Source organism: Sipha flava, unplaced genomic scaffold (assembly GCF_003268045.1).
Source record: "Sipha flava isolate LNK unplaced genomic scaffold, YSA_version1 132_pilon_pilon, whole genome shotgun sequence".
NCBI classification, from domain to species: domain Eukaryota; kingdom Metazoa; phylum Arthropoda; class Insecta; order Hemiptera; family Aphididae; genus Sipha; species Sipha flava.
Genome location: NW_020271758.1, coordinates 61,389 through 133,477, shown reverse-complemented (window position 1 = coordinate 133,477; position 72,089 = coordinate 61,389). Strand labels below are relative to the sequence as shown.

General features: G+C 30.2%; 6 protein-coding genes across 7 annotated transcripts in view; 4 read left to right on the top strand and 2 right to left on the bottom strand.

Moving 5' to 3' along the window:
* The window catches only part of LOC112679242 (glutamate decarboxylase), an 81,826-nt gene extending 79,924 nt beyond the window's left edge, over positions 1-1,902 (top strand). For both annotated transcript variants that reach the window (XM_025548959.1, XM_025548958.1), the window contains exon 11: positions 1-1,902. This exon is cut by the window's left edge and continues 1,224 nt beyond it. The gene's annotated coding sequence lies outside the window, so the exon portion shown is untranslated.
* Positions 1,903-6,859: 4,957 nt separating this feature from the next.
* LOC112679225 (GRIP and coiled-coil domain-containing protein PFC0235w-like) lies at positions 6,860-11,036 on the top strand. Its single transcript, XM_025548943.1, has 3 exons — positions 6,860-7,623; positions 9,877-10,552; positions 10,611-11,036. The coding sequence occupies exons 1-3, from the start codon at positions 6,860-6,862 to the stop codon at positions 11,034-11,036; spliced, it is 1,866 nt and encodes a 621-aa protein (XP_025404728.1).
* Positions 11,037-17,733: 6,697 nt separating this feature from the next.
* LOC112679240 lies at positions 17,734-20,357 on the top strand. Its single transcript, XM_025548957.1, has one exon. The coding sequence runs from the start codon at positions 19,402-19,404 to the stop codon at positions 20,284-20,286; it is 885 nt and encodes a 294-aa protein (XP_025404742.1). The 5' UTR covers positions 17,734-19,401; the 3' UTR covers positions 20,287-20,357.
* A 2,969-nt stretch (positions 20,358-23,326) lies between these two features.
* Positions 23,327-32,447, bottom strand: LOC112679239 (peroxidase-like). The gene is made up of 11 exons (XM_025548956.1): positions 32,304-32,447; positions 26,844-26,954; positions 26,515-26,758; positions 26,228-26,454; positions 25,962-26,120; positions 25,028-25,224; positions 24,435-24,973; positions 24,212-24,368; positions 23,919-24,086; positions 23,660-23,849; positions 23,327-23,588 (listed from the first exon to the last, which is right to left on the bottom strand). The coding sequence occupies exons 2-11, from the start codon at positions 26,947-26,949 to the stop codon at positions 23,389-23,391; spliced, it is 2,187 nt and encodes a 728-aa protein (XP_025404741.1). The 5' UTR covers positions 26,950-26,954; positions 32,304-32,447; the 3' UTR covers positions 23,327-23,388.
* An 8,701-nt stretch (positions 32,448-41,148) lies between these two features.
* Positions 41,149-48,089, top strand: LOC112679224 (kelch-like protein 10). The gene is made up of 8 exons (XM_025548942.1): positions 41,149-41,155; positions 41,220-41,415; positions 42,823-43,074; positions 43,169-43,448; positions 43,557-43,960; positions 44,286-44,455; positions 45,516-45,879; positions 47,783-48,089. The coding sequence occupies exons 1-8, from the start codon at positions 41,149-41,151 to the stop codon at positions 48,087-48,089; spliced, it is 1,980 nt and encodes a 659-aa protein (XP_025404727.1).
* Positions 48,090-56,247: 8,158 nt separating this feature from the next.
* On the bottom strand, positions 56,248-62,751 carry LOC112679215 (5-aminolevulinate synthase, erythroid-specific, mitochondrial). Its single transcript, XM_025548929.1, has 9 exons — positions 62,312-62,751; positions 60,051-60,310; positions 58,229-58,439; positions 57,962-58,146; positions 57,672-57,883; positions 57,478-57,610; positions 57,132-57,400; positions 56,856-57,065; positions 56,248-56,756 (listed from the first exon to the last, which is right to left on the bottom strand). The coding sequence occupies exons 2-9, from the start codon at positions 60,304-60,306 to the stop codon at positions 56,625-56,627; spliced, it is 1,608 nt and encodes a 535-aa protein (XP_025404714.1). The 5' UTR covers positions 60,307-60,310; positions 62,312-62,751; the 3' UTR covers positions 56,248-56,624.
* Between the last annotated feature and the right edge of the window lie 9,338 nt (positions 62,752-72,089).

The window sequence follows — 72,089 nt, the reverse complement described above, 5'->3', positions numbered from 1 at the left end:
CTAAAATAATTAATATTACGCGTACCGATAACATATTATCGTTACGTTTCATTACGTCGTGGATCAAAATTAATAGAGATGTAAGCGATTCGAAACGAAAAATCGTCAACACTTTTTCATCTCACCACTCGACCACAGTACATGGATAAAGATACATCTTGCCCGTGAAACACATAACCGCGGTATTGTTCGTTGATCTTATTATTTTTTTTTTTTTTTTCAAGACCTTTGAGACCAACTTATCATGGATAAAATCTTCCTTCGATCGTTTTTCTTTTCGATATACGTTTACGTCTCAAACACAATGTTGATCCGTTTGCATGCATTTAAAATCGTTAATATTTTTTATCACGGAGTGTTTATTTCACTTTGATCTTAAATTGTTCGTACACTTAAAATTTTCTATTTTTTAAACACACTATTTTGCACTTGTATTCGCACACATTGCACCACGTTTTTATCATTGCACAACTATTTGCACTATTGCACTTAAAACTATGCACTTTTATGTATTTTGAAACTTTTTACTATTCAACTTACGTGTATATATGTATGTATATAATATATAATCGTGAACTTTTTCATTGACAGAAAAGTGAAACAAATCCCTGATGCGACCGCATTACTGCAAATTTACCGTCATCATTGATATTCTTAAATTGGTTTCACACTTTCCTCCAATATTTATTCACTCAGTCCTTGCCCATGAATATTATATAACACATACATATAAACATATTATTATATCAAATTCTTATACATACATATATATATATATATATACATATAAATTATAATATTTTACATTTTTAATTGCACCTTCAATTTTTCTATTGCACTTTACACTTTTTTCGCATTTACTACACTTCAGTGACGTAACTTGGAAATTCAGAGTCTGTGGTCGCACACTGGTTCGGCTTTAAAAGTTTCGTCACTGACTATATAACATTTATACATTTAAATATTGCACGTTTTTCTTAAAATTGTCAAAAATATTCAGTAGGCATGCCCACTCGATTAATAACATCATAGTTTATTGAGCAATGCGAAAACATATTTTCACTATCGCCCATGCGATCCCACGGTCTGTCCGGGTATCTACAATATACATATTCTAATATGATTTCTGTTGTATCCATCATACCGCTGTTTACAATACCTACTGTCAATCAATCTTGTAAGACTTTCGCTTTCATCGGACCCCTTTTGTTGGATCCTATTCAATCGGTTTCCTATTCACCGTGCGATTTCCAAGTCATTCATCATAATATCGCTCAAGTGCGCGAAAAACACTCGGTCGATGTTTACCCCCGCGCCACGCGAGTACTTCAAATCAAATTAATATATTCATAAGTTTTGTGAATTTTTCTTCGTGTTTCTTCAGTTAAGTCTGAGTTCGACAAGTCGCACGCATATCGTATCGGTTTTTCAGACAAATAACATATTTTGACTCGTCCATCACGTTACCTTAGTTGAACGTGCCGTATACACGAGCTTTGAGCACACAATTCAAACGTAAAACACTATAAATTAATGAAGTAACATTTTTTAATGGAAATGTAACATCAACTCTCCTCCCCACACAACTGCAAGGCAAATTTTGATCTTTTTGTTGCGTTTTTTCGATAACGCGACCATTCATATGTTTAGTTCAGACGTGTTGAAGCGTATTAAATAAACAACAATATTTAGTTTCGTTTTATTTATCTCTAAGTCATGGTATGTTTTAAGTACCTACTTTTAATAAATGTGTAATAGTTATCATATATTAATCAATATAGTGTTACGTGATATTTATAACCGAAATTTCCGTTTCTCCAGCCTTGGATAAAAATGTTTTTTATGTATATATATAAATATATACTCAACATTATAACCAATAATTACAATTATTATAATCTCCTACCAAATATATTTCATATTATAATGTTGATAATATTACTATGATATTATTCAACTATTTTAATAAAAGTCAATTTAAAAGTATGATGAACTTCGTCATTTATCGAGAAGTATACTATTTCAACAGAAGTATTTACATTAAAATTATAATAAATTTATATGTTAATAATAATGTGGTATTATTATACCATTAATATCATACAGTTTATTTTATTATTACACGTTTTTGCGTTTATCACGTGTTAAAAACGACGTGACGTGAACACAACAATAATTCACAATATGCCTGTATATCTACCCTGTTTTAAGTACAGTGAAACCTCGATAAGTCGAAGTTCAAGGGAATTGTATTTTTTTTTTATATTTATCGAGGTTTTCGAGTTACCAAGGTTTAGGAAAAATTTTGACTATTTAAAATGTTTTATAGTATATACATATAATTACAGTATGTATTATTATTATTAATTTAAAATAACTACCAAAAAAATATAAAAAATATGTACTGAGTGTTACAACTCTACTGTAGATAATTTGTTAACTTAATTTAATTTAGAATTTGAGAGCAGATTGTTCGAGTTTCTATAATTTTTCTTTCAAATAATCGAAGTTTTCACTAGGAAACTACATTTATTTCGACTTATCGAGGTTCGGCTTATTGAAGTTTACTGTATATAAATGCGATGTTAACATTACATAAATCACGTAGAATTATAAAATTATAGTAAAAAAAATTAAGAAACAGAGCATTTAACTAGACGTGTTATATATTTATTTTCGATTCCATATAGTTGTGATAATTATTTATAATAGAATATATACGATAAATATAATATACTACAATACACACACAGTGCTAACATTTATAGATATATAGATATAATCTAAATAATATAATATGTATACTTAATGTTAAAGTTTTGAAAACTGAACGTGTTGAATATTATTAATAATTATTTTATTGTTGATGTTACCTGTATGTAATATTATGATAATATATAAAAGTTTAAAATATCACATACTATCCCTTATACGTACACGTTGCCATATAGGCTATTTTAAAAAATAGTATTTTAATAAATATATATATATATATTGTTATGTACCCCTGTGTATACTAAACACGTGTATTTGTTCGTTAGAGTTTTTTTTTCGACTTTATTTTGATTATTTACCATTGAATTTTACCTCGATACATATTATCATGTTATTAGATACTTTATTATACTGCTGTGTTACCTATTCTGTTACCTCACTATTAATTATTACGCTAACCGGTGACATGCTAAGGTTAAATAGAGATTATTTTAGTATACTTCTAGCGATATTATTACTCTCAGTATAAAATCCTTGTAACTATTATATTGTCATGTTATCCATTTATGCACACATATAAAAATATATTCACTCAAAACGTTTATTCGTTAATAAAATTATTTTAAATCAACATAGTGTTTGTTTATTAATTTGTTTTTTATTTTGTTTTTAATGTACCCAGATACTATATATCGTACCCATGCTTTATGCGATACGTTCGGTAATAATTACCGAACGTATTATTATAACGTATTTATTACGTACAATTATTGTAGACGTTTATAAATGTGATATAACTCCAGAAAGGAAAATCTATGGGTTATTCCTTATGATAAATAAGTTATTGGGACTGATTATCCCAATGGTTCCACGAGATATGTGAAAAAAACACGGAAAAATTAACTTTGCTATAGTATGTAGATAGTTAAAAATATTATAGTCGATATTACCATAACCAGGGCTGCAAATAGAGCATTTTCTCCAAGTGGCTAATTTTGAAGGCGGCAAAATTTAGGTACACAACCATTCTTATAAATTACAATATGTTAAAATATTTTTTTAACAGTTCAGTTACTATGGACATTTTTAAAAATAATTTGTAAATTGAAATTGAAAATTATGTTAAATAATTTTTATTTCTCAATTCTACTTATAATGGAATCAAATGTGAATAATTGTCGTTATAATAGTTATCGTCTACTATCCTAATTCTTAAAATAAATATTGAAAAATGGAATCGAATATCGTACGGTGGATAATAACACATACACTAGAAAGGAACCCACATGTTGATGTTAAGTAACGTATTATACGATGTCTTATAAATTTCGATTACAATAATTCATAGAAGTAGCCTATCACTTACATAGGTATAAGCATTGATTTAATATACCAGTAAAGGTACGTTTTCCTAAGCGCGACATGGCTTCGCAACCGACGACCAAGACTAGTCGTCCCGACGCATTTTTTCCGATGTGTTTTATTAGACGCGATATGTCGCTACGATTTTGGTAGTTATATTCTCATTCGCTTGCAAACCTGTTCAAGTACAGATGTGTTCAGGTGTAACGTGTAGTTAATACAAATAATTTTAGTTAATATAGTTTTATTTAAATTATTATGGATCCATTTATTGAAATATGCATTAATAATAATGATATTTTGACATTGTTATTGGATGAAGAAGATAAAGAAGATTTTATATTTTTCATCTAAAGTCAAAAAGAAAAAAACATATATGTTTAATATGTTAAATATCGTAATACTGAACGTTTTTACAAAATATTAATTAATAAACATTTAAAAAATAATAACAATCTTAGAAAAGGATATCTGGAGAAAAATAAAAATTAATTTTATGAATATGAACGGAAAAAGCATCTCCTATTAACTATATTATTTCATTTTTGTTATTGTTTCAATAGTCATTGTGATATGTCGCGGCGACTTGTCACGCAATACTACTCTCGGAGTAGTAGTGTCGTCGGTCGCGGCGACCTGTCGCGTCTTGCAATACAGTTGATACTATTTTCGTGTAAATAGGTATTAACGACATGTCGCGCCTTGGAAAACGTACCTTAATAGTAGTAATTATTATATTTTATTATATTTAATCAATAGTATAAGTGTATAACAAAATATAATCGTGTTTTTGATCGAATAACTACAATTTAAGGTCTACCATGTCTCAAAATCGGTTCAATGAATTAGGTATACTTAATTTAGAAAAATATATTGTAGACGCTGAGGATATTTTAAAAAAAATTTCTAAAACAGAAAAAATAATAAAACTAATGTAATTTATTTTTTAATAATTTTTTGTGATTAAAACATACATATTTAAGTATTGTAAATTGATGATTTTTATTAGTATTTTTGATTGGTACATTTAATCTGAGCGTAGAGAAAAAAATTTGATTGTAATATAAGTGTCAATAAAGTGCTCAATATAAACCTGAGTTTCAGCCCCCCCCCCCCTAATCTCAAATACTATTTGCGTCTATGCCCTTGGGTCACACACACAAATTAAAAATGGTTCTAGGGCTAGACAAAACAAATAATTAATATGATATTCAACGACATTTTCTAGTTTTGGAATTTACTGCGGTCCGTATAAAGGTTGTCGCACACTAGATCGGAACGGAACGGAACCGTCCGATCGGATCGAAACGGAAAAAATGAATAAACATAATTTTAAATGAGGTCCCGCGCACTGGATCGGATCGGATCGGAAACGTCGCGTCAGATCGTCTAACGCATGTGCACTGATACTTCACGTCAGGGCAAAATATACGTGCTAACTTTTGGTCATGATCGTTTTGTACTTAGAATTTATATGTTCTAACAACTGGCAATCGACAATATTTTGACGGATTCCGAAGCATTCTGAAAGCAAACGCATGCGCACTGACACTTTTGGTCATTATTGTTTTGTACTTTTCAGTTGTGTACACAACGAAAACTGAAAGTCGACAACAATAACCTTTTTCATTTTAAACATTTTTAATATTTTTTCGATTCAAATAACTTTGACACAAACAATTATGTCAACAAATATGTCAGATGAAAAACTTATATGTGAAGTACAGAAATATTCATATTTATATGACATTGGTCATAAATACTACTACTGCTCCGTCATGTTTTTTGAAATTTCAGAGACCCTAAACGAAGAAGGTAAATTTTTTATGATTAATTTACATATAAATTATAACATATCATGTCTTCTCCGTCACTACTTGTATCACTCATTATAATATTATATTTTATAAAAACTCAAAAATATTAGAAATAAATAATGTAGCAATAAGCTTTAGTTCGACCGTCGAGCTTGAGCGATGAGATCAAAATAACCAAGTATATATGGTCGCGGAATTCCGACTGGTTCCGATACAGTGCGCGGATAAAATTCGTTTCTGTTCCGATGCGTTCCGATGTTAAAAATTCGTTTCCGTTCCGTTCCGATCTAGTGTGCGGCAACCTTAAAAGAGACGTTAGTTGCCGACCATTGTTCTAACTCAATTAAAATTAAATATATAAACGTATTTAAATCAAATCATTTTTTATGCTGTAAAATTAATTTAAATAGATAGTTCACTATAACAATATTATAGATAAGATATATTATGCATAAACTAGATTTATTTAAAGTATAACATTAAATCTGAAAATGTTCAAATGTACTTGTGTGTATATTTTTTTTTTTGAATTACGAAGATACATTTTCAGTTAAACAATAATTTGATTAGGTACCTACTTATAAAGTTCCGTTGAGGCCGTTTAAAATTATTTTGCTTGGGCCGAGTTATAGAGCTAATCCAACCCTGACCGTAGAAACCCTTTTCGTTAAATATGCAATTATATATTTGCCCCACCCATTAATAAATTTCTAAGTTACACCCAAGATTATTGTTAATCACATTATTTGAAATTCGTACTAAAAATATTTTTATCTCATTTGTAATAATTATAATACAATTATTGTATTCGTCTCGAGAAATTATCATATTATTGCTAGGTAATTTAAAAATCTAACATTTCATGGTGAAATAATTTTAATATCAACAAAAACAAATTATTTTTAAAATATTTTTGTAAATTACAAGTTTTTAAACTTTCAAACATCTTAAATTAAATTTTTATAATGGAGTACGAACGAGTGAAAATGATGAATGATGAGCGTTGGACAAATGCTAGAAAATGTGAAATTATGAAAACTTTTACGGATTTATTGGTAGTACAAGATAACAATCATCAAGAAGGGTTAGATGTAATTGTAGATGAAGAAAAGCAATATCTTCAGGATTTGAAATCAAAAGTTAAAAAAAATCGCCTCTTAATGAATGAAGGAATGAATGATTTTAAAGATAAAATGTTATCAAAAACTAACAGGATTTTATTGGAAAGATACAGACATACACATCCAGATGAAATTAAATCAAGTATGAAACGTTCTATAAATCAAACCAAAAACGAAGCAAACATTTTAATAACACAAATCAATCAAAAAAAAAATGAAATTCGAGAGTTGAACAACGCGTACGAGTTTCGACATAAAGACACCATTAGTTATGGTAATTTTAAAAAAATTATGAGGAATGTAACTAATATCGATGACAGAATAAGATTAGCTAAATTTAAAAAAACGAAAATGGAGAAAATGGTAGATAGAGCGCAACAAAATTTAAATAAGTTTGATTCACTTTTGGAACAATTGCACAATGACAAGAAAGAAATGGCAACAAATATAATGAAGCAAACTAAAATAGTAGTACAGTTAAAGATGGAAACAAACAAATATACTCAACAACTAAAAAATGAGATTTTAGCAAGCCAAAAACAGCGCATTAAACAAGTGGGTAAAATTGAACAGCTTAATTTTATGTCGGATTCCATGGATCGTAGCAGGTAAATTGCATAAAACATAATAATAAAACCTATCAACATATTAAACTTGACATTAAATCGAAAACATAACGTAATCTTAAGACATTTTGTTAAAAAGAAATTATTTTTCATTAAAAAAAAAAAACAGGATTTTATTACATGAATTAATAATACTTAATAGAAAATATTATAATAATTAATAATGTTAATAATATTGTAGAGTTAAAATAAAATTAGGTATGTAATTTGAAAATGTAGCAATATATGTGAAGTAGGTTTGTAAACGTGTATTATTATTTATATTTACATAACATAATATGCGTATATATATATACCAAAATAATATATTTTTATAATTATTCTCTGTAAAATTTAAATAATTACCTGATATCATGCTGATTTTTTTTTTTTCATTCGATTTATGGTCCTCAAACTTATTTTATTAAAAATTAATTAATGATATTAATTAAAGACACTTTTCACAAATTTGGAATAATTCTGTCATGTACGCAATGCTTATTCAATGATCTTATACTAACGATACAAAATTAGTTTGTTAAATAGAAAAATGACAATAATTTTGAAATCTTATATTACGTATAAAGTTAAATATATTTCAATTTTAGATTCTCAATGAAGTGAAAAATCTGTTTTTACAACAACGAATTTAATTACTTTGCTATAAAAACATTTTAAGCGTAAAGGCCTAAAATATAAACTAGATACTTATATTTGCATAGTATACATGTTACAATAATAATAATAATGTGATAATTAAATAATTAATTTAAAGTACAAAGGTTATGCTTGATTGTGATTTTTTTTCTTTTATATAAGAGATCAACCAACTTGTTTACAAAACTATTATGTACTTAAACATTTATACATTTATTATAAATATATAATTATTTATATTTATTTATTTTTTCTTTCTTTCTTTCTTTTTGGTTAAACGGCCGCTAGGACCATCCCGTCTCACAACCAATTCTCCAGCCATCTCTATTCATCGCCAAATTCTTCCAATTTACTCCGCCTCCTAAGTCTTCTACATTTTTCTTAACTATATCTTCCCATCTCAATTTTGATCTTCTCAAGGTCTTCCCCAATTTATTATATATATATATAATAGTCATATAGTTATACTAACCATCTTTTCACAAAAATATGCTGATCCCTCTTCGCTTACAGAATCATTTTTTCATTGATTTCAAATCCATAACAATTCTTGTATTTCAATTATCCGTCCCTATATTTCACCCGATACCCGATATTTCACCCAGTACCGGTGCTAGGTATTTAGTCGCCCTGTGCCAATTTGTAGAAATTCTGCCCTAATACAACTAATATTTGTTCATACAAAAAAAAGCAAGGGCTTCTCATCTATTAGAGAACTATTCAGGTCTCGTTAAAGTTGTAATTACTTTAATCATGGTGAGATGAATTCGATAGAGAAATAATTTAAATAATAACATAAAACGGATGTATAAATATGACGGATGACTAGCGAGATTATATATCAAATTTTGTTGCTTTAGGACAGAGGTCGGGAACCTGTGGTTCCTTAACATGCAATCTGTAGCTTTTTGGAAAATATAAATTGAAATTTGTAAAGTATATTGATAGATTTTTGTACTAAAGTTTTTTAATACGGTATCCATTACATATCTAGTTATAGTTTTATTAGATTAGGTTCGACTAAAAAAAAAAAAAAAAAAAAGTTGTTCACAAACCTGTACGGCTCTCTAGACATTATGGTTTTGTAACTTTTTTAAAAAAAGGACTGTTTCCTCCGAAAAGTTTACTGACCCCTGCCTAGGGCGTCATTGTTAGTAAGAACCAACAGGTGATAACTCTATAAATGTGGATGGTACATCGTAAATGTGTACTGTTGTCTATGGTTAGGACGGTACTACCTACTACATAAGATATTATGTTTGAACTCTTCATGATACAGACACAAATATTATACACTGATAAAACTAGAATGTTTTAGAGAATTGGTATTTTAAGAAATTATTCTTCAAAATATTCGATTATACGATATTCCAATAGTTGACTATTTATTTATGCAGTGAAAAATTCAAATTTTGCCTTCCACCCGCCCTGCAATATCTCATCCTTCTTTAAAGTTAATTTCTAACCAGTAACCAATAATTATACATCTAAAATCATGTAAAAATATTCTGAAAATTGCATTTTTAATATATTTATACAAATGTTTTATCGTGTACTCACTGTTTAATTAGAAATTTTCTTAAATTATATTTTATATAGAAAAATGCTAATGGTTGAAAGGCCACCCACTGAATTTGAATTAGCGTTTCAATCATCACTTCCATGGTCTACAGAGGATTCAACTCCCGATTCAAAAATTAATAATATGGTTTCAAATTTATCAGATGAGAATAATGATTGGTATAATAAAATATCAACACTTGGAGTAAACTATTTGATTGATAAAGATGAACAAAATAAAAAATTGACAATGTTAGAAAATGAAAATAACATTTCAACAAATAAATATAAGTTTCCTGCGGATATCAAAGATTATATATTATATTATAATGATATTTCACAAAATAACGATGATGTAGCTCTTAACTATTTGCGAAAAAATTTAAAATTTAACACTATAGAAGATTTAATACATTTCATTGAGCGTACTAAGCATGATTTATTTAAACTGAATGCATTTAAATCCATAAGAACAACTTTATGGAAATTAATAATCAAAGAAAATGATCATCTTCAAGAAGCGACAGAAAATTGTAAGCTTATGACAAACAAAGATACAGAGTTTTTTAAACAAGAAAAATATTTAAATCATATAATTGATGGGCAACGTAAAAAAATATCTGAACTTGAGGAATCAAAATGCTATTACATTAAACGGTTTAATGATATATGTTTTCACATGGACAATCTCAGAAGTATTCTTCAATCAGTTAATGTAAATGTGTTTCGTTCAATATTTATGATTTCAATATATAAAATTGTTACTTTTTTAGTTTTCAGATTCAAATATAAAGTCTGAGCATAATATACAAAAAAAAAAGTTTGAAATTCCTGATATTAAATTGACAGAATTAATTGAGGAAGCAGATACGTTAATTAGCGAAATTGATATGAAAGTTCGACGTTGTACTGCAATGTTTTTTACTAATTATACTGCTGAACAAATTAACATAGCTCGCGCCGTGTATATATATAAAGTCCAAGAACACATTCAAGAAAATGTTTTAAGAGAACAAATGCAATTAAAGAAGAAAAAATTAAAAAATGCCAAAGAAATTCCAATGCCACCAAAAGTTATTTTAAGCAGAGAAGAAACCAAAAAACGAGCCGATCGAGTGTTAAAATTTATGGCAGAAAAAGATACGGACAAATCAAAAAACAAAAGAAAGCCTATATCTTTTAGGACAAAAAAATCATAATCGACTAGTAGGAATAGGATGAAATAGCCGACTCTACAACCACCACCATCAGCACAGCCACCGAGCTTACCGTGACCCTCAACCACCACTACTGCCACTGAGTCCATCTCCACCTCCATGGAGGGTCATAATGGGCTCAGTAGCGTCAGTGGCGGTGGAAGGTTGTGAGAGGTTTGCTCAATGGGGACGGTGGTGGTGGTAGTTCAAGAATCAACTATTTCATCCTTATTTTTTAAATAAAAGAAAATATATATTAATATCATGTGTTTTTATTTTACACTTTTTTAATTATTTACATAAATTTTGATTTTTTTGTGCTTCATTAATCCTCCTTCATGAGTGTACTCGAGTGTTGTCGAAATGTTTTGGCCCATCATTAACATCGCAAGCGTGCTCTGGTGTTGAAATGGGTGAATAGCTTAGTAAATAACTTATACTAAAATTAGAACCACATATGTCTCTGGTGAGTGGTGCTACAAATCTATCATAACCGTGATAAACTTCATTTATATTGGAAATCTAAAATGATTAAAAAACGAATATTCATGTTATAAATAAAAATTTTTTTTTAAAAATAGTTAATTTACCTCTGATTCGAATTGCTTAATTTCCGTCATGACTTTAGATCATATACAATGGATGGTACCATGTCCCGATATTTAATGTTTGCAGCGGTAGGTGGTGTAAAGTGGTGATGGTGGTCTTGTCGTCGGCGTTAAGTAGATGAGGTCATGGTGGGGTCGGTGGCAGTGGTTGCGGTGGAGGGTGATGGTGGGCTCAGAACATACATTTTCATCCTACTAATCTTGAGGATCGGATTATTGGAAACTAATTTTTGAATCCCTAAATGTCGATGTTTAAATATAAATGTATAGTATATTAAAGCATATTTAGAGCTTCCTTCCCTGAGAATTTATTTTTAGTTCATTGTTAATACCTGTGAAACTATGATACCAATTCGCCACCTCCAAAAATGAGCTTCAGATCCGCTACTGGTAAAAGTTAATACTAATATAATATACATAATATTATTATATTTAACTAATATAATATGGTGAAAGATCAGGGGGGAAGTAAAATTATGGTTTTTTTAATATATTATATGTCTGAAACTTAATAATTTGTAGAGCTGTAGAAGTAGCTCTTCTAACCATTTAAGATATTATACTTACCAACAACCATTTTAATAACTGTATCTAATTATAATCAGTGGTGTATTGGTAAATATATTTATGGGTATACGCACTAACAAAATATGTATATTAATTCTAAAAACAAGTTCTTGTTACGTTCGAATAAATTAAAATATACCCCTTACATGTTTATGACTTCTAATAAGACTAAAAATACAACATCACAAGATATACATTTGCCGTGCATAATAAATTGCTTGATACAAATTTATGAACCATGCGCTGAATGTCTATACTCCACATTATATTTAATAACATCCATTTTTCAAAATGTTATTTACTAAATTGAACTTAAAATACATTCAACTGTAATCGAACTGTACACTGTAATCTTCATTATAAAAATATTTCATTCAAACCCATAGTTCATAATAATTTTTTCCAACGAATTATTAAATGAGTTTTTTTTTGGTTTACGAGTTATTTTAGGTGCGTATACCCATAAAATAATATTTTACATTAGGTATACGCCGAAAATCAAAAATCTGCAGATGGGTGTTTATGACATACAGGGGCGGATCCAGAGGGGGGGCAAATGGGACGATCCCCCTCCCCGTTCACCGTAGCAGACTTTAGTTTTTGACGTAATTACTTCAAGGGTAAATAGGGAAATCTTAAACTATTTTTTTTATACCAAACTTATGTTGGTATCACTTATATTTATTATTCGATGATATACTGATATCACAGTTATATACAACTATTATGATGTTAAATATTCGTAATCAAGTTTTATGTTTGTCAGTGTTTCCGAGACGTGATAACTGATAAAGACCAACGTAAAATCGTTCGGTACCTCCATAATCAACAAATTTGTAATTATAAACTCTATTGTTATGGCTCATATTAGTATAACTATAGGTAAAAAAAATATTATTATTATTATTACTATATAATTTTTTTTTTGAGACTTTTTTTATTTAAATAAATAACCTATATCAAAATTAATATTTTTAATTTTATCTATATAAATATCTATATAATTTGGGTCCGTTAAAAATCCCCCACCCCCCATTATCTTGGTTTGAATCTATCCCTAATGGCGTATACCCGCAAATACGTACCAATTATTACCTGATTATAATATAATATTTGTAGTACTATTTTAGATTGATCTGCATTTTGACCGACTGTTTCCAAATAAAGAAGTTGCATTTTGTATGCAAAATTCTAGGGAATTAACTTACTACTCTATTGGCATAGACTGTCATTCATTTCTCGAAAAGAATGACTTATTTCGATTGATTCGCGATCGTTGCACAAACATTCATGATTGCCGAAGTAAATCACTGATTATTCGCATAAGTGACCATTAGTAGCGGCTCGAAGTAAATACCTGTTCTGGGCAGACTTAAATTATATAACATAAACTCCATACAAAAACGAACAATAAAAAACCTTTTATTGGAAAATTAATTACACTTAATACTTTAAATATTTAATTAATATTTTTAACTTAATTCAATTTTAATTTTTTTTATAAACTAATTTAATTCTACAATTCGCAGATGACGGTATACAGCGACTAACGACGGCGTGATGGCACGGAAATTATTGTCGTGAAAATTAGTGTCTATAAAGGCGCGTCCAGACGGAGCAGCTTTTACCGCACGGCAAATACGCGTCCACACGGTGCGGCATTTATTTCCCAATTTGTTTTAAAGCTATAATAATAATAATAATATATTATTCATAAATACTATAGAGTTGTGTTATTTTTAATGAGCAACGAAGTGCACGAGATCAGCAAGTAATCTATATTTTTGAATCTTAAAAAACATGAAATTAAAGATTTTTGAAAAATCATTATTGATCTTGTATTTTTATAAACAGAGAATCTTCAGTATCGACATTTTGATAGAATAAAAATTGTGTCTTCTGGAGATTACTACAAAAATCAGTTTTACCTCAGTGAAAAAAGTTTGTTCTGTTACTAATTACTTAAAAAATAATTTAAATACCTACTTAAAAAATAAGTACTGATGCCACGCGGATTTGCCGAAAATACGTCCACACACACGCGGCATAGGCGAGCGGCACAAACCGCGCGGCTTTCCTTTGATGTAGACCGTCTACTAGGCCGATCGGAAATTATGCCACATGGCATCAAAAAAAGCCGTGGAAAATGTATTCTCACTTATGCCGCGCGGCAAAAGCTGCTCCGTCTGGACGCGCCTTTATACGCGGGTCATTCAACTCGGCCCCATCCGTCCAAAAGCCAAACCATTACAATGTTACGATTAAATCTGTCGGACGTCAGTTTCACTGAAACGGCGACCATCGTCGAAATCACTAAAATAGTGTTTCCATCGAGATTAACTATTTATAGGTTTTATATTTCGTCATGGCCTTATATTTACAATAATAAATATAGAAAACGCTATAACTTACTTACTTTCAATAAAAATAAAAATATTTCAATACATTTTTAAATAATTATTATTTACAAGTAGCTGCTTTTCTAAGAGAAGACGTAGTCTCAAAGTCTTCCCAAACGAGCCGCCCCTGTTGAACATGCACCTCGAAGCCCTACAAAATACAAATACCGACAATTTATTGTTGTCGATTTTACCCAGTTCAATCGAAAATATTTCATGATGAATCAAGCGTGTCAACGAACGTAGAACATTGCTATTTTTAACTAGATACTTGTTTGTTATCGCCCAGCCAGTACGCCGTATAAAAATTATCTCTCCGCCACTCTTTTGTTTGTTATCGTTCCGCCATACTACGCTGTATTAGGCCCTCCGCACACTACGCGATTCACACGCGACGCAATTTTTTCCACGCGCGATATCCTAGCAAAGCGGATCCACTAACACCGCAATTTGATAATGACGCGATTACAACGCGACTGATAGACGACACGCGCGACCGACAGTGCTAGTCGCCCGGCTATCGTATCGCGTGAATTGCATACGATTTCATTTTAATATTTTATTATTTTGATTTGTATCATAAATTATTATGGAGGTGTTCAATTTAAAATTCGTTGGTGAGGTTGAAAAACACCCACCCTTATATAATTATATCATTCCCGACTACTGTAGGAAGGATTTGGTGGACAAAGCATGGCAAGCTGTATCAATGGAAGTCAAATTACCTGGTAAGTATTTTATTTTATACGTGGTTCCTAAATTTTTTCGTGTATTTTATATGATATATGGTATACCGATTATTTTAATACGTTGTAATATGTATATTTTATGTACTCGAATTACCTATTATTTATATTTATATTACATTGTTATATGTTTTTAACACGTTGAGTGCCGCGATTGGTACGTGGTATTTTAATAATAATAATAATAATAATATTAATTATATAATAATATTAATAATATTAATAATAATAATAATTTAATACAAGTCATGCGATTGACTCTGCACGATCTGATTATTAACGACTGATCATCGTTTTGTGTTGGTGGACCCAAAATCGCGAAAATCGTTCAAATCGCGTATGTCACACATATCGCATTTCAATCGTGTCGCGTGTGAATCGCGTACTGTGCGGAGGCCCTTACGCCATTCCTATAATTATCGTGTTTAATGTTATAAATGTTTAACTCGTGGTAGACGATCTATTTTATCTAATTTAATCAATTATCTATATTAAGTAGGGAATCTACTACGTAATATCAACTGGCTACTAAGTATAAGTTTTTCAAAATTATATAGACCCAGTACCCCTCGCCTCTCAATTTCAAGTGGTGTAAATTCACCACATTAAGTACGTATTCGGCGCCACCGGTTTGTACCGTTTCAACTGTTTCACCCCGTACAGAGTAATTATGTCAAAAACACCAGTCTCAAATATCACATTAAATTTGTGTAATTTAATAAAAAACAATATACTATACATAAATACGATTGCATTACGTATGAATTTATAATAAATTATTTATTTAAGTGTGCTGTGGAAATTTTTAAAAAGATCAAGTGCCGTTATGTAAAAAAGGTTGGGAATCCCTGGCATAGTCACGAACAACAGTTAATCGTCGATACTAGCGATTAGCGGTGGACTGTTGGGCCCCAACTAACTTATTAGCATAAGATCTATGGCACACTTGCACTTAACACTTAACAATTGCACGTCGCGCACTGTACATGGAAATTTTTAATGCACGATTTTTGCTTTTTAAGGCATCAAAGATTACACGATAAACCGTTGCCGCCGAATCCGTGTGTTCGACCTAAATCACACACGACTTTTATCGATTCGGCTTATAAAATACCGTGTGTACGATTTCATCTGATAACGTGTGGTTATTGCCTATTTTTGGAATATTGTCATGGGCGAAAACCATTTTTTCCCATAATAGTTAATATGTAATAGTATTATGATAATATTTCACGTTCAATCCGCATAATTATTAAAAATAAATCCTAATGCTGGTAGAAAAAGTAATCATCAATAGTATATATTGTTTTATAAACAAATGTATCTATCGCTAATTATTTAATAATTTTTTTACATAATTTTAAAAGTAATAATTTTGCCAATTCATTGCGTTTCGCCCGTCTTTCGGCATACCGTCAACTAAGCGATAATATATTTTTATCGGTCGACATTTGTGTGTTAACTGGCTTGAAAAATGCACTGATATAAAACAATATAAATCGTATTTGGTTACATTTGCCTATTCGCATTTGTACGCTAAAGATTTGTCGCGCCGCCATTGGGGAAGACTGGTAAAAGATTACTGCCGTTGATGAGATAAGCAAGACGTACTTTTTCAACAACGACAACATTTTTGTAGTGTCCAATTAACATCTTATTATTTCGAGTCGTGATGCTCAGCATAGGAACATTAGGTAGACATTTTTAAGTAGTGTTCCCGATTGATATTGCATAATGAACACAATACAGCGCAATCACTACGGCTATCGATCAACGACAAGTACAATACAATAATCAAGTACAATAATCTAACAGAACACATGATTTATTATCGAATCATTAAATTGTATAGTATTAATATTAATTGGTCAATCGGTACCGTTCAATTACATAAATAATATGTTTTGTTTATATACGTAATATTATTATGAAATAATTTATCCACCAAGAAGCGGTCGGATAATATTGAGAATGATTAACGGTAAGAAGATTAAAGCACGTAGCGATCTTTACCCGTGTGCAATATAATAACGGTTCTTTATAAACATGGCGAGAGGACTTGTAGTATTTGAATAATCACAAAAATAGCCGGAATGCGAAACAAATACGTTTCACACTTACACAAAGCTAGTTTTGACATTTTATCGTGCGTATAAATGCATATTATGCAACTTTTTGGTTTATAGGGTATATTTCGTCCATTTTATACTTTTAGATGCATATTTTAAATAATTTATCAATATTTTTTCGTCGACGTTTTTATTAATTTATAATTATAATTTTATTTAATTTATAATTTAATTTATTATAATTTAAAATTATTTTAAATTTTGATCATGATATTAATATGGTTGTTGAGTTTTCCTAGGCGCATGTTTTTCCAAGAAACACGTCTCGATAGTTGCCGAAGGTATCGTAAAAGTTATTGATTTTATTTATAGATGAATGAGATAATATTGTTGAACGCACAAAATATCGATACGGCCAACGGGGACGTAAGCCGCCGACACCGGACATATTCGTATTTCATTAATCGCGATGTTTCTCAACGGTCGCCCGTACGTCCGAACGCGTTCTGTTCACTGGCGATTGTAAAAAATGCCCGAATTAAGTGTACAGTTAAGAAAACCCGTAAAATAAACCCAAATAATCAATCGTAATTTGCTAAAGATAAAGTCGTGAACAAAATGTGTATTTATCGTAATAATAAGTTGAAACAAATAAACGTGTAAACGGGCGTTCGTTCTACTCGTACGTTTGATTTTAGTCGTATCCAATCCGCGATGAAGACCAGAAAAGGCGCGTATTAAGCAACGCGAGAATGACGCGCGACGTTCCGCAGTCGAATCGTCCGCGACTGAAACAATTTTCGGACATGGTCAAAAATGGCCACGGAATGCGGAAGAGAAACTGCTTACGTTGTAAGCTGTGCACGTCGCTCGAGCGTTGGAAAAACGGCGTTGTTGTATAATATTATTTTAAACACCACTGGTCACACTCGCGACGTCCGTTTACCTACGCTACGACGTCCGTCAGCAGCACTTATCGGACGTCGTAGTATATTATTAGATTTTGTTTTCCGAGGCACGCGACCGCTGTTTTCTCGCCGACGTTGAACGGTGCGCTATCATATATCAATAGGTAATTTAATAATTTTTTTTAATAACCATATTTTAAAAACGAAAAACGGTATTGATTACCGGAAATGAAACACGTCCCGTTTTGTGGCATGTAAGTAATGAGTTGTACAAGGATAAGAATAAAAAAATATTGAACGGACGAGTGTTGCGAACGTTGTTGTCAAAAATGACGAACTATAACAATCGATGTATATTAATGATAAGATTTTATTTTCATGCTGAACGTTCGTTTGACCAGCAGAGCATGTTACGTCCGTTAAAAAATTATGTGTCCGTTTTTCCAGTGCTCGCGTAACCCTACCCTAAATGGTGTTACACCGCCCTAAGGTTTTGTACGGGGGTGGGCGGGGGGAACGTCACGCGCCAACGTGATACGGTGCTCTCGCGGTACGTGGCACGCGCGCACGACAAAACGGTTTGGGCCCACCGGTGAGGCGTCCGATGACCGTTTCCGTGCCGTACGTGAAACAACGTTGCGATTACGTGGAACCATAGACCTTATACTCATATGCGTGGAACCGAAGGAAACCGAATTCGGTACGACCGCGTCCGATAAACTGTCGCGTAGCTTCTCGATCCGTTTTGGTCGCGCGCGACCGGTCCGGCCATCATTTGACCACCGTAACCCGTTCGAAGTGGACGTGCCGATTGGACTTTTTCCGACCACAACACGTAACTATTGCACTGCGCGTTTTCTTCCGCTCCGTTCGTCACCGATCGTCTAATCGCTCGCGCCACCGCCCTGTCCACTGCCGGTTTTTTCATTTTTAATTCTTACCGCCGTACGTTTATTATTTTTATTTTTTTTTTTTTTCGTCTCGCGCGTAATACTACCGACCTAAATTATTTTCGACTCTGTTCGAGCCATCTCGCACGCCCGCACACACACACACACACACACATACGCGATGTTGGCATCGAAACTGATCAGCAATGATCTGAAGATCAACCTGGTCGGACTCGACGAGCTGATCGGCTACGAAGGCCCCGGCGAGGACGTCTCGTCGTTTCGCCAACTGAACATGCGCGAAGACGAAATGCCGTTAGTCGTCCGTATGGAACAGAACCGGGCCAGGTTGGTCGAACATCTGCTCGAGTATCAGACCGAGTTCGATTCGAAATCCATTCGCCATTCGGTGCTCCACAAGATTTCCAACCAGAGGGTGAACCGTAAAGACGACGTTTTCAAGATGATCCGTGTAGGCGTCGAGGAGGGAAACGATCTGGAAAAAATCGAAAGGTCTTCGAGGTCGGAGTGCTTGCGTGAACTCAGAATGTTGAAGAATACCTATCAGCTGGTATCGAAAGCTTCCAATTGTAAATATAAGAAAACTTTATCCCGGATCTGTCAGTGCTTCCCTTTGATCACGTGTTCGTATTTACCTTTCGCTGTTAAACCTCCCGTATCGTTCTACCAAATGGAATGCATTTCCAAAAATTATCCCAAGGTGATGATGCACTCTGCTTTCGCATATCTTATTCCAAATATAAGTGATGAATATTGCTCGTTGTTGAAAAAAGCTCATATGTTACATCAATTTGAATTCCATCTAACCATGTCTGGTGTGCATCGAACAAATACCACTATTATTCGTGAAACCAAACTTATTTCCATAATCAATAGTTACACTCAAACTGCTATTAATAAATCACATTTTGAGTTCGATACACAAATTGCCTTTTTAAAAGAATATAATTTAATTTTTATGAAAGTTGATAAAATAACCGTTGGCAATGAAGTCTTAAGAGCAGCTAAATTGTGGGAACAGTTGGAAAAAAAATATATTTCTTAGATATTTGTAGATCTTTTCCCTTGGAAACTCAGGTGTATATTATAAAACAAATTGTTATGAATAAGTACCTACTGGTAACAAAAATTGACAACTATTTATTATTTTATTATTGTTTACCAAATTTATATTTTATTAAATTTACTTTTGTATTTTTTTTTTTCATATATGTTATACCCATAATATGTTACTATTTTTTGAATATTTATTGATGTTATTTTTTGAAAGCTTATTATCCTTTTATACTGTTCTAAAAAATGTCCTAATTAAACAGTTTTTATTTAATACATTTAATTTGCTTTTTTTTTCTTATTAGTAAAAATTAAATATGGGTATTAAAATATTAATTAATCAAATCTATGATAGCGGTTAGATAATTTGATTTAAGTCAAGAATTACTAGTCTTCATGATAATACTTAAATATAGGTACGTTAAAAGTATACTTTATAATACTTATACTATTTATTACATTGAGTGATTAGCAATTAAAAATTCCCATGATATTTGTTTCTATGAGCAATATGATTATCAAGAATTAAAAAAAAAAAATCATTAAACCAAAATAAAGTTCTTAAAATTACTTAGAAAATTAATATTTTTGCTTTAAATAGCTGTTTTTATTTCTTATAACATCTGTAAAATTAAATGATTTAATTCAATTCACTGTTTGTTATTTTTTTTTTTTATAATTAAAGATTATTAGAAAAAATTAGCCACCTATAAATTAATATAAATATATTTTATTTTAACAATATCTACTTATGAAATAAAACATTTTAAAACATGTTTAATATAAACGTATATATAACCCATCTGGGTAAAAATCATAATTATAAACTTACTTTCAAAACAATACAATAGTTATATTGGTTTAGAGTTTATTGGTTAATAAAATATAAGCTCCAGTAGGTATATATGATAAATCTTATTATATAATAGTGAATTATTGTAAGTTATTTATATTAAACTAAAAAAAATTAACTATATAGAATATGTGTAAGTATTACTTTTTACATTAGTCAAAAATACATAGTAGTGTTTAAAAAATTCAATCATTATTTAATAAAACCATAAAGTATAATTTCATTAAATATTGAATATATAAGACTTAGACAATATCTATCTCAAATAAGTATTATTTAAGAATTTAAGATTATCATTTTAAAGGTAAAAAAGTATTATTAGGTCTCTAGTTGGTTATTTTTTAAACTTTTTAATACCTACAGCTACCCTAATATACAATGCATATATAATATAAAATGCAATATATATTATATATTTTTAATATAATATAAATATATAATGGTTCTTTATACTTTCTAATGATGGTGTATGGCAGAGAGTATTTGTAACATCTGAACTCAAATAAAAGTAAGAATTTAAAATAACTAGTTGGTATGTAGGAACTTGAAGTGTAAATTAAATAATTATGAAGACAATTTAAGTATTGTTATGAATTAAGTATTTATAGAGTGGAAACTTAAAATAAATGTTCAATTTAAAAGTTATAATATGTATTTGCTGCATAATAATAATTAAAATGCATATTATTCTTTGAAAAACAATGTAGGCAATACATTGTAAAACTTTTATAAGTGATATTTAAATGTCAATACCAATATATAAATAATGTGTTAAGTTAATGAAACAAAACATTTATTTTTAATTTTTTTAATCAAACACCTTTCAAATGCAGCTTCAAATATTGCAAATAAAAAATAATATTTTCAACAATAATATAAAATCAAATATTTTATGAACTTAATTCATAAAACATTTTTGGTAGTAAAATAAATTCAATTCATTATAATATTAACCCAAAAATTAGAACATTTCTGTACAAGTGCAGAGTATATAACTTGATGGTTTCTCCTTTAATTATATTTCATACTTTATATAATCATCCTATATATTTGTTTACTATCAGTCGTTGGGTGTTACGATTAAACTGTTTGCCATTTGGTAAAGTTCAACAACGTCTGGAACACTGATAGCAATTGCCGAATTTTAAAATAAAATTATCTCAAGTAATAGCGCTTATAAAAATTAACCTTATTAATAATAATATTATAATGAAAATGATTGTTGTACATAATTTATAATATAAAATTATCACCTCGATATACTGATCTTACACCAATGCGCTACTGTCTGAGATGTAGTAGGTACATGTATTTGAATTTGTTGACTGTTTAAATACTGAAATATTTCTAAAATATGCTGAATGTGTTTAGTTATTAGATTTATAGTTAAATGTTTTTTTAACATAACCAATTATTTTATATTATGCAAAAAAAATATTAGTATTAAATCTTTTAGATTAATTGTATATAATATCTTCTGCAATGGTAGGTCATGCAACCCACTAATTCCAACTTGTTAGAATGTTCAAAATAAATATATATCTTTATCATTATTAGTTTTTAAGATAAAACCGTAGTAAGCATTTATAAGAGTTTAATGAGTCATACATTTATTTATTTTACTTTCAGTACTTTTACCCTTGCATCTGACCTGTATAAATAATGAAATGTTAAATGAAAATTTTTCAATTAGGCGGTAATGTTTATTATTCCCATTAATACTTATATATATTATATACTATAATGTATATCAAAACTCAATAAAAGTATATTTTTACTCAAGAACACCCTATTCATCTTCTGTACATATAAGCATATATTTATTAAGAATATTTTGATAGGATAGCTCAATGAAAAAAAAAAAATATATATTAATAACAATAATAAAAATAAAAGGTTTTTTTAATAAATTGTATGAAATTGTTTGAAATACATTATAAATATATAGTTTATGCTGTAATGTATAAATTAAATATATAAAATAGATGATTTAATTATGAAATAAAACATATGAATATAGTTGTATAATGATAATTTAGTCCTTAAAATAATCTACTAAGTAAGACTATTTTTAAAATAATAATAATCTTATATAATATATGTCTATTCACCCTAGTGGTTTAGACTTAATATAATAATAACAATAATAGTAATATTATTGTCCTAATTCAGTCTGATATTAGTTATTACTATTGAAGTTTTAAAAACTAATATTGTACTATGCAATTAATAAAATAATTTTTATTTGAAGTTTGAATCAATGATTTCTACCCAATGTTGTAAGTTCAGTTTGGGAATTAATGTTGAATCACAATCAAACATTTCAGCATCATTGTTTGCATCAACTGTTTTAAAGACATTTAGTTGAACTTGCTTGATAGCATTGCTATTAGAACACAACAGTCTGGCCAAAGTTACATTTCTGATTTCTGCCAATTGGTCTATATTAAATAATTTTTGGTTAAAATCAAATTCAATGTGCATTCAATTGAAATAATTAAGCAAGACTAACTTTGTGTGAAGACTTTTGGCAAATCATAAAAATATCTGTCCCCCATTCTAATTCTTACTAATTGATCTCTGATTATACACATCATTGTTGAGCCAATCATTGAACCTTTTACTGGTTTCTCTAATAGTGCACCTACAATGAGTTCTATATCGTCCACATTTTTATATATTCTCATTAATTTACTGACAATCTATAAATAATATTCATAGAATAATTATTAGTACAGCGCATTGCTTATTATTTTATGTTTTTATCTTACTGTTTCGTCCATAATCTTGACCAAATCTTTTTCATTTTCTATCGGGGTCAATTCACAAGGTCTTCTAAATTTCGTAAAACTAGGAATACCATGATCACGGCTACGTTGTATGCTCAAGCTCACAATGTCCATACCAAACCCATTATCCTCATGCAATTGATTTGTTACCTAAAACAGTTCCAGTACACGTTATTAATAATTTTTATGTATAAGGCGAACGGTGTTGTCTATATGCGATAGCACTTGAATAATACTCAGACATGAAATACATTTTATAACTTTTTTGAGCTTACATGATTCGAAAAAGACATATCGATTTGGTCTGTCTTCTGCGAGGTAAAACCTCTGAGCAAATTGTCGAAATGCAACGTGAGCATTTCGTACGGTTTCTTATTGTAATGCTTGTTCGATTCATATGTGCTGTTCATTCGCTGATCATCATGATTCAAGCTGAAAACAAAACGATTCAAATTACACACGTGACACGTTAATAACTTACAAACAACGAGCACGTACACTATGTGCATGCCAAACGCTGAATAAGCCATGGGTACTATTACGTTCGCGAAAACGTTGGTGGTTGTGGCATCAACGTTGTCGGTGTAATTTTCAACGGCCCCGGTCAAATCGAAATATTGCCTTAGAAACGGGTTGGAGTGCGAGTCGCTCACTAAAACGGGCAGCCATTCGTTGAAAGTTATGTGCTGGATCATGGCTATTATTATTCGTCTGGTCTCTTGAAACAACGTCTCGTCGTTCCAGTGTGGATTGATTAGGGCTAGTTCGCCGGCGATCCGATTGTGCTCCTTCACCCACACGGTGTAAAGGGCCAGCAAATACGGATGCGAGTTCACCCTGCTGTCGCCAGACCTGTAGCACTTGTCGTCGGTGTGGCATAGCGTCGGGTCGTCGGACACCGGCAGCACCGTGATGTTGTCGGGTGACAGCGAATCCATCAACATCAGACCTCCCGAGTTTTTCCTCAGCGATTTCATCACCCGGTACGAAGTACCGTAGATCATTGACCCGTCCAAGTAGTGGGTGGCTTGATTGACCTGAAACGATTTCTCATTGAGTAAACGCCGCGCCAAAACGTTGTCGAGTATTACTTGTTCTCTAGGTCCGAACGTGCAATCAGTTCGCAAGGTCGGTGCCGAACGCACGTAGTTCATGCAAGTGCGACGCAACGGTCGAAAATACGGATCGGTATCGGCTATTTTGATTGGCGCGCACAACGGGTGCATGTACCGTGGCGATAGCGGAGATCCGCTTTCGTCGCAACATTCGATAGATTTGTTGGTGGCCCCTAAAACGTATGAACGCGATGCGCATGAACTATGTACTTACAGATCAGTGGTTCTCAACCGGGCCGACATGGACGCATTGTAAGGATGACACGAAATGTCCACGGGAAAAGGAAGAAAATAATTAATTTTAATAAAACCATATTATTTCCATAACTGTTATGTAAATATCATACCTTTAAGTTTGTATCTTTATATTATTTAGATCCGATAAATACTTACAGTATTTTTATTTGCGAAATCGCTGCATTATCGATTATCTTTACGATTTAATCGGGGTCGTTAGTCAGTTATTTTGAAGTCGCTAGGTATGTAGTATTACAGCTCTACATCCCTAGAAGAAAATATAAGACTAGGTCTTTCCACCATCAGCCTCGACTTCTTAAATTTTGTAAAAACTACCCGGGCCAAATTTCCCAATCAGTCTTTATATAAATCATTATTATTTTTCCTCACTCTCTTTTTTTTTTTTTTTTTTTTTTAAATTTGTAAACTTAAACTTTAAAGCGTCAATGTTTATTGAACCCTGCAACTCAAATAAATTGTAGGTGTACTTATTATTTTTCTGTGTACTGTTTTTTTTTTTTTTTTTTTTGTTACTCAAGAGTTATTCTAAAATACACAGTTAAGATTATTTATTATTTTAATGTTAGGGTGATTTTAGTGGCTAAAGGAGATATGAACGATAAAAGGATGAGAATCACTGATGTAGATCAACCAACAGTTTCGTTAACCTTACCCGAACTGGAAACAGCGGTGTGGGACATATCATGGCCTATGAACAAAGCCCAGATTCCAACCGCCATCGTTCGATCCGTGTCGATGTGGTATTTGTATTCAGCTAGACTATTGCTCAACTCCCTGGGATTGGGAAGCAGATTATTCATTTCACTTATCCCTGTACAAAATTAAAAAATATATATACATATTACCGAACTGAGTTGATGAAGTCGAATTAACGTATAAAAACGTACACACGAACAAAAATTAATTTTCAAATATTACCATCTTTGTATGAGGGATATATATTGCGACGGTAAGCTGTGTTTGATTTTCCCCAATAAGGTTTTTTCAAATTATTACATGAACCATCTGAACTCCGATATTTCAGGTTCCTAACTAGGCAAGTACTTGCTTTGAATTTGTAGGAAACACACATTTTACCTAAAGAAGTTTCGTTCAATTGTATGTTAGATAAAGTCTTCGCAAATAACACCGAATCCTTTCCGTAGCTATAACATTGATAAACGATTAAGTACATTGTTTTTATTGCGATATTGTTTTGGTTATACATTAAAAAATATTTGTTCGCTATATAGGTTGTAGCTTTAATAACGACCTCGGCATATCGGGATTCTACAAGAGTTTCCGTGGATGGCTTAGAATCAATGAACTGTCCAAAAGAAGAACTTCCAATCTGTACAGTTTTATTGGCATTTGCTAACGAATATTCCAAGCGAGAAAGCATATCCATTTGTTTAATGCCATAATCAATTACAAAATCTAGTTCTAGAGTAGGTATTTTTGAAATGTTTTCTATTGGAAAAATAACAGTACATTTTTAAGCATTGTTAAAACTAATGTAATTATTTTTATAGCCAATGTTAATTTTAAGACTTACTAGTATTCATTTCTCTATTACACATAGTTATAGATATACATGATAATGCAATTAGTATGAAAACTAACACCTGCTTGGACGCTAAGGGATTCATTTTGTTGAACATTATTTCTGTAATCATAAGCATAAATAATTAAGTACATCGTTATTCATTACAAAATATATTACTTCTTTTATGCGATTATATATTTTTACAATTATTTCCATAAATAATTATAATTTATAAAGAGGTCATGATGTGAACAAATCTTCTATACAAAAGTAGCACTTTGACTTTAAATTGTATACCTATTTTTAACAAAAAAAATGTTCTCGGGGTTCCTTGAATTTTTCGAGTTTGTTCATAATTTGAAATTCAAACAACAAATCGAAACTTATAATAAAATTAAACATATTAGTTTAAAAAAACACAAATATACTGTCAAAATTAATTTTAGATATTTTTCCACGTGAGTAAGAATAATGTATATTATAAAACTTCAAATTAAAATTATTTTATCGAAGAAAACTTGAAAGTATCAAACATCTAGAAACTAAAAAAAAAAAAAAAAAGCTGCAAAATCTTTTGAAATAACCTATATATTTATGTAACAGTTGTGTGAGTACTCGATAATAATTTTAAGTTTTCAAAAAACTTATCTTATTTAGTTATAATGTATCTTTAACGATGAAATGTACAATTTGTTTTTAATAATACATTTCTACTTTTCGCTAAGATCAAATTCGGACACCTTAAAGCCATAAGGTCTTGAAAACTCCCTTTTTCTGCACATGTGTCTTACAGACGTACAACACGTTAAATTTGCGTTCAGTAGTCACGATGTTATGTTGTTAGCTTTAATGTAAACAGTCCTATTATCATGCATAAAGTAATAAAAACATTGTATATGTGTTATTTCAGTCAATAATTTGCGATATTTTAATTCAAGCGAGTTATGAGTAAGTGAAATATTAAATTTAAAAAATAATCCTAACATAATTAAATCATTAGAAGAAAAAAACGCGGATAATATTCTTCTTGTTATATTTCAGTTAGTAACCCCAACGTAGATGCTTGTAACATAACACTTGAACAGGGCTGAAGGGTACACGGTGGTATACACCGTATACCATCTGGTAATTTCGATCAAATCCGTATACCTTTTTACTTAGGTCGTGTTAGTACTTGCTGTCGAATGCCATGGTTAAAATGAAATTAAAAAATATTATATGAGATTATGTATGCATTATTACTATCGTTTTTGGTAGAATTACCATGAATAACGAACATCAATAATTTATTTAACGATTATTATTTTATATCGCATATTGAAGTGCGTCTCCCTATAGCTCACGAACGTACGAATGAATGTGTAGAACCGCATGCGGTTAGACAGAGATGCCTGTTCGTATGGGTACGGACCGGTTCGTGGGCGGTACATCAAAGGAAATTTGTTTATATTTGAGACGCGATATGTTTACCAATGCGGCCTGCACTTAATAAATCGCGGGCAGTTGTTTTATGTTGATGATTCAATAATTTTCTTCCAATAATGGAGAATCACACGGATTGGTCCGACGATATGACCTTAATACTCGTAAGTTTTTACAGAAAAAACCAATTGTTTGAGATTCAACACAGACGGATTGCAAAAACATGATAGCTAGACTGAAGTTGATAGCGAAATGGGTACCGATGTTGCGATAGTCAAAAAGAAAATCGATAGTCTTCTTGGATCGTTCGGACGTAAATGTTTACAACAATAAGACACCTGCCGCCCAGGTGCTGGTACGGATGATATGTACGTACCAAAATGGTTCGCTTTCAAGGATATGAAATTCTTGATCGATAAATTAAAACCTAGACAAACAAAGGATACCAAAAATCCTGACGTGTAGGAAAATACTTGTAATCCCTTAAATAGTGTGGTGAAAATTGCGCGTGTCCACCAAAAATCGAGCGAACCGGTGCCAACACCAAAACGTATGCGTTTTACCAATCAGTTCGTCGCAAACACACGAACGACACCGTACGCCACATGGCACACTATAGTGGAGACGCGCCTTTGTATAAATAGGCGATACGATTAGTTAATGGAATACGATTATTATTAGTGTAGGATCACATTGTGCGTTTTGTCGGTCACCGAAAAATACTATCCCGATCAACTGCAATCGGGACGACTGATCATATAATGCGTTTTATTGGTTACCCAAAGACTGCATTCGGTTTTATGAGTTTAAAAGCGCACGAATCCCTTATGATATGAAACATTTAATTAAGTAAATTACAAATAATTAACTATTATTTGATGAGTGGAGTCATGGTTCAATTGAAGCTTCTGGGAAATATCGTACTAACCAACTATCGAATCTTCGAATTAAAAAAATATGAATTTGAAGGAAAGAGAGTTTTACAAAACTGATCAATATAGAACAATTTTGGAATATATTACGATAAAATACTTGTGAGTTATATCATTACACATTTAAATTAATTTAATAAATATATTGTTAAGGGCATTGCAATCAGATCGTTCTTAAGGGGTTTAGTACAGGCAATAATATTAGTGATATTAATATGGGCGCATGTAAACTCCACCACAAGTAACTTTTTTTACTGTAAACTTCGCTAAAAAAAAAATAAATAGGTAAAATTGAGTTCATGTAAAATCCGCCAGTGAAGAAAATCTAATAGTAGTATAAAATTAATATGATATATTATTAAAAAAAATTATAATATCATATCGTTCACATTAAATATTTAAATCATAGTAAAAAAAATCATAATTAATAATTTTTATACATAGTAATCCATAATATATATAATAATATACATAATAAAAATATATACAGTTATGTCAAGTATGTAAACAAAATTATGTGATACAATTTGTAAATATTCTAAGACTTGTATTACTCCATTAGTGAAACTATTTATAGTATCCTGTAAAACTGTAATTTTTTTTTTATTTCGAAGTTTTTTGCTTATTTACTCAAGATATGCCATTTAATTTTATATAAATATGGGTTTGAAATTCGGTAAGAACTTTACTAAAAATAAGAATATTCGGTTGACTTTTATAAAATGAATTTCATAGATGACTATGAAAGGACTCACAGGCAAACCACAAAAAAAACTGGCGGAGTTTACATTAGACCTTTTATTGCCTTTTTATCTTAATCGATATTCTGGTGGAGTTAACAATCGCCCATTAATATTACTGTTAATGAAGAGGACCGGTGATAACCACTAGATTACTTATACTTAATTACGAAATAATTTCAGATTACCAACTTAATCGTCATGAATGATACGGCTGATTCAGCGATAATAACAAATTGTTTGGTATATATACAATAATATAAGATGTTCGAATATTATTTTTATGTAAATATAAAAATAATATAATGTATCAATTTAATAGTTAAATTAATTATTAATTGAAGCTAGAATGGTAAATACATTATTACAAAAAAAAAAAAAACATCTTTTTCAATAGAGGAAATTAAATTAAATGAAATGAAATTGCGGATTAATTCTATTGATTAATTTATTGATTAATTCTAGAAACGTAAATATTTTATTCATACATTATATTTTGTTTTTCCAAAATATCTCTTCCGTCTATTTTATCAACACAATTACCTACAATAACACAGACAATATTAATATTTTAATTATAATTATATATAATATATATAATTATATTATAATTATAATAAATAAAATTTATGTAAAGGTGACCCTTGTACTTAGTACAAAGTAGTATTTATTTTTTTTTAGTCTAGTTTATCTATTTGTATATCCATATACTCTAATTTTTTTTTCTTGAGCTTATCCTGGGGGAGATATATCATTGAGTTTAATGCAATTAAAAATGTTGATTCAATAAGGAACTAATTTTTGTTAATTTATAATTAAAACCCTGATAAAAATACGACATCTCAGAGTCACTGAATTTAAAACCTGTAAAAATATTTGAACTCATCGTAATTTTTTCTTGGTTATTGTAGAAGCCGAATAAGTGTTGAACTTCCGTAAAAAAAAAAAAAAAACATATTAGTAAATTTGAAAATGGAAAACCTTTTTGAATATACGAAATAGGATATAAGAATAATTTAAAAAATATTATCAAAAATCAAAGTATTTTGGGTCTAAAACATGGAAAAACCGGACCACTTTCAATCCCTTTAACATGGAACCGGTAATCATAAAACATAATCGCTAAAAATGGGATTTTTTTTTCCTAATAATATATTTCTACATCACAATATATAATACCCTCTACCGAAACGTTGGGCAAGACAAACTCCAAATTATGGTATAGTTATAATAATTATATAGTACGACCAATGATTTTTTTTTTTTTAACTACATCAATGCACTTGAACCACACGTTGAACGCGAGTCGATCGTACGTTCATATATAACGGAAACGTGAACCAGACGTGAGTGGTGGCATCGCGTTAAGCGATTGTAACGTAGAACGAACAAAACGTACAGGTGTATACCAGGGTCGCCACCCGTCCTGTATTTTACGGGATGGTGCGGTTTTTATTTGCTTGGTGTCTCGGCAATATGAGCGCCGAGACGCAATACCTTCCATATTTTTTAAAACAGTACACAAATACCATGATGTTTAAAGTCGATACGTTTTTGCCAAATCCGTTCAATTAATTAATTTATAAATGATTCGTCACTCATACGCAACACATTAAATGCAGTTGTATTTACTAACTACTTACATTGATTAAGTATACTTAATATATATATATATATATCAAAATGATAAAGTGAAAGTCTCATATTTATTTTATTATTGATATTTTAATATACATCTGTTGGAATGTTTTTTTAGGTATAGGTACAACAATTTCATGCAACAAAAGTGTTCACATACATAACAAAAGAAAGAGCCATATTTATATTATTATTTAGAATATTAAGGAGCAATATGAATTGAAAATATTTTATTTCATTGGCATACTAATAAATCAAATTGAACATGATAAATATATGAAAATAATTCATAGAAAATATACGTGTCCCGTATTTTGGACGCTAAAAGATGATAACGCTGGTGTAAACTAACCCTGAGTTACTATACATCGCAGTTTAATAGTACGATGGACAGTATCGATTTTAAGTATGGCGTTCCGATAATGTGTGTTCGGTACAGACGATTTTCGCGGAATAAGACTTCAATAATGTGATAATGTTTGTGTTTTATTGAACTCTACGTTGAAAAACCATAATAATATCGTCATGATAAAATAAAAAGTTGACTAATTGACCAACGAAATCGTGTAATTCGAAGGATATTGGTGGCCAGGTTAGCTTAAAATACCGAAATGTGTATTGTAATAATTGTACAGTACAATTAAAAAATCAATAAAAAAAAAAAACACAAGAAAAAATGAAGGAAATAAAAATCGTCACGGTTTTTGCCAAATAAAATATGTTAACCCAATACTAACCGACACGTGGTCCGCGCTCGGCCAAACCGGTAAACAGCTCGAAGAATCCGGTTGAAACCCCGACGGACACAGTTTCTCGAGTAGTCAAGCCTTTGGAGGGATGCACTGGATGCCTTGGGTCGTCACTGCTGCTGCTTCTGCTGCTGTTGGCGCACTACGGTTCGGTAGACGCGACGCGCTGGTGCTCAACGCCGTTTTTGCCGCCGCCACCGCCACCGCCGCCGCCGCCGCCACTGATCGAACGTTTGGTGGGGGCGAACCAGACCCCGTTTTTCGCGGGCACGTTATTCCTTTGTGGTACCGCTTCCCAGGGCCGGATCGGAACGGTTGGTCGAGTCGAACGGTGTGTGTTAACCTTGTACCCCCACCGGCGGATAGCATGCTTTCGACCCTTAACCGAGTGCGTACATAACCAAGTTCCGAGTACTGAAAATCAGTGTCGGATTACCCACGGGGCAAAGTAAACATCCGCCTTAGGGTCTCACTCATTTAAGGCGCCCTGTGAAAACGGAAATCTATATATTTTTTTTTTATTTAATAATATCTGTATTCTATTTACGAATTTACAGGACAAAAGTCATTATGAAATAAAATATATATTAAGTTGTAGGTGTTATATGCAGTAATAATAATAATATTATTTCGTAAAAAATAGAAATAAAATAATAATTAGTTAATTTTTCTTGCAAATATCAAAATGTAATAAACATGATTTTATTTATTAATAATAGTCGGTTTTTTTTTAAAGCTATTAATTTTAATTATTGGATAGTAATGTTAAAGATGTACATGAAAAAATTTTGTAGGACCCAAAATTTTCATTGCCTAGGGGCCCACAAATTTTTGATTCGGCACTGCGTCAACTGCTTCCGTTTTGCCTGCCACGCGAACGGCGACCGTCGATAAATGTCACCTCCGCGATCTCATTACGATCCACCACCCTTGACTTGTCGGTCCACGTCCGTTTCCCGTCGCAAACATGTGTGACCGTGTGCAAACCACCTTTGACCGCAGCGGAGCCGCACCTACGTGTTAGGGTTGACGGCCGTCGCACCTTCTCTAGTGCCGGATTCTTCTTTGCAGTAGCAAAGTGATGCATCATTATTTGCCAGGCTGAAAAATTCATTAGGCGGCCATTATTCGACACCGAAGTCTGATAAGCATTTTCTTTCGATGAACTGTTTAGGCTTGCGTCGTCGATATCTGCGGCTTTTGATTTGGATGTCGGAAAATTTCTCAGTGGAAAGAAAAAGTGGGTTTCCGTCGATCCCCTCGAGTACGATTCGAAATAACATACATCGACAATATTAGTTAAATAAACCATTAAGACAAACATTTATATAAATTGTCTACGAACCAGGATCTCGCATCCGCTGTATTAATGTTTCCAAAATCTAACCATTACGGGAATAATATATTTTACGCCTCCAAAACTATAACTACCATCCCGAAAATTATTGAAGATCGTGTACAACAATTTCTACTTTCGGTCCCACATGCACTCGGTGAAAGACTATTAAAATATATTCTCCGCCTCAAATAGCACGACGGATATAGAGTATTATTTTACGATTTTAATCCGGATTCACTTTATAGTAACCAGTGTTTGGAAATAACGTCGTTCGTAAACGCACGTTCATATTTAGAAAACGACATACGAATGTCACTCGCTTTATTCAAATAGAACGTGAACGTGAAGGACGTTCGACTTTTAATGAATTTTAACGATTTTTAGGGCATTCAAATTTATTTACAATTTTAAAAATATTTGTATAAATAATAAACATTGATTATAATACAGTTAAATATAGGTGTCAAACACAAAGTAAAATACATCTATAGATATATAGTATTATAATACATTTTATGAGGCTCAAAAAAAAAAAAAAAAATATAAATGTAAACATGTTCAATTTTTAAGTGAACAATGATAGTAATGATATACTTGTATATAATTTGTTGTACTTACATTTCGATTTCTGAATATATTATAATCATTAGTTTTCTAAAGGGGTAGCTAGAAAAAATGTGTCATATATACTTGCCGAATCAAAAATTGATCTACAATATTATTTATTATTAAATCAAGATTATTTTTTTCTAATTTCCCATCAGTTACTATTTAACGATGTAGGGAATATTATTTTACGTTTTGCGAAGTATTGAAATTAAAATATTCTATTATCCATTTACTTCATATGTATACTAGTATCATGCAATTTTAATCTCAAACGAAATCTAGTTTAGCAATATAAATTTACATTTTGCTATTCATTTTTAGCCAAAGTTGCTTGTTTATTATTATTATTATAATTCTTATTATTATTATTATTATTGAATCTTTACTAACTTACAGTCCAGGATTAAAAAATGGTGAAACTCTTTTCAAAAGGAATTCAAACTAATGATTTTATTATCGTTTTATTATGGTGGGTTACAATTTTATCTGAAAGTAAACCAAATAAATATTTATACATAATCCCATCGTAATAATGTAAAATGTTTGCCTTTTCGGGGTCAAATTTATAAATGGATTTATACATAGGAGTATACAAATGGTAGATAAGATCGTTGAAATACTTAAATATATATTGACAAACAACGATTATTTACATATTGAAGACGAGGGCTGTTTGCCTCTAAACTGAATGCCTACACTACTAGAACGTATATTTATATTCCATACTGCCTTAAGTTATTTTATTATTTGATAACTTAGTAAAATAGAAAAAACAATTCGATAAGGTTTCCCAACTCAGCTTAGTGTTCTTTTACCCTGCCTATTCTTTCATTATTTATTTTAAATTTTTATTATTTGAAGTGATATCAATGGACTCCTTTTTTGTTTATGTCGTTCAAGCGTAGTAAACATTTATTTCATGCTAAAAACTTACTTATTGTGTAAGCGTGTATACAGATGGTAATATTTTCTTAAAAAATAAAAAATGTTTTTATTTAGAAAGGACAACTTTTTTATTTTTAACAAATCATAATTCGACCATTTATAACCCTGCCTCATTTCGTAGCTCTCTAAAACCGGGCTTGTTTCCATATTTCGCGTACGTTTTGTGAAATTACAACCTGCCTGCGCGTTATCCACACCTACATTATGGCTATTGAATAATACTAACGTAAAGTCTTACCGACACATTATTTAACTATAAAATGTTTAATAATATTTTGATTATAAACGTTTACTTTTAGTTTAGGATTAGTTAATCGTGTCGTTGTTTAGTTTGATGTGTTGAATATCAGTATTCATCGAAGTTTATTGGACGGCTTATCGTTGACATACTGTACGTTAAAATCGTCGATTTAACGATAACACGGTATTATTTTCAAATTCTTTATCGATAAATCTAAAATACACAAGCCTGGAGTACATCAAGATTTCAATAACGGTATGCAGCTTAGACAAGGAAATTAGTGATATGGTAGCAGTAAAATAGGTACGTTGCGGGTCGTAAAAATGTTGTTCACACGATCGTGGCGAAAGAAAGAGCAGGTAAACAATTTTACCTTACGCGCTCGAAGGTGGTTGTCGGGGCTTAACGAGCGTATTATGACAAGCGGAGGAGTGTGAACACAGTACGCCGGCGGCACAGCAGGATGCATTTATGTCCTTAACACGTGTGCCGGCTGACGCTGCACATTAATGGCGTCCCGAAATCCCTTTTCCACATGAATTGCGTCTCAACGTAAAAACATAAATTTCCTTCCCATTTCATACAGACTTTGGACTATTGATAGCAAGTTATGACTATCGGTAGGTTAAAAATATTGATTTTTATCGTTGCTATGCAATTATATGTAAGTAAAATGAAATTTTTAGTTTAAAATTATAGGAATGTAATATAATAATTAAAATAAACAGTAATAAAAAAAGTTATAATTATAAAATTAAGAAATTAAAAAACTGGTAAAAACTTGAATACCTTCTTAATATAATCAAGACGGGTCAGTTGGTCACTTTCATATTTTGCCATATTTTGTCTTAAATAATCTTCTTTTTCACATACCATCATCCGTCTGTTTTTAATTACATGAATACTTCGTTATTTAATATAAGTTTATTTTTGTACATATTTTAAAAAATCTATAAATTGGAATATATTCGGGTGTGCTGAGTAAAACATACTGTTAAACTTGGAGTAAAAGGCTTCACAACTATTCGTAGTTCGAATTATAGAGCATGAATACATTGCCCACACAGAAAGCTGGAAGTCACAATCAGGTTTTATGTATATACTCGTATTTAATATATAATCAGAAAATTGCTGTACTTTTTCATCTTCGGGTAAAATTGATGCAATATCGTTCGTAAAACAATCCTACACTTCATCTTGTTTTAAAAATGGGAGACCAAAAAAATATTTTAAGAAAATACTGATATCTGAATTTTTTTGTATTCTTGACTTAAACCAACCGTTTGAATTTTCCTCCACCAACTTTGACCTAAATGAAACCTGCATCCTTTTATTTGAATTAACGGCCAAATTAAAATTATCATATGCTTTAAAGCACGTTCATCGTACATGTAATCATTTAAACACACCCGGACGCAATTCGTGTGGTAGATTAGATAAGGCCGGACGCATTTCGTGTACTTACTCGTTTATCAATTTTTTTATTTCGGGACGCAATTCGTGTGTAGCCCCGACTGGAGTAGCCGATGATACACAAGAGCACCTTAAAGTTATTGTTCCGTTGCTATTATAAAATACTGTCGTATAAATAATATACGTGTAGGTATACTTACGATGGTAAATAATAATAATAATAATAATAACATATATTGGCCAAAAAATAAATAAATATAATTTCAGTAGGGTACAATGATTATATATATAACATGGTTAGATGGCCCATCTCAGGATAACCTCTTATCGGTGATGATGAAGTACTATTAAGAGCTAATTAGTTAATTATACTTAAGTAGGTATATATTTATAAATTTTATAATATTTTAGATATTTCGTAAAAAACCGCGTCATATTTTACTATAATTCAAAAACATAAATATACATACCTATAGAACTAATTATTAATTAGAGCTATAGTATTACAGCATAAATTGCAATAAATAAATATAATATAAAAAAGTACATCAAAAATGGAAATAGATAAATAGACATCATTATATAGGTACACTGGTGTATTACATAGGGTATAGGTCACTAGTATTATTTAACAACCATAATTTAATAGTGTGTTTATATATTTTATGAGATGCACTGTTAATTAATTTGCAGCGGAATATCGTTTAATAATCTCAAACCCACTTGCAAAAAACATCTACTAGATTTTAATATACGAACAGTAGGTATTTATAAGTTGTTTTTTTGACGTGTGTTATAGTATCTAGGTTTAAACTCGATTAAATTTAATTTGTATGTGTAATATTGGGCATTTCTGTAGAATAATTGTTGCGTCGTAAAAACTTTAAATTCAAAATTGACAACAGATAAATGATGTATTTACTCGTTGCACTGTCCACAACGACGACAACAACAAACATAATGTGTTTGACAAGCGCTACATTTATACTCTACGCTCAGTTTTGTTAAGAATACTTTTTAAATGTATTCGTATTTAGAACACGTATTTAAATACTCATTTGTTGAAATAATAATGTTGTATTCCTTTTTTCCACTTCAAAAAGTTGACTCTAAAATTTTATTTTCCTGCCAGCAAAGACCCATTACACCTGTTACCATAATTATATTTACATTTAGTTTTATACATTTGATTTTTTTACCGTCAAAAGAAGAATACCACGATTGTAAGTAATCTGTAATTGAGAGAGGAACTTGTCAATCCGAATAAATAATCTTTGTTTTTCCATTTTTGCCAATTTTTTGATTAATACTTCTCTTGAAAAAAATTGTACCAATCGACAATATTAAAGTCAATAATCTAATTGAAAGTTCAACCTAAATGACCCTAATTTCGTATACCCAATATCAATACCATCATATGGCCAGTCCGAATAAACACTTTTTATTTTCATTTACAAATGTAAAAAAAAAAAAAATATATGATTTACTTTTATGATAATCATTAATGATTTTTAAATGAAGAATTTTTGTGATTTTTATCCCAAATTTTCTAGCATCAGCTTCATACAATAATACGTACAATAATCACGTTTTATCAATTTATAATGCAAGAATTTAAAACAAGAATTTAAATTTTATGGAATAATTTGACACAGACAGTATTGATAGAGTATTTAAATAAAATAAAAAAAAATAAATAATTATATGAAATGTTATTGAAGTTTATTAAGATCTTATTCTTAACTTATTATTGCATAACAATCATTCTTAACTTATTGCAAAAATATCTAAAATTATAGGACCTATTTCAAAAATTCTATCACCATTATAATGCTACATTATCCCTGAGTAATACAGGATATATTTATTATTAAAAAAAATTAGAAATCCTTACTAAAACTTCAATAATATAAATCAAAATTTGTTAAATATGATTATAGATCCCAGTGTCTCGAGTTCGAATCACGGTCTCGGCCTAATTATTTGCATTCTTTTTACATTTTTTTTATCTTTTTACTTATTAATTTTATAATTGGTCACGTCTCGGGAATGGTTTTAATGTTATTATAATTATAACATAAACAATAAAATAAATAAAAGAAATGGGTATTTTCTTCACACCGTCGTCGAATACGTTACGGTGATGGTGACAGTACTGCACAGTGGGAGAAATTGCCTTAATATCGGGTATACCAATGAATCCTACTGATTTACCTATACAGTTTAAGAGACTTCAATTCCTCATTAAATTTTCGTTGACTATTACATTTAATAAGGCTCAAGGCCAAACATTTCAATATGTTAGTATTGATTTACGCTTTTTTTCTCACATGGACAGTTAGATATGGGATTATCAAGAACAAGTAAGCCGGAAAATCAGTTTATTAAATTACCAAATGGTTTGAAAACAAAAAATGTTATTTCCTCTGAAGTATTTAAGTTTAAGTAAATATTTCAAAAACATTATAATACATGTACTAATGACATATAAATTAAGTTATTATTATCTTACGAGATTATTATATTATTTAAGAAAAAATGTCTAAAATTAAAAAAAAAAAAAAAAAAATTATAACAGAACAATCTAACTCGTACAACGATTTTTACGCGCAATGATGTGCACGGGGGATAACTAAACATATAAAAGAAGAAAAAATTGTAAATGATACAAAGATCATCGATTCAAATATACCTATGAAAAATATAGCAATAGCAAAGTTTTGCCGGGTCAGCTAGATGATTTAAAAAAAATCCTAAACACTCAGTACTATATCACACAGGATAATTTCATCACAAGTGAAATGTTTGACGCCCAGTAAAGTGGGCACGGGTCAGTTCGTTTTATTATACTATTAGTCGTATCCTGTTGTCATGGATAGTTCATTGGTTTATTTGAAATATATAAAACCTAGCAATAAAAAGGTACCAAAAGTAAGTTTGATACCTTTCATAATTCATTGGCAACTTTTTGTGTTGTATATTAGGGAAATAAGAAGCACTCATCGCGTGATGTTATTATTTATTGTTCGGGCCGGATTGTTATTTTACTACAGTATTTTTTTTTTTACTTATCTCATCATATTTTAAAAATAAGCATAATACAGTAAGTAATTATATTTATGGGAATACTTATAGTTTATGGGTAGGTATACTAAATATATATACAATAATTGTAAAATGTATTTTCGAGTGAAGTTAAAGTGAAAACATATTTTAAGGTGAATATTTAAAAGCAACTAAATCTTTATCTATATTATATGTTAACATGCTTTTTTTAAAAACATTGTGATTTGGTATTATTTGATCTTTCTTAGTGTTTAGCATAAAATTGAAACATATATTTTACATTTCAATCCGCACCTCATAAAAAATGACATATTATCAAGACAGGCAATTTTATAATTCAATAGATAACGGGTATTGAAGGGTTCAATTTCAGTTACGTGTTAGACGAATAAACAGATTTCTGTTTTATATATATTATTTATATTTATACAGATGAGTCATTCATTAAACTGGGTTTGATGGTAGTAGAATAATAATGTCCAACCTGTTTTAATATGTATAATATTATAAATATTTTATGTTTTTCTCTGTGCTTTTAACGGTATAATATGTTAATAAATGTTCTACGTTTATGTATTTTAATTATATTACTATAATTTATTATTATCGGTAATGTCAGTATTTTGAGCAATTATAAAAAGAGTAAAATACTTTACAACTTTAAAAATGTAAATTGAGGTTCGTCCTTTGTACATTGTCTTTGAAATATTTAAAAACAATGATATAGACCGATTTTTAGAGAGAATATTCAATCAGAGTAAAGGATAAACTTTTAATTATTATACGAGAATTATTATTAATATTATTATATTTATTGTTAAATCGTATGTACTTAATTTTTCTTATTTTTATTTAAATTAAAATATTTTTGGAATAGAAAATTAATTTATAAATTATTTAATAATATATGTATCTTCATTATTACAGCCGTACCACGAAAGTATTTAGTTCATGTTCAATTTCAAAAATTCTTAATGTCTACATCGATTATTAATTTAAATGGAAGTTTTTTATACACACATATTGTACAATACTATTGTATTCGTTACCATGTTCACTAAAGTGTTTGGATAATTTCATTAACAATAAATAATATAATTTTGAAATTTCAATCAATTTTGAACGTGAAGATTTTAAGTACCTACTATATTTAGCAATTTCTCGAAGAAAGTTAAAAAGTAATTTTAACCTCTAAAATATAAATAAAATAAAAAAACAGTATGAAAAGTAAGTAACTGCGAAAATCATGTGATAATTTTGGGTAATTTTTAAAAAATTAAATGATATTCAGTAAATAATATTAATGCAAAAGATGGAGAAAAATCACACAGACGTCGATTAACCCGACAAGTTTCTATGCACACTTTAAATGGTTTTAATGAACTTCGATTAAACGAAAAACTTTGTGATGCTTCATTAATACTAGATAGCGGAGACAAATTTCCGATACATCGATCAGTTTTGAGTGGTTCTAGTGATTACTTTAGGTGAGTACTTATAATAATGTTCAAAGTTCACATTATAACTAAAGCTAGTTAGTAACAGATAAATGTTCAGTATAATGTTACGAAGAGACCATTGTTTATTACTTTTAATATTATATTATATATTTCTATATTATTTATTAAAGTTACATCTACATGCTAAATAAATGAATTAACTATAAATTATATTATAACGACTGTTATGTAAATAGTAATATACAGAAATAACTTGAAAATCATTTGATTTCTTACTATCTAGATTTATTGATCAGGTTTGTATTAAATAGTTTAATTTATTGAACACAGTGGTGGACGCAGGGAAGGGTTTTGGGGGTTCAAACCCTCCCCCCATATGAATGGATGATTAATTTCAAACGTAGTTATCTTACCTTATGTACCTTAAAAAAAATGAATTTTTCAAAATACAATTAAAATATGCTAAAAAAAAAAAATGTTTTGCTAAGAAAAGTGAATTTGTAATTTTCCAAACGTTCTAAAAAGTATTTATACTTAAAACTCAAATTTTTGAAATTCCATGATGGCAATACTTCGTTAAAATAATGCGTATTTGTAAGTCGCTTATTATCAATAAGTAAAAATTAGTAAATATATGTAATCGATATAATAGTATTTACAAAGGTACATTATGATTGACGGGTTTCCCTAAATTTTGTGTTGTATGATCATGTGATAACGATCGACAATAGTCAATCTATAGTCAATAGTTAATTATTTCAAAATAACGGTAATCAGGCCCGTATTTAGAGGGGGCACGGGTAGGCACATGTTCGAGGGTGTCAAGTCCAGGGGTGGCAAAATATTTTAGTAAAATTTATTTTAAAAATTATGTAGGTACCTAATGAAAAATAAAAATAAAAAAATAAAAAAAGAAAATAGTATATTTTATTATGTTATAATTTGTTTAATTTGTTAATTAAAAAAAGTATTAAACTATTTTCATTTATAAGTTATATTTTAATATTAAAGGATCTCGATTATGGACGAAATAATGTGTGTTATATTATTATTTGGGGGGGGGGGGGGGGGGTAAAAAAATAGTATGCCCGGGGGTGCCAAATTTTTAAAAACGGGCCTGACGGTAATTATTCTTATTTTTCAAACCCCCTCCCTCGAAATTTTTTCTGTGTCCGCCCCTGATTGAACAATTGATTTATTTAGTACAGACGAAGAATTATTATTTAAATACACGGAGTTTAAAATTTATTTTATTTATTCATATGACAATAACAAAAAACTAGTAATGTGTTCAAAATTACACACGTTTATACAGTGATACGTTTTAGTTAATTTCGATTACATTTAAAACCCTATAGTTCTATACATAACTTATCAAGTACATTATCTAACGCCTATTAGTTTATATTGCTGTGAATAACCGATTATGTTTAGAATACTTTTCACCACCACTTTACATGAAGGAGACTATACGAAAATAAATTTGAAATTGTTGGAAAGCGCTACGATGGAACTGGTTCTGCAGTACATTTACTTGAGACAGATAGATATCAACTATGATAATGTACTGGATATAATGTGGACGGCCGACTATTTGTGCATAGACGGCTTGGTGCAACTATGCCATCAGTTCCTCGTCGAGTACATGGGACCCAAAAACTGTGTGACATTATTGCAATTTGCTGAGTATGTAATAAAATATCACGATAATTTCACAACGTTGTGATGTATTACATAGGTAAGTGAATATATACTCCATACGGTAATGTGTCATCTACAGTTACTACTACTTCGGCCCATTAATTGAAGCGTCGTACAAATATATCGTCAAAGAGTTTATGACTATTGCCGAGCAAGGCGATGAGCTGATGAAGCTCAAAAAAGAAGAATTCAGGCTGATCATCGAGAACAGCCAGTTAAACGTGAAACGCGAAGAGTGTGTTTGGGACGTTTTACTGAAATGGGTCGACCAGGATCCTCAAAGTCGAATAAAAGATTTGGTCTATCTATTGCCCAGAGTTCGTTTCGGCCTCATGGATTCCAAATATTTTATCGAGAACGTTAGTATGCTAAATGTTATCATGCAACTGATATCATTCGTAAACACCTTGTGGATGGTAAACAATGGACCACATGACTACCAGTACATAACGGTGTTTGTGTTTCAGGTTAAAGACCATCGTTACATTCAGAACCGTGCCGATTGCAGACCTTACATAATAGAGACTTTAAAGTTTCTGTATGACCTGCAGTTGGCTCCGAACATGACGAATTCCATAGCACCGATGCTTGCTCGGCCCAGGTACCCGTTCGAAGTGCTGTTCGCCATCGGTGGTTGGAGTGGTGGCAGTCCGACCGCGATCATCGAAACGTATGATACGAAGTCGGATCGTTGGACGCGCATACACAACGAAGACCCGCACGGGCCCAGGGCGTACCACGGCACGATCGTCATGAACAATGAAATCTATATCATCGGAGGGTTCGATGGACTGGAATATTTTAATTCGTGTAGAAAGTTCAACACGGATACCAAACTATGGGACGAAGTAGCGCCGATGAACTCTAAAAGGTATCGTGTCCCATTACGTATTTACGTGCAGTTTATTTGCTGTTATGCGATTTTAACCAAACCTATGCTCTCAATAATGTCGCAGGTGATTCAGTAAACGTTATTCGTTGTATTATAACAATATCATTTCGTGATAATACAACTTTATCGCGCCTATTATAATATCTTAACGCAAAATAATGAACGCGTCTTATTAATTTGCTTGATTGGCATACAAATTAAAATTCGGAACGAATAAATAATAAACGTACATAAATGTGTTCTTTTATGGCACATCTTCAGATATCACTAAAAACATTACCAACAATTTGTTTTCTTTAATTAGATGTTATGTCAGCGTGGTATTGTTGAATAATACCATTTACGCGATGGGTGGGTTCGACGGTCATCACCGACTGGGCTCAGCCGAAAAATACAATTTTGAACGAAACCAATGGACTCTGATAGCCCCGATGACTACTCAGAGAAGTGACGCCTGTGCCGCTGTGCTCAATAGTAAGTATGACAAAACAAAAATCAATAGACGAACTATTTTTATGTTCAATGCTAACGTTCATCAGCACAGGCGCAACCAGACCTCTAAAACGTGGGGTGCTAAATCTGTGAATGCATCACAGAACCTAAATAATATTTTATTGGTACATTTTAAATCAGCAAAATTTTTCTGAATTTCATGCAATATTTATTCAAAATAGTTTTGGTGTTTAGCTAATTTATTGACAGTATATTACAGTACCTGTAATGTATACCTTATCGTTAATCGTCTGACAATTATAGGAATATCCGAATATAGAATGAATTACGATGAATCATATTATATGACTTACGACCAAATAGTAAACAAACATTTTAAAACCAAACATTTTTCAGGAAATTTTTCATAGTTTAAAAACATAAAATTCATGTTATTTCACTAAAATAATAATTATATATATATATATATATATATATATAACTTATTAATTATATTACTTATATTGTTCTTAAGATGTTGATTATTTCTTTTATTAATTTCTTCTCCTTCGCCTTTCAACTATTTCGGATCGGCCACCCTTGTTCTAAACCCCCACTGGTCTCGATTTTCTACATCCCCTACGCACATTATTTATTTTATTAATTTAATAAATAAAAACAAGTAGTTATATAGAACTTTTCTTATGTAGTCTCTTTATAGCATATATATATATATATATATATATATAAATATTTGGTAGAGGGGATGGATGGGAGCGTTAAAATAATTCTTGGAGTTGATTATGCTAGGCGTGGTATTGATTGTGAAGGGAGCGAGCACTAGCGCCTGGCTTAGAAAAAAAAATTAACAATGTAAGATAAAGGCTACTGCTATCATTATCGGACTTTCCAGTAGTCCGGCATCGTAGTTGTCGAAAGAAAAACTGAAACTAATCTCGCGCTATCCCAAAAAATCGGCGCACGCGCTGCGGTACACGAGACGCAACCCCGGGGTAAAACTCTCGGCGGCGCTCACCGACGTTATGATACGTTATTACGTGTACGGTTTTTTTTTTCTTTCTCGTTCCGATCGCGGGAACAGACAAGATATACATCACCGGTGGCTTCAACGGGCAAGAGTGCATGAGTACGGTGGAAACGTACAACGTTGACACGAACGAGTGGACACTGTTGCCGCCCATGCAGACCAGGCGCAGCGGCGTGTCGTGCATAGCGTACCACAACTCGCTGTACGTGATCGGCGGCTTCAACGGGTTGTCGCGGATGACCAGCGGCGAGCGGTACAGCCCGGAAACGAACCGGTGGACGCCGGTGGTGGACATGTGCAACCCCCGGAGCAATTTCGCCATCGAGGTGCTGGACGACATGATATTCGTGGCCGGCGGTTTCAACGGGGTGACGACCATACCGCAGGTGGAGTGCTACAACGACCGCACGGACGAATGGTACGCCTACCCCTAAGATTATTGCGTAGTGCGCGCGAGACCACGGCTTACACATCTGCTCGTTCCTTCGCTCGGCTCCTTTAGTCCCATACCCAGTGTTTGATTTGAGAGGGGAAGCAGGGGGACGGAGTAGCACCCCAACTAATTTTCAGAAATGTTAGCGTCCCCCTGCTATAATTACGTTATAATTATAACGCTTGACAAGTCTTGAGGACGCTATTTTTCTTTAAAGTAAACAGTAGTCCCCCTTTTTTAATTTTTCCAAGTTGAGCACTGCCCACACCTCCTCCCATTTCTTTCTCTGACTCTTTCTCTCGTACGTTTACCGGTAAGACTGCGTTCGACGAACCAAGTGCTCCTTCCCCCCCCCCCCCGTGCTGATTGGCTTCTCTGGCCGATGCAAAATGGTAACGATTTTTGCTCTGGCGTTCCGGTGAGCGTTTTTGTTGCTTGAAAATATTCCACGTTTTCGGGAACGATTCACTAGTGACTTTGTTTTTGTTAGTATTCGTAATTGTTGTGTGATCACAAAACATGTTCGTTTGACTGGAAACATGATCAATTCGTCCACGTTTCATGGTCAGGTCCGAAAATTCTATTTGTCTCGTCTCCACAGATATACAGAGACGTATTCAGAGGTCTTTGCCGTCCCAGGCAGTATACCTATAACCACTACTACAATACTCCTTACTCAAAAAAAAAAAAAAAGAAAACATTTATTGTTATTCTCGTACACCGTGTACTATTACGAAATCATAACGCTAGTTATTTTTAATTTTCTATAGTATTATGCACTGAAATCTATCGTTTTAGTAAGACGCACGTGTACAGTACAGTTAACTTCTTCCACGAATTCACTTCACTTGCAGTAATCACATTACGTGAAGGTATCGTTGACCTCCTGTACAAACTATCGAGTGGTACTCGACGACAACCATACCATATCGGTATTTGTTTTTAAACTATTTTTTCAAGAAGATTATGATACGTATCATCTACGAACAATTTAAAAATTAAATATTGTTATAAGACTACTGGAAATCATTGATAATGATGTTCTCGACACTCCTGTGTAGTAGGCCTTAGCACCTTTAAGCCCGTAATATGTACGATGAATTGAAGGGAGTGGAGTTTTACTGTATGCACGTGTAAGACTAATCGACTGATTCCCGCCTAATTGTCGCCCACTTATAGATCCCTCATATATAATGTGTTTGAACATACAAAAATGCAAGTGGTATTAACCGTGAGAAAACGCATCTTATAATCCTACAAATATTACTAACCGATAAACTCATGTTCGTTTTTTTTCCTGGTGCTCACCCGTTCTTCTATATCTCGTCTCGTTGCGTTTATTTTATATGTGTACTTAATGGAAGGAACGACATAACGCGTGGTGTCGGTTAGTTTGAATTATTCGATCGTTGCGTCATCTCAGTTCAAATCTGAATGTTGAAAAAAACCTGTCCGTAGATAAAAAGTCGTACTTGTTTCCTTGAGTTTTCTTAGCTCCCACATTCAAGTATCTAATTACAACTCGCATCATAGATTAATAAAGTGGTTTCCAGTAGGTGGTCGTTGGGTTCCCTGCCGTTGTCTAAATGAGTACTCATAAATCTCTTTACATTGCATTTATCGAGAACATTTGCGTTCGTAATACGAAACAAAAAAGGTGTGAAAACAAACCATAAGAATATTTTATTTTTTTTTTATTTTCGTTAGCTCGAACAAAACAAAAAGAGGTCCCCATTCCTATTCAAATTTTAGCTAAGACTCCGTGACTTCATATCTTCATTGGGATCCAATACCCAAAAATAATAAAACATATATTATTATAATTTTTAAATTATTTCCGTGTCACCTTGTGCACCTACTAACGGCGTCGATACGTTAATCGCTTAAGGTTTGAGGCGAAAAGTATGCATGTGTTTAGATCGGCACTGTCGGCGTGCGTTATGAAGAACTTGCAGGACGTCGAATACTTCATGCCGCTGGACCGCGACCGGTTGTCCGAGGAAGGCCGGAAAAACATCGAGAGGAACAACCGACCCGCAATCGGCACCAATAGTAACGATTCCGAGGACCTGGACGCCGAGAACCAATCCATCGCCACCTATCGGACCCTCCAACCAAGGCTCAATTTAACATTGGAAATCCTCGTAGACGATGAAGAAGTGGCGTGGGTCAACGAAGAAAACATAGACGAATAATAATTATTAACGAGCATACGTCGGCGGCGGTTGAAACGCGTTTCCACGCCACGTCCCCTTACTCTTCCACAAACCTGAATAAGACGCAAAATAAACAGTTAACAACAATAATAATTAATAACAATAGATACCATCTACGTAGTGGGGAGGGGGGAGCACACATCTGCGATACAACATTGCCCCGTCCGTGAAACACACTAAGGTGCTAATGAAATCGCGCCAATCGGATACCTAACGTTGATCGCAATATACAATAATGTGTTTCTCGTTTTGAAAAAATATAATACTTGATAAACGCATAATGAGCTGCCGGTCGAACTGATTGTGTGAAAAAATAAAATTATATTTTTTTCATAACCAGACCAAATATATATATATATATATATAGCCTATATATGCTCTGATTTTCAAAACCAAAATGCAGTGCAACTATGTACTACCATTTTATCATAATTAAAATAAACTGTAGGACGTTTTCATATTTATTTAATTCGCACACAGATATTTGACATAAATTGCGTAGTACTCATACGTAGACGCCTCTAGAGATCTTGATCATAAATGATTATTATTATTATTAATATTTTTTACCAATACTGTTTATTTTAATCGTATTAACTGGTGATGCTTGTAATACAAGCCTCGTACCATTTTATGAAAATATATTGCATATGCTTAGATACGTTTATTATAAGCATATAGTCCTCGAGTATCCTTAGTCTAGGCCCAGTAATTTGCCTAATGGCATTAAATCGAAAAAATATGTATATAATTTATAAGAGAATTAAAATCATGTTTTTTTTTTTTTACATGTTTTTTCATACAACTGTCAAATAAATTAGAAAATATTTGGTATTTGCTAAAAAAAAAAATCAAATATTTGTATGTACAGGTAGGTACACAATAAATAAATACGTAGACTAATGTCGAATTTTATATCAGATGCAATAATTATTTTTACTGGCATTATACTCGTATTATTACTTATTACTTGATATCGCTTACGTAATTACTTAATAATCGATTAATAATATCGGATGAAAAGTTACTATTGCCTTTCTCCGATTCTAAACATAATATAGAACTATAAAAAATTTAGCAATATACTAAAGTTGGGTGTAGGTATTAGTTCTTCGTTATAATAAATTGTACATTGATTATATTGATTGTTTAAATTTGAAAACACCAAAAATCATTAATACGTAATAAAATCAATTGTGAAGGTATCAAATTGCATTGTTTAAACTTTAAAGTATCTACCAAAAGGAATAAAAAAATTTTTCTAAATAAAATGCCATTAGTTTTACGTATATGAATTTCAAATTGTAAAACTCCAAACTACGCACGTTAATTATTTATCAAAAGAAATAAGAACGGTTTTAGGACGAAATGATGTATTATTTTCAAGTTTTTTATGAATTTATTTCAGTTATTTGTACAATTTTATCATAAAGTAAATATGTTTATCAAAAGCCGTAGAAGTATTTATTCTTCTTATACCTACGCGTAAAGATATGAACCACACGTTAGTACTCAAAACACAAATATATGAAAGTTTAAACAATTACCAATTACTTACACACCTTCTATAAATGTTTTATAAGCGTTTCCAGACACACGTTAAAGTGAAATAGTTGTAGTCAGGAAAATGTAATAAAGACAGATAGGTCATATTGGTACATATATATATATGTGTACATACATAATATATATATATATATATATATATATATATATTAGGGCGGTCCTTAGTTATAGGAGAAAAAAAAAGGTCAATATTTTTAATCCATGTACCCACCATTTTGATTATTACCATAAGAAAAAATATTAGGCTGAATTTGGCTAAAAAATTGGTTAATTTGACAACACGCATATTGTGAAATAAAACCAGTGATGTATTAGTAAATATATTTATGGGTATACGTACTAAAAAAATATGGATATTAATCCTAAAATAAATTTTCTAGATGCCACTCGACAGTTGTTTTCTCTCGATACGTTCGAAAATATTTAATTAATCCTTTGTAACTACATGTTTATAATTTCTATTAAGACTATAAAAATGATTTAAATAAATACTATAAAATATAACACCACTAGATATACATTTGCAGCACATTATAAATTGCATGATGCAGATTTAAGAATCATGGACTGAATGTTTACACTATACTATTTTATTCAATGTTATTCACTACAGTTAACAAGATATACAGCACACACTGTAATCTTCAACAGCTAAATATTTCATTAAATTTCATGGTTCATATTAATTTTTTCCAATGAACTATTAAATTATTATTATTATTTTTGTTTTCGAGTTATTTTAGAAGCGTATACCAGTAAAATAATATTTTACATTAGGTATACGCCGATAATCGAAAATCTGCTGATAGGTATACGCCTTATGCCAATACACCCTTGCCTCTAACGATATTTTATTTTTGTAATTCTCATAACTCATAACTTATTAATAAAGCAATCATATTAGTTGTATAACAACTATAAAATGCACAAACCACATAAAATAATGTATTTATTGCCAATTTATAACTTATGTCTGGTGTATTACTACTAATGTTTCATCAGTGTTCACCGAAATTATTTTTGATGAGGCAGGCCATACGGGTTCCGCGCCCACAAATCCGACGTATTTTCGTAGTATACATCTATTGCGCCGGTATAACAACTATACAGTACAAGTAAAAATAATGGCTAAAAACAAAAATTAAAATTAAAATCAAACTTATCATTCTACATAATTGGTATTTACACTAATAGTATATTATATATTTGCACTTATCCTAAAAATTTTGAAAAGTTCTTAAGTCTAATTGTTTGCGCCGATATGTCCAGGCAGCTACGGTGATGCTCATCAAATTATTATTTGTGATATGCGCACGTCGGTTACGGCGCACTCTTATCGGTCCTCTGGTTCCATTATTATCATTATTAAATTGTAATATTTAAATTATTGTTATTGCATTTATATTATTATTATTTTATATCTCTGAGTTATAATCTTTTGGTCGCAATTGTTGCACCATATATTTAATGTAAAAATATTTTTGTCGTTTTTCGGTCGTTATTGTAACACCACGTACTTTTTCATTTGTCTCTCGTCATTGAGATTTTTTATATTATTCATATTAAATGAATTATTTCTTCTTATTATTATAGTATTATAAATATTCATTATTATTATTGTCACTGGCCATCGCCGTACAAATCGATTTGTGTCAAATATTTAAATTCATATTACCAATAAATTAATTTGATTACCAATAACCTGTATTTGTATAAGTCGTCGTGTGTATTGTGATGTTCAATTCCTGTTCCAGTAATCCATCGTGAATTCTTCAATCATCGTTACCATTTTAGTTACCAGCGTAAGCCGTCATAAATGTTGTAAGTGTTAGTTTTTTAAGCGTGGCTTGATTGTTTAATTTTAGATGCTCGGAATACTGGTACGGTCCATACCATTTATAACATAAGAAATAAAAAACGCGGAAAACTGGTACTATTCAAAATTTAATTTTCAGTGGTCCTAAAATATTACTATTTTTTACAACAACTATCTCCTCTATTTTGTTTTTAACTGTGCACTTATGTGAAATTTCATTTGAATAATTTACGTACTGGAATTTCAATTAGTTCCATAAATATATTATAATATAATAATATTATAACTTACCGGTTTGATCAAATTAGTTGTAACTTTTCCCGGGCATTTCAAATTTGTGTTTTGTGTGCATTTCCACCTGATAGAATTATTATTCTTCCTCAAAACCACATAAGAATATTTCTTATATACTATTAGCTCTGAGCCTATTTGACTTTCTAACCTAACCTACATAATACTATATTTAAAATTATATTACAATTAACAATTAATTATTACAATTATATATTACAATTAATTATTAATTATATTACATTAAATAACTCATTAAATTAAAATATTTTTTAATAAATTTAATGAAATACCGATTGACTAGTTAACCCTATGAAATTTTCTCAAATTACTTTTTTAAAACAAATTACATTTTAGACAATATTCACAAAAGAATTTATTATACCATCAATCAATCATCAAAAATACTTAAATGAACGCTGAAAATTAATTATTCAAAACATAATAAATATTTTTTAATTTAAATATTTTCCTAGAAAATAACGAATTTTGGAGAAAATTTGTTAAGACATTTCTTATAGAAAATTATAATTTCTAAAATAAAGGTACTATAGTATTTTACGATAAATGCTTTGGATTTACACTTAAATGCGAAAATCTATTCAACTACCCTATTTAGCCATTTTTTAAAAGGGACGTGAAGGGGATGAGTTATCAAAACTAAATTTGGTCTAATTTTTTTTTCTCATGGTAATAAACAAATCGGCGGATACCTGGATTAAAATTTTTAAAGTTGAAAAATTAGTACCACTCTAATATATATATTTTATTTTTTTTTTTAAACAAGCTGTGTCTACGTGATTACATGACAAATAATGTAGCCTGTTAAATTTGGCTTAGTGCCGTCAAGAACTCTAAAACAACATTATATAATAAAATAATCTTCAATTTTCGAAATATGTTAGCGGTGTAGTACCATAAAATAATTAAATGTGAATCTTTTTTGTTCGTACCATAACGATATTTAACTGAAACTGTGATTATGAGTAAGTATAAGCATTGGATAGCCAAGGGCGTATTTTAGGGAGGTGAAGGGGGCATAAGCCCCCTATGGCTCGTACTTCTTTTAAATACAATATATTGATTTATTTAAAAAATGTAATGTATAAATAATTAAGAATATAAATTACTAGTTTATCACTATATGATACTAAATTAGATAATACAGTATTTTAATAAATATAAATTATTATTCATAAGGTATAATTGTATCCATTGATGAAATAATCAACAAATTTGCCCAAATGAAAAAAAGGAATTTGGAATTTGTTATTTAACTACTTACTAACCTTATGCTTTTTACTCAGATATTTGTTAAATTAAGTTACCTATCTCAATTGTTTTTTAAAGTTTTTAAAAAATAATTAATAGGTATTATTACTGCTATGATTATTTGAAGTCTTTTTTATACAGAATTCAGACTGGTAGAATTTTAATATAGGAACTATTTGTGTTGTTATTATTAATACTTATTTTATATGCAGTAGGTTTTAAATATATTTATTAAATAAATATTTAATTCAATTTGGTACTTGAATTTTTATTTATTTACTCGAATGAGTAACAGAAATATGAGCTGTAAATTATTTTTAAGTTTGTATAGAAGAAAAATTAGTTCTAAGTGATTATAATTAATAATAACAATTTAATGATTATTTTGAATTATTTGATGATTAGTAATGATTAATTAAATGATTATTTAAAGGTATGGTGACAAAGCCTCAAATTATAATGTTTGGTTAAAAATAGTCGGGCCCTCTCACCATTAAAATTTTCCATTTGCGCCAATGAATAGTCAATATTTGATTGCCGCCCAGTCAAAGTTATATTAATTTGTTGTCATAAATTATGCTACGATAAACGCCATAACGAGTGTCACTCGTCACCCTTGTCAAAAAAAAAAAAGAATACAAATAATCAGAGGTGGATTTCCCATTAGGTACTGTAGGCAGCTGTCTAGGGCGGAAAAATTTGGGGGCGACAAATTCTGTAGTATTTTATTAAAAAACATCAAACGTATGAAAAATATTGGAAAATTAATTACTTTATATTTACTAAAAATAATTGTATAATAATGTGTGCATTTTGTTAATTTGTTATCATCGGAATTTCGGAGAAAAATAAATACCCATACTGACACACTAATATTACTAATTCGACTGTATATTAATAATCCTATGTTGTTATTATGAAAATCTGTTTTTATTAAAATTTAGTGGACATCCACTGACATTTTTTCACAGTAGACTAATTAATAAAAGCAAAAAAAATAGTCTAAACATTCAAATGGATGTAGTTACATATGTTTATATATTTAATATATAGATTAGATATTTTGGAAGGGGTAATTTAACTTTTTTTAAAACAAATTCATGCTCCTCATAGAGGTTCTTAATTCAATATAAATAACTGGATGTTCAAAAATTAATTATTGATTGTCGTATTACTAAGGTTTTTAAATCATATCACAAAATAATGAATTCCACAAGCCCAATAAATGATACATATTAAGCTTCTTAAACAATTCATCAATAATTTAGTAACTGTAATAAGCAGAGCTCATGAGTTCATGCTCTAAAAAATGCCTAAATAAGTATGCGTTTATGCACTAAAAGCTGGGAAAATATGCATTGAAATATGCCTTTAAAAGTTCAGAAATATGCATTTATATGCACTAAAAATATGTAGATTAAAAAATAAAAATACTATAAGTAAATTTTTGAATAACAAAAAAATGTCTATTCATATTATTAAGTTTATTGAAAGTTATATTTTATTAATAATAATAAAATCTTTAAACTGCGGATTGTTCAACTTGTTTAACGGAATAGTAACTTCTAACATAGCTTTGCACAAAACAAAATTAAAGTCTGATTTTTTCGAAGTTGTAGATATAAGTTGTTGCAAATATTTTCTATCCTTAATTTTTTTCATTCGGTAAAGTGATGTTTTGTGTTTCTCAGTATTAATATATTGCACAACACTAAAGGTGCGGCCCCACTGGAAGCGATTCTGAGTTTCTGCGTTTCGAGCGTTTCTGCGATTTTACACGCGCGATGTCCACTAGCGATTTTACATGCGTTTCTACAATTTTACGTCACGCGTGTTCGTTTTATTTTTCATTAGTTTATTCGATCCTCAATCAAGATGACGTCCAGAAAAATGTTGCTGGCTGAATGTGCTGCTTTAATTGACATTATAGTAAATTATCATCCATGTCGAGATCTTTTCCAACGTTGGACCAACATTTTTGGATCTTAGTCCTATTACTGTGGTCTGGATGTCTAGGATTCTAAATAGCTTTCTGTACGAAGACAGCGGCAGCTATTTGTTCGGACACAACCGACGCAGAAGACATTTTTACAGCGATTAATCTCGCCGAATATCAAACTATTTTGTTCTTTCAGCGATTACCGCGCGTGTAAAGCTACACGCGACACGCGCTCAGTGGGGCCACTATATATGAGTTACATACTTTTTTTAAAATCGCTAAAACGCAATATCGCTACACGCTATCGCTAAAACGCAAATCGCTTCCAGTGGGGCCGCACCTTAACGCGTTCTACACTCGCGACTTTTGCTTGCAAACCTAATAAAATAATATTTTGTTCCCGGCCGAGAATATATTTTCACCAAATTCATTTACTAATTGTCTTAGTTTACAGGCCGATGACGGTTTTTCTTTCGGCATGATCGATAATTTCAAAACGAAGTTAAAAAATATATAAGATTTTCGAAATATTGTTAAATTGAACGAACGTCCGTACACTATGTCACAATAACGACTCAAATATAGTCTAGAATAACTGTAAAAGTATCAAGAAGATAAGAGTAAAGACATATAACATAACATGTTTTCCACTAATTGCTTAATGCGGGCTACGTACCTATACATACGTTTGTACTCGCTTTATCTGCCCTATACATTTTATTTTTAATAATAATTTGATGTTGTGTAAACTCCCATATATTTTATTCTGTGTAAAAATATAAATTATTGCATTTTGATCAAATTTCGGTAAAAATACGCACAATAATATAGAAAAACGCATAAATATGCCAAATAGTTAAAAAACCTCTAAATATGCAACATAAAATTTTACATACTTAACCACAGTACCTTGGAATGAATTTCTATGTCACCTAGCATTAAATACGACTTAGCAAGATTGATATGCAAATGCATGAACTCACGAGCCCTGGTAATAAGTAATACAATTAAAATTTAATGTTATCTCCTTCATCTTATTCAAATAATATTGAAAATAACAAAAAGTAAGACTGTTTTTGCCAATATAATGTATTCCAGTTTATTTTAAGATATGTTTACTACAAATGTATTGTATTGTAGAAATTAAATATTTTTTTTTTTTTAGATTACAATATACTTTATTCACTGGTAAGAGAGGAGAGGACAGAAGAATTCTAAACCAATATAATTTCATCAACAACGCAAAAACAAAATAAATGTTATAAAATCAAATAATGTCAATAAAACACTAAACAACAAGAATTCACATAAGTCTTTGTAGATAATACTATACAAAAAGAAAAGAAAAAAGTAGTACAATAAAAATAAAATTCAACAAGTTATTGCAATATAACAACCCATTAGATATTTATATGGCAACCATTAAGAATGTATTACGTAATAAAAGATAAGTTTCAGAATATTGTAAAGTTGACAATCCTCTGGCTCCGTGTGTAAATTGGAATATAAGTCAAGTTGAGAATAGTAAGACTGTTTACCCATAACCAAAGATTAAAAACCAAAATAATAGTTTAAACAATTGAACTTGTTCAACAAAATTAATGAGTTAAGTTAAACATGAAAACTGATTTTAAGCAGATGCATTAATTAATTGATAACAGTTGGGAACTAGGCATGACTCGATGGTAATCCTACAGTTGTTTTGAATGCTACTGTTGATTCTATCGCACAGAGGTTTTCCCTTGCACATGCTGCAATGAGCCTAAAAACAAAATTATCAATTATTAACTGAGGTAGATCAGTTCCATTTTTATTGTTTTCTATATTCAAAATTATCATAAAAGTAATCACTACTCCTTACAGTTTTGATTGGAATGCCAAGTTTAACCCAAACATCAAGCATATCATTAACAAGTTTATCAACCATTTCAGCAGTATGGTGCGGTGTTGGTGCCAATCTCAACTTTTCTTGACCAATAGGTACAGTGGGATAGTTAATGGCTTGAACATAATGTCCTTTTTCTTGAAGTAGTAGATCTGATATTTTTGAACACAAATTAGCGTTACCAATCTGTGAAAAAATAATTTATAACATTTAATAAAATTAATTTGTCAATTTTTATTTAATAATACTGACCTTAATGGGTATGATGTGTGATGGAGTTGATTCTACTGGTAAACCAGCATCATATAATTTTTGTCGGAGATATTGAACGTTCTTTTGATGTTTTGTTCTTAGTAACCGACCTTCAGCTGAGGCAAGTACACCAACAGCTGCTCGAGCACCAGCTAAGACCATAGGTGGTAATGATGTGGTAAATATGAAACCTGCTGCATAACTACGGATCATGTCGATTAAATTGCTTGAACCGGCTACATATCCACCTACATTGCCATAAGCTTTACCTAAAAAAAAAAAAAAAAAATTAACTGTTATATTTTATTAATTCCATTAACCCTAATAAAATATTGTATGTATTAACCTAATGTTCCAGATATAATGTCCATTTTATGCATTAGACCACGTAATTCACCAATACCAGCTCCGTGATCACCGTATAAACCTACAGCATGAACTTCATCTACAAAAGTCAACGCTCCATACTTATGAGATATCTAAAAATAAAAATAAAACACATTAATAAGATTATTTTATGTAACTTATACATTTAATGACCTCGCATAGCTCTTCAAGAGGACAAATTGCACCAGTCATCGAGTGAACTGTTTCAAATGCAACTATTTTAGGTACAGATGGATCGACAGATATCAAAAGTTCTTCTAAATGTTTTGGGTCATTGTGTCGGAATATATGCTTGGGAGCTCCACAATTTCGAATGCCTTGTATCATCGAAGCATGATTACCAGAATCCGAAAATATATGTACTCCTTAGAAGTTTAACAATAAATTATTATTAATAAAAATTAAATTATTAATAAGTCAATTATTACTAATTAATAACCTACCTGGTATCATTTTTCCCAAAGTAAATAATGTAGAGTCATTTGCAACAAAACATGATGTAAACAATAAGGCAGCTTCTTTCTTGTGGAGCGCAGCTAAATCTTTTTCCAAATTTTCATGAAACATGGAATTTCCAGAAATATTACGAGTACCTCCTGCACCAGACCCAAATTTGTCTAAGGTTTGCCTGATAATACAAAAAACATATATTGTAAATTAATGAAAATAAATTATTTATTAATTAAGAAATAAATAAACAGCAGACTCACTGAACAGCACTCTTTACAACATGATGACAAGACATACCAAGATAATCATTTGAACACCAAACCGTAACCGGTTTTTCATTTCCTGTATATTCTAAAGCATATGGAAAATCCAGAGCCAGTCTATTTACTTTTTTGAAAACCCTGTAAGAATGGTCCACTTTTTTACGCATTATTTGCTCATGGAAAAATTTTTCATAATTGTAATTAATTTCTGTAAAGCAAATAAATAATTTAATTATTATCAGACTATTTTGTCCATAAAAATATAGAGTGCCTGAAATAAAATGCAGGATTTAAATCTGCTATAAATTAAATTTATTTCTTTTAAAAAATCATAACAAATATATCATTCTATTCAGGAAAAATTAAGGTTCAACAGTGAAAAAGAATATAGGTCATATAACCCTCCTTACTAGCCCTACAGGTGATTATTCTTTCCATAACATTTACCATCCCAGGATAACACATTGTCCCATCAATTTCGATGAGGACAAAAAGAATTTCTCTTCTTGTTTTTTAAAAGAAATACATTTAATTTATATCAGATTTAAATCATGTATTCTTTTTGAAACAACCTATACAACCTTGTAAAATAAATATGGATGAATATGATATACTTAATACTAATACCATATTAATATTATGCTAATATCATTAATCATATATTTTGTTATTTTAAATTACATAACCATTTAGTTTTATTAAAAACGTAATTAAATTAACCAATAAACTAATTTATATTGATTAAATATTTTCAATACATCTATAAAAAGTACATTTATTATTGGTATTTTAACTATCTACATCAAAATAATTATGCAAATAATTCATTTTATTATATACATTGAGTACCTACAATGGTAGGAAAATAATCAATTGGTTTAATAGAATGCTCAAAATTAAATATTTAAATGATACATATATGGAAATAATATTGAATTAAAATTAAAATGTTTGTCTAAGTATAACTATTTTATTTATTTTTCAATTATTTTAATGTACCTATAACGATAAGTTACATTTATGAAATAAGAATTTAGTTTAAGGATAAAAAAAATCCGTAGTAAATTGATAAAAAATTAAATACATCCTTGTCTATTTAATACTAACCGATTAAACAAAAACTAATAATTACTTAATCTAATTCAAAATACAATCAATTGTTCATAATATTTTTGAATTATTATTTCTGCATTGTATATTTTGGCATTCAATTAAAACAAGGTTTGATTAACAAACAATTAACAACAAATTAATTTACATAATAGACAAAAATATTATTAAATTGTGCTGCTACATCTGGTCTTTGAATATTCATATTTTAAATAAATATGAGCATTATAATAATGTATAATTTTACAGTAGTACAAAGTGATTGGAGTAAAATACCTTTTACATACTTGAAATACAAATTAGGAAACAAAAAATAAAATAATTTGATTTATGACATGACGGAACTATATATTTTTTAACTAAATTTTGCATTTGTTTAAAAATTATATTATTTTTTTCTAATATATTTGTAGGTACTATAGTAATATTACTATGTTTAATGTTGTCTTTCATAATAAAATTAATTTTAAACTATAGAGAGTGTTTAAATTATTATTATTATTATTATTATTATTATATTAAGAAATACTATAAAATGTAACACAAAAAATTATATTTCAAATACTTGACATGATTAAGAAATTATACATTAAGTATTGTGTATAAAAATTCAATTGACTTAAAATCTAGAACGCAAAGATAAATGTTATGAAATATATTCATATTTTATAAGAATAACTAATAAAAATATAAGAAATAAAATAATAACCTGCGTCATATTTTGGTTCAATAATATCTTCTTGAATTTCCTTACTGACTTCTTTGACTACTTTAGCAGTATTTTTATCTTCTAGGAATGGACATTTTTTCTTGCTATCAGTTTTATCATTAATTAAACTTGTACATGATCCACCATTTATGAATCTAGACATAACTGGACATGAGTGACCATATGTTTTAAGTAAACCAGAAACATAGTTTTTGATATAAGTAGAAGGCAGTTTTGACATGAATGGGCACGCCATGGTTCTAGAAAAAAAAAATTAAAAGATAAATTATAGGTAAATAATTATTTAGTGTTCATTATCAGAATTTGGAACTTATAATACATGCATATACATACTAGTTTTACTAAAACAGAACAGAATGAAATATAAGAAGTTTCAAAGAATAGATAGTTGAAATAATAAATTTAACACTGCATTTTTATTAGTATATTGAAATAATTATACCTACATACTTATCTGAAGTCAAAATAAGTAATTTTTAATTTTTGGTAATCATTAAACTACATTTTAAATAAGATATTGTCTTGAGCATATTATTAGATATTTTAATGATTTTTAATTATATTATATTTATTTATAATATAAAATGTATGACCTTAACAACTTTCAAATTTTATATTCTCTTTTATCCAAATACAGTTGCAATTTCATTTTTTTATTTTTTTAAATTCAATCACAATTTCATTAACTTTGTATATACTCGATGATAAATTTTTAATTCAAAACCAGTCATACTTTACAACTATAATAATATTCCAGTCTAAACTTTATTTATTTATTTCAATATATAAACTATTCTTTTTTTTATTTATATACCGATATATTATAAGACAAATATTAATGATATATTACATTCAAGTCCGTGTTGTATGATTAATACAAAAGTATATTTGACACCATATGAATAAAATATTTAAAATCTAAAATTATTCGATAAACTATGACATCTCATATGACATTTATCTACATGAAAGAATTATAAATACATATTAAAGGTAACTAGATTAGGTTAGGTATCTATATTAAAATAATTTGAATAATTATTGGGAGTTAAAATTTGATACAAAAATTGAAACTTATAGTTGATAAATACCAATACAATACAATTAAATATAACATAAAAGAATTACAAGGAATTTTTTTTAATTTGGATTATTAAATAGTTATATAATAAATAAAATATCAAAAGCAATTAGAGAATGAAACCAATACATGTAACTCATTTGAGATCACTGAAATCAGTTATTTATCTTATAATCCATGAGTGTTTGACCTTAACTAAACTAAATCCATTATACTCTTAATTGCTCATGGCAATTTTTGAATGAATAGCATAAAATCAATAACTTTCTAATACCGTACCTAAACCTGTTCTGTGAAAAAATCTCAAGGATTGTGATTTTACTCTAGTAGTATAGCACATTGATAGGAGATATAATATTATGTAATAGATTTGGTAAGTAATGGTATAAAAAATAAGAACATTTAAAATAGTTAATAATTCCAAAACTAAACTGAAGTGAAAAATTTCAAGTACACCTTTGTGTTTGGACAATCAACAACACATTAGACAAAAAAAAAAAATTAAGAATTTGCTTTATAATCAAAATGAATTTACTGTTTGAATAAATTATAAACTATTAATGTTAGTGGGTGGAAGGAAGGGGGTAATTTATTGTAACAATTTCGACAGAACAGATGAATTGCAAAATTAACAGTTCAATGTCAAACAATGATTTTTGGTGTATAATTATAGTTAACCTTCACACATCAAAAACCAAGGTATAACTCTACAACTCGGTGAATCAAATAAATTGTTGTGTCGCGAACAATCTATCGGTTCGATAGGCAGCATCGTAAGAAATGTACGACAAGCCACAAGTGGGGCAAACACGCGTTATTGGTACGGGAAAAAATAAAAATAATTCATCTAGGCCAGTGACGACAACGTTCAGAAAGACCTGCCGATTCCGACGAGATCAAGGTGAACTCGATCGGCTTTCACCCTGTTTCGCGGGAACGGCGAGCCAACATTCGATCATTGTTTACCGCACTAATGATAATCCATCCAGCGGATTTTATATTGTTTTTCAGTATTTATTTGTTTTATTTTTCGCGCCCGTTTCGATTTCAACCGGCCGAAATCGCGCGAAACAAGCAGCTCGGAGACGGTTGATAAGAGAAACGGTACGGAAATGATAAAACCTCGGCGGCGACGTCTACGCGTCCCCGGATAACTCACCTGTGCGCGTGTTCGACTGGTCTGCGAGCGGACGCGGGTACGCGTTCAGGACTTCGGTCTTCGGGCGAGAGCGTACGTGTCCGACGGACGATGGTTGACGAACTGGGCGACGGTGGCGTGTAACGCGAAGTGAAACCGTCGGTCGGTGGGGGAGGGGAACGCGCGGAGACGAAGTTGTGCTGTGAAAAGGAATAGTCTGGTGACGAAAACCGAACGACAAACGGGTAACTCTGACGTCAGAGTGCGGAGAGTTTCTCTCGCGTCAAACGTTCGTCAGCGCGTCGTTCGTCGGTCCGTCCGTGCGGCGTCCAGTGTCGGTGCTATGGTCGCGGGCAGCGTCGTGCGAGTGACGGGTCGACGTTCGGGACGGCGAATTCGCGCGATTCGGCGCGTCGTCGACTCGCGCGCGGCCGCCGTCGAACGCCCGAGAAATACGTGTCCCCGTTGCCGCGCGCGCGTTATCACTCCTTATCAGTCACATGTTTTTTTTTTGCGAATTTCTCGTCGTCGCCATCCCTCCGCCGCACGCGCACCCCGTCCGGTTGCCGCACGCCCAGTTGCGCGTTGTTACGAAAACCGTCCGGGATCGCCCGCGCCCACGAATCGCTTTCAACTTTTATTGAACGTCGTTTTTTTTTTTTCAGCACCATTCGCTTTTGACGAATATGTAAGAACCCACCGGTCGATTTTGATCGGAAAGAATTCGACCAACGCGTTCGTATCGCTGTGATTTTCGGATGGTTTCGTGTCAACGGCTGTTCGGTGATCGATAAAATTTTATCCCTGTGCTTCTCTAACCTTACCCGTAAATTCGGTATTATCGTTAGCTTCCATACATGACCGATCGTGATGATATTAATAATCTTTCGGACAACGCTTGCACGAAAGGATACAATACCGCATTATACTTTGGTCCGTCGTTTACAGTACACTAGGTTTTTCTCTCGGGTTGTTACGAAAATTATCATCGTCTATAAGTTCCGTAGTTACTATGGTATATTTATATAACATACCCGACTCTCAGGACGATACGATTTACGTCATTTTTTCAACTACAAAAATTACTCTTAATGGGTTACGTTAGGCGTTCGCTATGTTCACTACTTAGAATTCGAATATTGTAATACTTTATTGTAATATTATGTATTATAATAAAATTGTGCATTGCAAGCAAAAAATATTTAAATATTTCCTGAATATCAAATCATTTAAAGCTAGCAAGTATAATTATCTGTCGCAGATACGATTCTAAAGAATGTATTCATTATCAATTTAATTGATGTAATTTTTGTAAAATTATTTCTGCTAGTTATATTAATTAAGAACCATTACATATGCGTTACAAATAATAAACTATGATTTTATAATAAAAGGTAAATAAGAATATAAAAATTATTAAATTGTACTTCAATAGCAAAATTAATTTAATGAGCTTGTATTTAAAATATGCAATACTTTTGAATACTTTTGAGTATTTTTTGGTGCTAAAAATAATAATTTAATGACAAAAAAATCGAAAAAAAATACTCGTTTGAGATCCATGTCTGACTATGTGTTTTTGATTTTTACGGCAAAATATATACAAGCAAAGATCACCTTCAAATTATTTTTTATGAAAAATTGTCATTTAACTGTGCAAATAATTTAACTAAATTTTAACATTCGTTAATAAAAGTAATTTATTATTTTTCTTTACCTTTAGTGGCTTATATTAAAAAACTTTGCGTACCTACTCGTATCGCATCATGTATGATATAGTCTATAGACCAGCGGTTCTTAAACTGTGGTACGCGAAAGGCCGCATGGTGGTAGAACGGAAATTAAAAATTCAATATTTAACTCATATATTAATTTAAAACACTAATAAATTTGTAATAATAAATAAATAATAATTTTATTTTAGTATTTTACTGCCTTTTTATTTAAAATAAATATATTTAACTATGTGAAGTTTGTATGGTTTTATTTTTAATCATTAATAGTACGTGACTGATTGATAATATACTCATGTGGTACGCGAAAAAAAAAATTTGAGAACGCTGCTATAGACTAAATTGTCAATAATGCATTAAACGGAAAAAAATCGGAAATATCGAACATATCGGAAATCAACCGTTTAGCAAACTTAAAAACAAGAAAATATTACTTTTTAAAGCTGTAATTTAAATGTTCAATTAAGCTGTAAAAACAAGTTTATAGAAATTATGTCAAGAATTGAAGCATTTAATATAAATGATAATATCGTTCAATTTGCAAAGGTTACGGCTAGCACGTACAATAATAATAATATATTCAGAGCATTATTGAATCGGAATACAGCGTATGTAATTATAATACAAATGTTATTCTAATCATTATTAATTTAAATTTTTTTAGTTTATTTTTCTTCTATTTTTAGACTTTATTATACAATATCACACACATGTTTTACACGTATAATTTCATATCAATTTAATTTTCATGAAAGTTATATCATTTTAAATGTTCCGATAGTAATTTTATAATTTATTTATTTTACTACAGCTATTGCAGAAAATATATATACGTAAAAAATATACTCGTTAAATGTGCGTCGGATCCATTCGTTCTTTCGTTGGTCTACTACAGGGGCGGCCAAATGGTCGATCGCGATCGACTGGTCAATCGCGGACGAATAGTCGATCATGTTAGAATTTATTTTTAGGCTACGTGCACGAAAATTAATCGTGGTGGTTATGAACAAATTGTCGATAAATTTTATCTGAATAGTTTTTATCTTTTATTCTGGTTTATAAAAAAATTTTCCAAGAAAGTCGATCTTCAAAGGTGAAATATATTTTTAGTAGATCGTGGCCGAAAAAATTTGGCCGCCTCTGGTCTATTATATCGTTTTCACCGTCTCGATCCATTTCAGAATGTAAATGTATAAAAGTAGCCATTCATGTTACGTGCGTATAAATTATATAATCACGAGTAGGTATTTGCGTATGTACCGTGAATATATCTGTAAAATATTCACTGATCAATTTAAATAACATACTATTTCAGTAGACTACGTTCTAAATTCGATGTGACGGTTTCGTTATCCACTTTAATACGTTGGGCGTCGGCGAAAGTAAGTCTCACAACCTTATAATGCTCGTATAAGTAGAATATAGTCGATCGAGTCGGGTGTTTACCCTGCATTATATGTACAAAGGTTTTATTTTGCCAAGGATCACCAATATTCGATTATTTGTGCTTCGGGAGCTCAGAACCCAATAATCAACGCTATCACATCGCCACCATGTTTACCTTAATAGCAGCGTCGTGCGTCATTCCTATAGTAAATTATATCTATTTAGGTACGCACATTTCATTTTCAAGAATGGTAATTCACTAACGTGTTATCGTTATAATAATTTAATTATACCGGTACGAGGTGTAGTTCATGTAGGTCAATGCCGCAACTACATTAATTTGAGCTCATGTGTAAATAAAATGTAATGCCCCCCATCCTCCCCGCGTCCGGACTCCATTGGAAAACAGTACCTAAAATTAATTGTAACATATCTATTTTGAATTTCGATTATACTACAGGCTGCAAAAGGTAAGTTGATATACGATAATGTGTACAAAACAAAATCAATCAACAATATTGTTCAATCTCCAGTAATGATTATTATTACAAAATGATTTTATTTTCTTACTTTCTACATACTTTTCAAATATTATCACTGGGCCCTATTATCCTATTACAAGCTGGGGCTATGGGCTCGCGTGTTTGTCACACGCAACACACCCGGTTATTGCGGCACTGATGTAGGTACAATACGTTACCACATGTACAAAATAAATTCAAACCCGTTGAAATGAAAAAAAAAAATTTATGATTGCAAAACGGAGTGATTGGAATGTAGGTAATTTTAAACTTAATATGTAATTAAAAATGTATTTATAATATTGTAAATTACTAAAAGTACATCAGGATATAAGGATTTTCAGTTTTTCGACATTAAAAGAATACAACATTTTTGTTGTAGTGACCAAACTAATATAAAGCTAGCGGATGATATATTATACTAAAAGGTCGTAAATCGACCGGTAACGGTTATAGGCCGTGACTTTTGATCATTTGTATATGTATTGTTCAACCATTATGTAGCAATATGATGTATTCCAAATTTTAAAACAATAAATAATAGGCAAAAGTAATGTTGACAATAATATTTGTTTTAAGTGAAAAAATCAATCTTGTGCAATTAATTGTTCAGATAAATAGCAATAAGTAATCAGTTTTCAATATAACAATTATCGAACTGATGCAGGTATAGAATATACCAAAAAAATTTAAATTTCTAGTTTAGTACACTGTATGCAGTCAATATTTCGAACTTTTACAAAATATCTTAATATACGTAATATTATATTCATTACCTACATCCATAAAAAACATCAATATTTCAAATATTAAATATCGTATCCTGGTTCGTTTAGGCCATATACTTGTTTGTATAATTAAAATGTAGATATGTACCTATGTACACGTAACGTTTGAAGATGATGTACTATGAATCGATTTTTATGTTAAAAAATGTAACAATTATAATTACCTAATCTAATATAATATAACATCATAATTCATAATCTAACCATAAACCGGTTATTTCATATTTAATATCGTAACATACGTAAGATATTATTGTTTTGATTAGCTTACTTAGGACATGCAAGGCAGATTAGTCAGTTAGTTTTTTATTTAAATGAATTACAAATTAATTAATACAAATTAAAATATATTTAATTGCTCTAATATAATCTGCAGTGGGGTATTCAGGAATTCAAAAGAAAATGTACTCAAGAAAACTTAACTATGAGACAAATACAAAGGGACAGTGCCGACAGTAGAGTCATTGGAGCTCCGAACGAATAAACAAATATACGTCCTTCCCCATATAATTAGTATTGGTTTTATTTTAAATGGTTATTTGATGCTATTAATATCTAAATTTTAAATTAATAGTGATTACGAACGGCGATTGATAATAATAACGATTTATTATCTATGGTCTAAATTATTAGGGATCATTTATGTATTGTATTTATTATGATAGGTAATTATTAATTACCTATCATAATAAATAATAATCAAAAATAATGGACTTATTATTAGAATTATATTCCTATAATTTTTTTAGTTTTAACATTATGTCATTGAAACGCCTCCTTTCAACAAGCGCCTTGGATGTAGGGCTAGGTCACCCACCCCTAACACCAGCCTTGTATAGGGGTTAATGGTAACATTCATACAAAGCAATTTTAATGTTTATTTAATAATATTTTTAAGTTTTCATAAAGAAATGTACAACATATTGAATTAAACCAATTTGTATTTTTATTTTATAACAGTTGCTCAAGAAATAACACAACAAAAAATAAAATGTTAACTAAATTAAATTTATAGTTAATCATATCAATTAATGGTACCTACGATATTTTAACGGAGAAATTAATTTTAAATAAGTTGTAAGTATTTAAATATGTTAGATTTAGTGATACATTCATAATTAGAACCTATGTTTTATATGTTAATGAATATAAATAATAAAGTCAACTATATTCTTCATCATATATAACATACATATAAAACTGACCTACAAAAGTTATAAATAAAAATTTTGACATGTCAAAATATTCATTTATTCTAAGTTTAAAATTTATTTGTATATTTATAAATACATTGAATACAAGGTAGTAGGTATAATATATATTGCACAAAAAATATTGATAATTTTATCCTGTATAGATAGTAATAAAAATGTATTTCATAATACAGAAATATTGTGAACTAAGTGGGTACCTATTTAGTAAAACTCATTTAAATAATAAAAACAGTTTAAAAAAATGATTGTAGTAACATATTTTAGCTTAGCAGCTCGATAATTGTATAGGTACACGGATAATTTTAATCCGTTTTATCTAGCATGAATTTCGAAAAATATTTTTAAATAAAAATACTATGATATTTTTAGGTTAAGATTTGATTTTAATACAAGAAATTAAAATAGATCATTATGCGACTTCAAATTATTATAATAGATAATAATTTATTCAACATTCTTAATATATTAAACAATTCTTAACGACCTTCATTTAGAATTATTATTTTTAAATGCAATTATTTTTCATGGTTTTCAAATTTATACAAATTAAGTTTACTAACATAACAAGGAATTGTCACATTATTAGGCTTTTCCATCGATATTTTCTTTAATAAGTATCAATACGGTTTTATTTTTGATTAAATATTGAAATAAGTTGATGGAATTAACTAACATCAGAATATTTGCCATAATGAAACTACAGTTGATGTATTTTCGTTATAAAACATAACAATAGGCAGTAGCGCAATCAGGAATTTTTCATGGGGGGGGTCTGACAAAATAAACTAATATACAAATAATAAAAAATTATAATATATATATCTAGAATATGATATTAATATACTATTATACGTACCAAGGGGGGGGGGGGTCCAGACCCGGAGTCCACCCACCTGGTTGCGCCACTGTCAATAGGTAAACTTTGAGTTTTTAGTCTTTGAGTTTGAAATTGAAATATATGTTTAGGGAGAACCTGGAATAGTTGTAACATTTTTTTTATAATTATTTTTCTATATCATGAACTTATATGCGTATCCAGACATTTTTAACAGATTGCGCACAAGACAAATACACAAATGCGATATTTGTTTACCAAAAGTCAAAAAAAATACGATCTTCAAGTTTTGAAAAAGCCATTATTACCTTAAATTAAAAATACGAATATAATTACAAATTTTCTTATTTCTTACTATAATTCTAAAGTCGTTTTGTGGGAATCATAACTTTAAACTAGCATTAATTAATAATACAATTAAAGTCAAATTGTGCAGGTTGTATCCAGTCTCATACATTTTTTTTTCTTAAAATAAAAGAATTTTCATTCATAAAAATTTGTACTAGGTACACATTCTTTAATGAACAATCATGAAATGATACAGAGCTCTATTCCACTTTCATATGATTATAATTTTTAGTAATAGACTTTTTTTTATTAATCAAATTGCACATTATAATTAGGTACCTATCTACCAATCTGTTATTATTTTTTAAACTAAAAATGTTCTTATGTCTGGTATAAATCTGAAAACTATTCACAAATTATTTATTTTATTGTTGGATAGAGTGGCGTACATTCAATCTTGCTCTAAGGGGGGAGGGGAGGTAACAAAAATAATAGTTATCTTTTTTTTTCGTTGCACAGATAAATAAGATAAATAACTGCTATAAATAGTTATTATTTTATACAACTTTTTTACCAATTTACAGTTTACTTTTACATTACAGTAAATTAATAGCTATTGGAATATAAAAACAACATAGTTAACAAAACTTTTCAAACACCTATCAATATAATTATTTTGATTATCATAATATTTGTATAGTTGTATATTATAAGTTCAAAGCGTAATAATGAAACTATGAATATATTACACGTTATCAATAATAAAACAATTTTCTTTTTTTTTTCGGCCCTGGGGGGTTTGAACCTGGACCCTCTCCCAGTATGCACGCCACTAGTGGGATATATAATTCAAAATTTAATAGATATATTTAAGTCTTCATCAGCTGTTTTGCTTAAACTGGTTTCTTGAAAAACACCTTCATAGTAATCTTATTTAATAGTATTTAATTGGTACACACTTCTCGAATCCGTAGTGCACACTTTCAAATTCGGATTACACGCATGTATATAAAACAATTATTACTAAAGTTTTATTTTTATTTAAATTGGTAAAGATAATATGATGTAGTTATTTGACGTATATAATATCAAACAAAAATTATAAAAATTAAAACAAATAATAATCATAATATTAAATATAACATTTATGTATGTAACCTTTAATAGTTTGTTTTAGTATTACAAATTTAATATTTATGACTAAATGATTTTACCAAAATGTCAGTTCCTATACAATTTTATTTTATTATATTTTATTCATTATAGCAGTGATAACCAAACATTTAACCTGATAATTATATATATAATTTAAATAGATAACCAAACCGCAGACCACAGTTAGTCATCACTGCATTATATTGGTATTAGTATACGATCGTTTAATTACTCTAATTACAAGGAATGATGATGAGTGTAAAAACAAACTCTCTACTAACCTAATGGAAACATACCTATCAATATTAAAACCAGGTACAATAATACTATTAAATATTATATAGAGTATATAATATATATAGTACCATTGATTTTAGAATAAACTCATATTTTAGTTTATTTTAAAATCAATGATAATACATAACTAATAGTAAGTAATGATGGAATGACGTATTGATATGCTTACAAAATCCAATGACATTAATAATTTCAAATTGTATTAACAGTCGACAATATTTTATAAGATGATTAGACAAAAAATGGAAATACTTCGAGAGATTTAAATTATTAAAGGATCTGAATATGATTTTAACATTTTACATAGTTTTGTATCAAATGTATGATGTATTCTGGTATGATGTTTATTATATTATAATACGATAAAATTTAAAAGTATATTACATATATATGATGTAGTAATACATCGAATATTGCATGAAATAATATGTATAGTAATCAGTAGTGTAGATAAGTGGGTTGGGGTTCAAAACCACCCTCCCCGTTTCCAAAATCTCACCTAGTAAATAAATAGCTAAATAATAATAAATAATAAAAAAAATTATTACCTAAACATATCAAATCACCTCCCTCTCATAATCTTTACGTACGCCCTTGATAGTAATAATTGCCATCACATTTTGTCTTTAATTAATAATGTTCTAAACTTGTTATGCCTACGTAAATAACGTTCTCTAATAAATTAATTAAATATTCAGGCAATAAAAAACATCAACACTTCTAAAATTTCATACAATTGATTAATTCGATTATTTTTATTCACGATTAACCGAAAACACAATTCATATGCTATTTATTTCGAGTAATTATTATAAGCATGACTCATTAAAAAGTAATATTTTAACTACCTAATTTTAGCACCTTCTCCGGTATTAAGACTTTTGTATACATAAGTCACGTAATTCTTAATTTAAATGTAACATAGAGGTATTGGGTGTACATATTATACATACATGTTAATGTTAACATGTTAACAAGTCTGCACGTTGCATAAAAATAAATTATTAAAAAGTGTATAAACCATAAAATACTGTAATTTGAAGTTATATGGCCTATTTGACATAGCCTAGGTGCTATGCCAATGAACTGTTCTAACTTTCCATCATATTTTTCTACGAATGAGCAATTTAAATTCGAAAATTCTTAGTAGCATAAATATTGCTCGAATTAAATTCTATACTTAAATTATTAATTGAATGCAGACATATCTAACACAGTCGCAATAATCTGCGCATTCTTTGATTCTAGGCCCGTGAAATAATTTTAATTAACGCTACATAATATTTTTAAATTTAAAACAATAAAAATAAAATATCACCAATCTAAATTACATTCGTTTTATGACTATTCATGATAATTTATTGGGAGTTAAAAAGGCCCATAGTATTAAATACGTAGTGGCTTTTTAAATGAGTCTTTTAAGAAAAACTTTATAAATAATATATTTCGTCAAAAAGATAATTATTATACATAAACTGAATCAACAGGCTGGACAGTAAAATTTCGACGAGAAATATTATTTTCTTTATATCGTACGTATTTGGATAAATTATTGTAAAAATTATGCAAACGTATTAAAAAC

Bases quoted from the DNA above. Each gene is read 5' to 3' on its own strand.
- LOC112679225 (XM_025548943.1), top strand. From the start codon at position 6,860: ATGGAGTACGAACGAGTGAAAATGATGAATGATGAGCGTTGGACAAAT. The intron at 7,624-9,876 runs GTAAATTGCATA...TATTTTATATAG, and splicing joins GATTCCATGGATCGTAGCAG to AAAAATGCTAATGGTTGAAA. The intron at 10,553-10,610 runs GTAAATGTGTTT...TTACTTTTTTAG, and splicing joins GTATTCTTCAATCAGTTAAT to TTTTCAGATTCAAATATAAA.
- LOC112679240 (XM_025548957.1), top strand. From the start codon at position 19,402: ATGTTGGCATCGAAACTGATCAGCAATGATCTGAAGATCAACCTGGTC.
- LOC112679239 (XM_025548956.1), bottom strand. From the start codon at position 26,949: ATGTTCAACAAAATGAATCCCTTAGCGTCCAAGCAGGTGTTAGTTTTC. The intron at 25,225-25,961 runs GTAAGGTTAACG...CATACGTTTTAG, and splicing joins CACCGCTGTTTCCAGTTCGG to GGGCCACCAACAAATCTATC. The intron at 24,369-24,434 runs GTACGTGCTCGT...TTTTGTTTTCAG, and splicing joins GCGTTTGGCATGCACATAGT to CTTGAATCATGATGATCAGC.
- LOC112679224 (XM_025548942.1), top strand. The intron at 44,456-45,515 runs GTAAGTATGACA...TCGCGGGAACAG, and splicing joins CTGTGCCGCTGTGCTCAATA to ACAAGATATACATCACCGGT. The intron at 45,880-47,782 runs GTACGCCTACCC...TAATCGCTTAAG, and splicing joins AACGACCGCACGGACGAATG to GTTTGAGGCGAAAAGTATGC.
- LOC112679215 (XM_025548929.1), bottom strand. From the start codon at position 60,306: ATGGCGTGCCCATTCATGTCAAAACTGCCTTCTACTTATATCAAAAAC. The intron at 57,066-57,131 runs GTCAGTATTATT...ATTTTTTCACAG, and splicing joins CACACATCATACCCATTAAG to ATTGGTAACGCTAATTTGTG. The intron at 56,757-56,855 runs GTAAGGAGTAGT...TTTTGTTTTTAG, and splicing joins TTGGCATTCCAATCAAAACT to GCTCATTGCAGCATGTGCAA.